Raw genomic sequence first — 69,560 nt, forward strand, 5'->3', positions numbered from 1 at the left:
ATCTGATACTGTCACCAAGTACCCAGTTGATATACAGGTACTAAATAGTAACTACCACACAAGTCTTAAATCGCGTTTCAAATTCTCTTGTATGAAGTAGAAGCAGATGATTCACCATTCAAGTTTTTTCTCCTTGGTGACAGCCCTTCAAGGACATGGTAGAAGGAATGAGGCTAGACTTGAGAAAATCAAGATACCAGAACTTTGATGAGCTTTACCTCTACTGCTACTATGTTGCTGGAACTGTTGGACTGATGAGTGTTCCAGTGATGGGAATCGCCCCTGAATCAAAGGCGTCAACAGAGACTGTTTACAACGCTGCATTGGCTCTTGGAATTGCTAATCAGCTCACGAACATACTTCGAGATGTTGGAGAAGAGTAAGCTTTGTCTTATATCACAAGAATACTTTTGAGCATTCCATGAACTTTTCCGTGCATTAAACTTGATGTTTAATAGCTTCTGCAGCATAATGCTTTATGCCTCATCATACTGCAACATGTTTTATGTCGTATGTCGTGGTGCGAGCTTGTCAATCTGAAGCACTCATAAGATTGAATTTTGTTGATTCATAGTTGTTCAGATGAACAATTTCGCATCATAACATGTCAGAGAATATACCCCTACAAAATTGTCTGATAAATGATCTCTTAATTCATTATTAACTACATTCTCTGTAAAATCTTACCCTTTTGAATTCTGATCATTTCAGTGCTAGGAGAGGAAGAGTCTACCTCCCACAAGATGAACTTGCTCAGGCTGGACTATCAGACGACGATATCTTTCGGGGGAAAGTGACAGACAAGTGGCAGAGTTTCATGAAGGGCCAAATAAAGCGAGCTAGGATGTTCTTTGATGAGGCTGAAAAAGGGGTTGCTGAGCTCAACGCAGCAAGTAGGTGGCCAGTATGGGCTTCTTTGTTGCTATATAGGCAGATTCTGGATGCCATTGAAGCAAACGGTTATGATAATTTCACAAAGAGGGCTTATGTCGGAAAAGCAAAGAAGTTAGTATCATTGCCGATCGCTTATGGCAGAGCAATTATAGGCCCCTCAAAATTAACTAAGCAGTTGGTGGCGAGATAAACTTAGATTTTACTGATGCCTCAGTTTATAGCATATGTATACGATATTAGAGAAAACTACTATGGAATCTCAAGTTTTATGTGTAAATTTAGATTCATTTGGTCTACACCAAGCATTTCCAGGGCGCTTAACCAACAAACGCCAGAATCCACAGATTGTAAAGCTGTAATTCAATTCTATTCCACAGACTAATGGAAGAAGCTACGGATATATTAAATCCTCAACAAATGTCAATTACTTTGTTCCATGTACAAAATATCGTGGTGGCTACGCCTAACCTTCTTCCCATTCCAGAGAATGTTTCATGTTAAACTTCTCCATTCACAATGTTCACTCAAGATATTATGTTACGTAACAATACCGTATCCAACATCTTCGGCAACCTTAGCCGAGAAATGATTTGTGCCGGGGAAGGAGCTCTCAATACCAAAACTCTAGGTTTCATGTAGCAGGCGACAATGTCCGATTCGATCAGTGCCGGCTAGAAGGTGCCATCCAGCTCAGGTCTTTTGATGGTATGGGTGAGCAGCGGACCGGGCGTGAACAGTGGCGACAGAGGTGCGCAGCAGATCAAGGCCATTGCTCTAGACAGCTTTGTAAGTAGGAGGCAGGGTTGGTGTCGATCTAGCGTTGGTTGGTTTCTCAGCTCTAGGGTTTTGATCGGAAGTAGAGCTTCGTGCTTGAGTGTGCATCAAGTGCGATCCAACAAAGCGGTGACCACCGTTGTGATGGTGCAGTCTTGACCAGACGACGATCGATATGATCTAATGGGAGAGGGGTGGAAGTGATTCTAGCCGTCGAGCCCCATTTCTGATTTAATGCAGTTGTTGCTCGGTGACCTGGGCCTTGGGTTTTTTTTTGTCGTCCTTTTTCTCTCACAGCTAATGCGTTTGTGAAAGAACTCCTGGTGTATCTAGGAAAAATCACTACCAAACCCTAAATTGGTCTCAATTCCAACTGATGAAAGGTACACCAATGGGTCCGCCGAGGTCTCTAGTCGATTTGAGTGTTTTGATTTTGATTGAAGTGGTTCTTTCCTTCCAGTTGAGTAGTGCCCGCTCTTTTGGACTTCTTGAGTTTAATTTTTAGCAATTTTTTCCCTCATTCTTATTTTGTTTAGTTTTTAGGCTTGCATTTGTGTTGGCTTGTTCGACGTTTGACCTTTGTAATTGTATGATTTCTATCGATAGACCTGTCTCATTTCCCTTCGAAAAGAAAAACAAAACAGAATTACCTTAGCTTTCTAAATTTAGGCTTAACTTGCCATTTGCTGCTTTTGTCTTCCTCTAGAGAACTACTTCCGTTACTAGCCAATAAGCGAGGGTAACTTGTAATATTTTTCTTAGTGATATGAGACATAATATCAGGGTTGGCCCTAACATTTCGAGTGCTATAGGTGACACAGAATTTAGGGCCCCTTAAACTTAAAAAAATCTTCTTCAAAAACAGCATATGATAAAGAAAACGTGGAAAACAAGAACAATTATATAGCAATCTGATTCAAATATGCAATAAGATTATAACTCAATAAGACTACTCAATATATATGACAATTATGCAAACTAACTAATCTAACATAGATAACTTCGAAATGTACAGATGAAGCGCTCTAGCAGAGCCCTGCTAGTGTTAGGGGTGGCGGCCACTATTAGCTCAACCACTCTGGCAGCCTCCCTTCCTTACGGTGGGGAACTCCATGGATGTCACTCTTCGGAATGAGACCAGTAGGTGGCGACGACATCAGATCAGGGAGATTCTCCCTCGATTAATGGCGTAGTTCTAGCCTCGTGCTAGATCAACAGAGGAGTAGGATGGTGCGTCGGTGCCGATTTGGGTGGAGACGTCGAGGGCTGGGACCACTATTACTAGCCTGGGGGTCCTGGGTTCGGATCTGGGATCCAGGTCATCACCAGTTGCAGGTTGTAGGTGTTGGTTGGTGGCAAGGTTGGCCTCATGTTGAGTATCGACATCGAGCTCTCCTTTCATCGGGGTTGGTACTCCGAGGCCGACGACAGTAGGGTACATCACAGGCTGTGATGGCTCTGGGTGTTAGGCGGTGGCCGGTGGAGAGCTCTCTTGTTTCATCGGAAGATCATCGTGCGGCTCCGGTTGGAAGTGCTTGTGTGAGTACTAGGCCTGGTTGGGTCTTTTGGGCCTGTTTGGTGCCTGGGCTCTGAGACCTAGTCACTGTTGGGTTAGGATCAGGGATCTTGGAGGACGGCCTTTGCATATTGGTTCTTCGCTTCATAGAGGTTTCTCTTGTGGGTGGCTCTTATAAGATGCTTCGAAAGCGCTCTCGACATAGTCGAAATAAGTGAGTCTCGTCTCTTAGTTCTCTGGTTCTTTATTGGATTCCAAGTTTAGAGTTTATGACATTGAGATTACTAGACTTTGTTTTGGTTTATTTCACATGATTCCATTAATTTGACGAAATCCTAATATGGGTGGATCATGTTTATGTTGTACTCCTATATTTCTTATCAATGACAAATTGTCGCTCATTTAAAAAAAACTAACTTTCCAACGGATTACATATTACTCATCCAATTATAACTCATGATCAATAGTCAATAAGATGATATTCATCATTGTTGGACAAAAAACAGCAAATCAATTGCAGATCATTAGAGAGAAGAGACAATTAATAATTATGCAAAATTACAAACCATAGTAACCATTCAGTCCATTCTTCCCTTCCGAAACTTTCAGAAAACACAATACTATGTTAGGGTTTACTTTATTCACAATTTCAATTAAAGCAATGTCTAACCTTATGAAATTAAAGTATTAAAAGGAAGAAATAATGGAGAAATTATTAACACAATACTATGTAAGACAAAAATATTCTGAAAATTGAATTGAATGAAGGAGAAATCAGAGGTGGGTGTGTGAATTGCAATGATGATATGCAAGAGAAAATGTAAAGAAAAAACGCAAAAGGCAAAATACAAACTGATTCTTTTTTATTTTGTTTCGTCATATATATATATACTGGGCCCTTAAAAATTTGGGGCTCTACCCCACAACCGGCCCTACATAGTATGAGTCATGCTTATATAAAACTCTTAGTCTCAGTTCTCCTAATACGTAGTGGCGTACGTATTAAGAGAACTGAGACTGAGACCGCTGGTGTTAATGGTCTAAGTCTTCAAGCTGCAAGTCCTGCTCAAAGCCCTAATGTGAAGGGCAATGATAAGATTTAAATGTTTTTCTAGCATATTGCTATGTTTTTATAAATTGTAGAATAGACTTATTTTTATTATAATTTTGTTCAATTCGGAGATAGTTCTTAAAGAATAGACATATATTATGTACTAAGTTTGAGTTTCAGCTCAAAACCTCTTATCTGCTACACAATAACAGCCAAGGAATATGTAATAACTATTCAAGTCTTCGTTTATATATAAAATGCAGTGGATTCCATAAAACAAAATTCCCTAAATAAGTCATTGAACAAGAAAAAGGAGGGCAGGGAAAGCGGTATTACCTTGTCAAGCAATCCAAATTCTGTGTCACTGCACATTATAAAACGTTAGACACAGTTTCTTTTCCGGAGTAATTTTGTAGTTGAAGATCAAGTCTCAGCTAATTGAGATTTTTCCGTCTGGACCTGGATGATCTTTGCGTTAGTGCGATTTTTTACCCTTCGATATGTATCTGGAGTATATAAGCAGTGAGAGTTTTGTAAATTTTAAATCTGAACTGTATGGGATTATGATTTAAGTCATTTGTTTTTCAAAGTAGCGATCGCAGCACTAGAACAAAAACAAAGCAAACACAGAGTAAGAAAGGACTGGCTTCATTCTATAGAGGCTTCAACCATCTGAAAGAACACTCATAATTAAGCCCTGCGCCCACTTGACTGATTTTGTGTAGTATAATTCCGTGCAGTACAGTTCAAAGGGCATTATTAATTCTCAAATTAGCAGTATCATCCATCAAAGCCTTTCTTTTTTCCTCAAATAACTCAATATTGAATCCCTCCTCATCATCCTAATTCAAAGCATGTATACCATTCCAGTCCTCCATCTGATGGTTAATGTATCTCAAGGTTTTGTTCTACTTGCAGCTTCTCCTTGAATTCTTGTATCTTATCCTGGGAAATGCAAGCAACCGAAATAATAATGATATTTGGTTTTGATGTGTTGCTGGAGTAAAGGCTTTCTCCACATAATGCAGCAACAGTTGTGTCCTTAATATTGAAACGAAAATATTAAGCGTAGAGATGACCAACATTCTCTTACGAAAATTTATTGAAACGAAAAAAATATACAAACAGGAATAAAAAATACCAAACACAATTATCCCTCAACCAACTAAGAAACAGCTAAGGAAAACAAAAATTAGAAAATCATAATCGATCTCTATTGCAATGACTCACCAGAAAATTTGGAACTGAATCTCACCATGTAAAACTATCTGAAGAAACACCGAAATTAGCAAGAGCATCAGCAGCTTGATTGCCTTCACAAAAAATATGGCTCGATTTAAAATGCATTTGGGAGATTCGATGCAAGCAATTAGACTACTCTACACGAAGACTCCAAGGAACTAGATTAGGAAACTGTAGATAAAGAATAATAAGAGAAGAGTCCACCTCTACCATATAAACTTTCAGTCTCTAACCCAAGCTAATTCAATAGCCTTAATGACCGTCATGACTTCTGCAACAACTGAGCTATGGATATCAAAAGTAGAAGAGAAAACACCTAAAACCGTACCTCTGTAGTCTCTATAAACACCACCATAGCTTGCCTTATTAGAACTAATTTTTCATGCTCCATCAATATTAACTTTGATCAAACCAAAAGGAGGGATTAACCAGTTCACCTCAATCACTTGAGGTGCCCGGCGAGGTTTGCAACTAGGACTCATACTTTTAATTACACAAAGCTCTTCAACATTATTAAACATGGAACCAGAATACAACTTACTAGAGGCCGCAACATTACCCGTAACTAAACGACAAGCTTGAGAAACAGTAACTTCAATACCATCATACTGGGCTCGATTTCTACAATATCAAATGAACCAAAGAGCTGAGGCAAAACATGCAACCCAAAGATCATGTAATTGAGCACTCTGACCAACTGACAACCACATATTCAAAAGATCAACAATAGAGCTCGAGACACCATGAAGCTCAAACTTACTTAGCATAATGGACCAAATAGATGATGAGAAAAAACAACGAAGAAAAATATGATCTAATGATTCTCCATGGCAGCGATAAAGCACACACATTGAAGATAGAGATATGTCTCTTCTTTGTAACAATTTTCTGATAGAACCCGCCCCCGTAGAACTTTTCAAACCAATAGAGAAATGTGAGGAGGAATATATTTTACCCAAATTAACTTATCCCATATCAATGGAGGAGTTGTAGATTTTAAAAAACTATAAGCTTCTTTAGCAGTGAGCTCCCTTGCTGAAGAAGGAGACCAAATAAGCTTGTCTTCAGCGGGAGTAATGATAGAGATTAAAACTTTGTTCACAAGAGCCCATAACGCTGGAAAGTAAAAGTGCAAAAAGAAGGGAAAATTCCAACTTCCTTAATACTAACATTTGAACTCACCATTATTCCAAATGTGTAATCAGTAACTAGATTCCCAGCATCACCAGCGTACCTGGAAGGCTTCGATCATCACCTTCCTTCCTGCTCACTATCTTTCCCAGCCAAAAGAACACCGTCGCAGCCCTCGGGCGCACTGAGATCCTTGTAGTCCATCTCTGCCTCCTCAGAGAGCAAGAAATGACCAACCATTGCATTCTCCATAGAGAAAACGATTCAGAAATCCTTGATTGAACTAGGCTTCCCCCACGCTAGCATATGTGGATGAATTCTCAACTCAGGGAGAAGAAGAAAAAATATGAAAAATGTGAAAGGTATCGCCAAAAAAGAGGGGCATTACGAGACACATCCAATATTTGATTCTTAGACGTCCACTAAAACTATAGATCTGCATTAAATAAGATATGATGTTGCTCATATATATACACCGAGAACTTTCTATACCATTTACATATGTCATGGGGACAATCAGGGTCCGCAAGGGGATTTATAGATATATAGAGATTGTATGCATCTGGATATACCATTAAATATATCTGTTGTAATCCTACTTGAATGGATATCACTGGCCCCCATCAAAATTTAGCTCACTGCCTCTTTGCTAATGTCTTCTTCAACCCCCTTAAAATCTTCCAAAACCACATCAAATTCATCACAGCTAGCATCGGTGGCACCCCGAAAGCTAAAAATTGTCCGACGGCATGCATTTGCTTTACCTGTAGCACAAGAGCATGTAAAATGGTAACATTTCTTGATATAACAGGCTTACAGAATAATCGTAATTGCAAACTGAACTAATACGTGACAGACCAGCTCTGTAACTACTCTAGAGCTTATCAAGTGAAATAATTGTAGCGTAGAAATCACCTGTTCATAATGCAGGTAGATATGGTAGAACAGAAACATGAACAGGAGGATTCTGGCAACCTGCACATAAATGATAAAGCACGTCTAAGATCAAAGACAGGATGCAAGAGGTCGGAAAAGATTTATGAAAAGACCCTTCCTTCGGTGAATTTGATGCCGAAAAATGATTAAAGAACAGGGAAAAAGGGAAGTTCCACGAATCTTATGAATAGATTTGACTCACCAGCCAAGCAATGAATATTACAACGCCATTTATCATATAAGTTTTAGTCCTCTTCATTCCAGCAGTGTCAAGATACCTTCAAAAGCCCACAACTGGTAAGCACCAACTATGGAAACAAAATCATATCTTGTAGGAAACACATTTTATATGAAATCCATACCATCTCAAATTGATACCAGGGGTGGTTGTCTCAGAGATAAGAACCATGTAGGTATACAATTGTCCTTCCCCGGTCAACATTGCATATGCTACGGATGTTATAGAAAGAAGATGATGAATAACCTACAAGATCAACATTATGACTGTACATCAATATCAAGGTGAACTTATTTCATAAACTACAAGCTTCACCGAGTTTGTGACTGTGCAGCAGAGATATAGTTTCAGCCCAACTACAAACAATTCAAAACGAATGCACTTACATATTCCAATCCTCCTAGAGCAGGGTAAAACCAAATGATCATCCCGAGGTCCGATAGGAAGTACCCAACTGAAACCTGCCAAAGAATACACACAACTTAAGTTAACACAGAAGGTCGCCAATTATCGTTTAAAAACATACAAGCTTATCAATATGACTCCACTATGAGACAAAAATTTCTGCAAAGACTTTAAACCTGCATTAACACTCCCTCTTTTGAAAGCAACTATGACCTTGTGGTCTCAAACATGCATTCAGAAACCCCTATTGAAAGTACAAGCCTACGACTTTCTGGGGGTCCTACATCATGGCAATCTTCTCAAACCAATCCAATCACACCAGCTAATTAGAGCAGATACAAGCATTTCAAACAGTCCTGAGCATCATAAAGATCAAGCATCATTACCCCCAATACAAATGTAGACAACAGAGAACTCTGGAAAGTAACAATAGGCTTGTGTTGGTTGTCAGCATAATCAGAATAGAGATTCGACCAAAACACCAAGTACAATGACATAGCCGTGATAAAAATGGCATGAAGTGTTGATATAGCCCTGCACAAACAGTTCAACAAATTTACAAAATAAACATGAGCCAGAAATCACAGTTGCGAAAAAGGGAACAAACAAAGTACCTATCTCGAGGTCAACAAGCTCACCTATTGTTCCACTCAATACGTTTCATTCTCGAAAGGCCAGAATAGCCCTTGAAGTAAGCAGCACTGAACAAATGGTTAACATGATAAACCTGACCAAAAATCGAAACAAAACAAAAAAGGGTATTACAAATTCATGATCATTATGAGCCTTCCATTGAAATAGAGTAGCAATGTGTTAAGAGACAATACCAATTTGCAAGCCAGAATCCCAAAAAGCATAGACGTATAAGGAACAATAGGGTCAGAGAGGAGGTATTGCTCAGCCAACCCCTCATAGGATTTGATTGCCATTGAAACACCAATATCAGAGCATACCCTTTTCCTCAAATAGCTCAAATTTTATGACACGGGGGAGAAAACTCAAGAGGCAGCAGCCAAAGAATCGAGCTTTAATTTGGGTTATGAAAAGGTGACGAAAAATTAGAGATTTAGGGACGAAATAATTGTAAAAGGTTTGAGAGAGAGGAAAAGCGGGTAGCCTGAAAGTGAGAAAAGTAAAGAGAGGAAGGTTTGGGATAGGAGAGATTTAGGCTTGGGGCGGAAGGCAACTAGCCAACCAGAGAGAAACAGATCATCTTTGCGCAAGCAACCTAACTTGTGAAACTTTCAGAAACCATAGGAGACTCCAATACATATTCCCACTCTTCTTTTCTTTTTCCATTCATTTTTTTCTTTTGAGATATATATAATATTGATCCTCTTATATTATCGAAATAATGTAAGAAAGTCATTCTCATAAAATTCTCGAAATTTGAATGTAGTTATCGATTATTATATTAATAGAGAAACCTGAAATAGGAAATGTAGTGACATTTCCATGTCTATGGACAATATGGTAGAGAAACCTGACCCGAAACCTTTGTCCTCGAATGTAAACTCAAATGACGTGACGCAAAAGTTTTCATATGAGCAGTAGATCGACATCAAAAGAGAGTGACAGTCCTGTCCTTTTACTAAAAAATACTAGATTTACATGGATGGATATAGAAATCGATTCAACTAGCTAGGAGGGACTTGTCACGGTAAGTGATAACCTATTGGAACAAGGAATGCAATGTTGGTTCGTCAAGGATTATATCTATCCATTATTGTTTCAATAAGATGAACTCTTAGATTTTGCAATTCCAATTTTTTAAGCTAAAGAACAAGAAGTTCGGTTAAGGATTATGTCTATCTATCGTCATGGCTAGGCAAAAGACATAGCCTCCAAGATAAGGTTGTGTACTAAAACAAAACTGTGATGCTACTTCTGTAATGACTGATGGTACTTCTATAATGTTCCTGCTCTGAAAACCATACAATGAATGATGAAGTAATAATGCTTCTGCTGTTTCTGTACTCTCCTGGCTACTAGGAAGGTAAATACAGTTTAAACACCTATGATAGTCCATTCTGAAAGTAGAACAGCATTCTGCGCTAGTGTGATGATAACTTTCCAATTTCTTAGCGAAATCAAGGATGTGATGAGGGAAATTAAAACGGAATTTACCAATTTGCATTTATTTATTTATTATTCAGGGGACACTTGTGGGAGAATATTAAGCTGACAACCTCACAAGAAGGAATACAAAGAACATACATTTGGTTTAATTTTCTCTAAAACTGGTAACTCTGGGAAAACTTTACAAGCCAAATACTACTCTTTACAGTCTCAAATCTATGATACAGAAAGCCAAAAAATATAGGCTCCTAAAGATATACGAATGCTAATGTCACAGCTTCCTACAAAAAGTAATTGACTTCAACCGTTCCTAACCTTGTTCTGATTTACCCCCTCCTTCAAGTTAGATGAGGATGATCATGTAGATGTCAAAACAGACTGGTCATTTTCAGCCTTTTCAGCCATGTCCTTGCTAAAAGCCTTTCGTACATCGGCCTTGAGTTCCAAGAAACGCCTCTTCTTGTTTTTCTGCTCTTCAGGAGTACCTTTCTCGAGAAAGTAATCACCCATACCGAGATCATCCAAGAACTTATCAAGCACTGCTGAGCAATGGGGGAAGAAGCGCCGACCCTTTTCGACTGCCATCAACAAAAAATTACCAACAGCTTAAAGAATCATCAGGATACAAAATATGCTTTTTTCTAACCTAGTTGCAGTTGCATTATTGCGTACAAGCTGTTTCCCTTTCGACCTAAATTGAAAGGGTTATCAAAAACCGGCCTGGGTACTAACTTCAAGCTGTTCTATAGAAATTGGATCCTATGTAGTATGTACAGTTGATGGAAAAAGATACTTCAATTTTTCCTTTCTCTCACTGCTAACAAATAACAGATAAATAAAATCTAAGCATTAAATCCTAGACCCAAATTTGTCTTATTTTATTCTTGACGTTTCTGCCTGAAATCTTATAAGAATGTTCAATCAGGGTACATTAGGCCATTAAGACATGAATTGTATAGTAAAACAAAAGTGGAAGTTAGACATCAATCGTATAGTCCCAACAAAACTGACCAGAATTAGAGGTAACAAAGATAGACACCATCTTTAATCAGGAAAAATAAAAATAAATAAGAAAATGCAGGTTGTAGCTGATTCAAGACTAAAGTGCGTTACTAGCAAGTAACAACCTTCAAGTATTTCTTTTATACTAGCAGGTAAACAATGCTAATATGTTGTGAGTTAGTCGCTATATCAATTTTTTCTTTTCCAGATTGTCTAAACCTGTAGTACAAAACTACAAACTGTCAAATATTTAGATAGCAAATGCCTTTACATTCACAAGAGATGCATTCTAGATATTATTAGATCATCATAAAAATGATTGGAAGTTGATGGAGATGTTAACACATGTCAAGGACAAGAAGACATGCAAATCACACAGGATTTATAGTAGGGTTTTGCGTACATGTCAGTTGTCACAAGTAAAATAAGCATACCTGTTTTAATAAGGGTTTGCATTTTCTCTTGGAGTCTTTTGGCCCTTCCAGAAGGTGTTTCATTCAGATCGACCTCGCGTAAGTGTCCATTTGAACTTTTTGATCTTGAAAGGCCAGGGTACTCCGATGTTAAATCAGCATCAGCCATTTCCATAGCAAGCTTGGCTTCGGCAGGAAACAACAAATGTGCAAACGCAACTGCAAAACAAAAACCATTTAACATTCCATTCGAGAATCTGAACACAAAGCAAATATTACATAAGATTGAGAATGTGGTAGCTAGTGTCGGACTTTTTGCGCTTACAAAGTGGAATTTCTACAAGTGGGAGTGCAAAAATTTCAAGATCATACAAGCAAATCTAGGCAGTGCTCATGGTTGTTATCTCTCTGCATATATTATTGGGCTTTACCAATCAGCAACAATGGAAACAAGACAAGGACTGAACCCTTTGGTATCGAGGGAAACAACTTACCTGCAGTATCCAGAATTCAAGCCTTTACAAATAAATTAACTTTATGACCACAAAGAAATATTACCTCTATTTTCTAGATAACTCAGGCTCACGTGAAAATTGTCAGCTGCCATCTCTGATGTGTTTGACAAATTCCCACATGTTGAGCTTCTTCGCATTTCTCTCTCTAGAAGATCTATACACATTCGGTCTTTATTAGATTCCTCTCCCTGCTTTGTGTTCTCATTATAATCCTTTGGTCTAGTCAACCTGCGGCAAATTGCAACAGCAGTTTGACCATCTGATGTAGTTTCTAAGGCAGAGGCTCCCTTGTTCAGAAGATGAACTATAACTGATGGCTCTTTACGCCTTGCTGCCACATGAAGCACAGTATGATCTCGTTCATTCCGAAGATTGACATCTGCTAACCCTAGAGCAAGAACCTCCTTAACAATCTTAGAATCACAGTACGCAGCAGCATAGTGAAGAGCGTGAGCATCATCTAACGTAATACAATCAGACTCATTCAGAAGAAGGGTAACAAGTTCAACATCATCAGAGTCTAAAGCCCTGTGGATTCTCCTGATACTTTTTAACCCCTTATCCTCCATTGGATCCTTCTCGAGCATAATTGATTCATCCTTTTCTTGAGATTTGAGACGGATTGATTTTATATCATCGAAAACTTCATGAGGAAGCTCTTTCTCGAGAGCCACATTGTCAAGATCTGATCTTGAGACCCTTTGAACACAGTGTGAGAGCAGCTGAGTCAGTTGACAGTGGAAAGCCGCTACAAGAATTGGGATCACATCTTCAACGAGAGCTTTATCAACAAAATTCCAAAGACGCCGCTGCATGAATTTGTGGAAACTGTCAGCATACAAATATGGTCTTACAGCTGAAATCAAGACTATACTTGCATAAAATATATGTGTGTGTATGTGTGGGCGCTCAGTTAACAGGTAATAAGATCAGAAAAACAGTTGAATCCCCAGAGAAAAAGAGGGTGAAAAGATCTACAAGATGTGTGCATATATTATTTTATACCATTTAGTACAATTTTAATACTCAGATTGCGATTAAATCTAACAGTTAAAAATCAAATCAGAAAAAATAACCCAAGAAAGAAACTGTATTGATCCTGTTCAAAAGTTGAAAGAAAAAGCAAACATGAATGGTAGTACCAAAACTATCACATCAAAACTGGAGTATTTGACCTTTTGCCACACAAGACAAAAAATCACCATATCCCAATAAAATATGAAGCCACATGCTTTAGAACATCTGCAAACAACAACAATTGTGCACTAAAAGAGAAGAGCAAGATAACATTTACTGCACCCAAGTAGTACTCGTTATGCTTTAGAGTTCTGCAAACCAAAAAAGGTTGTGATTTAGAAACTATAAGGCTCAGTGTAGAAACGAAAACAGCCTGATACCTGCTTAAGTCAGAGCACAAAATTGGACACATCAAAAATAAAGTTTCTTCAAATATTTAAGGGGAAAGATATATATCAGAAATGAACTCGCCATGCTAATTTATGGAAAAACATAATTTTCTAACACCGAGAGAGAGAGAGAGGGCAATCTCAAAACATTGATGTAAGTATCTCATCAGAATTTCATCAAATCTAAGGAACAATAGATGAATTTAACCCCCTAATAGTTTAGCTGCATAGACTCTAGTTCTAGCTGCTCTTATAAGCTTTCAAAAGCGGAATGCTTGTACACTCCCTTGTATTTTGCTATCTTTTTATTTGTTCAAAAACAAAGCTGATTTTTTTAAGGTAAATTTAAGAGAATGATGTAAAGGTGATTGTAAGTATCAAAACTGTGCAACTAATTGCAAATGTGCTAGATAGAGATAGAATATAGTAACAACAAATTGCATGCATTCTGGAGTTCCAGAGATGAAACCAATGTCATTGCTTCACTCATTTTGGTCAAACCACAGCTGCATGTCAAACTTCATTTTCAGATGCTATGAACTGTCAAATTAAAGCATGCTAAGGTAGTACCATCAGGAACATATTGTAGTGTGTATCATGTAATATTACTTCATTCATTATATTTTTCAATTTTTTGACAACCAAGTTAACATGTGATATGTATATATAAGAAACATATCTAATGAGTGGTGTCAATTGCACGAGCAAACAATTTTGCAACAGAGGAAAGTAGAACAACCTGAACAACTTGAACAAGCTCCTTCATTTGAAAAGTGGAAGAAGCATACATCAATTCCACAGCATAGTTAATAGCAGGGCCACATGCATCATGGGCACAAACATCCTCAACACATGTCGACACTTCTGGAGGCGATGGCTTAAGCTTCCCGGTGTACAGATAGTTCAAGAAAACCTTGAAGGCCTCATAGCCAACCTGACCGTGAGGAACCATTTCAGACATCACATACTGCAGTTTACCATCCTTCGTCTTATTATCATTTCCCTTCTGAAAAAGCTCATGAAAAAACTGACTACGGGCAGCCAATATACAACGATTGACACTGACCGGAACACCCTCAACAACAATCTCTGCATCACAATAATCATACTGAGGATCAACTAACAACTTCTCAAGACTGTCACTCAATTTGCTTAGACTCAAATGCTCAGTATTTAACCCAGGTTGACCATTAGCCGAAGAAAATCCATTGCTTCCATTAGACCCATTTGACAGATATGATGATGTAAAGCTCAAAGAACCCGACAGATCATTCACAGTCTCCATTTCTCAAAATCTATACAGTTCTATTCCAACTCGGCAACACTATAATATTGATCTAGAAGCAGAAACCATCCTATTAACAACATCATTTCTCAACTCTCAACACATAAAGCATACTAATACAACCCAATTTCTCCAGACTGAAGAACCAGACCACAATACTAAGTTCTAAGCATAAACCAATAGTTGAAACATTGAGCAGAATCCCAAGAACCAAAGAAACAATAGTAAAACATATGCAGCTGCATAAAAATGGGATCTTTATAAGTGATCAATCAAATCTGAAGCTTGTGGGTATTTAATAGAGAGAAAAGGATGAAGCTTTGAAGCATAGAAAGAGACCATTTGACTTTTGCTGGGAAGTGAAGCAAGATGAATAGAGAGCCAATGAAATACCTTAAATCTTGATTGCCGACAAGAAAAAAGGGAATCAGTTTGAGTCAGTGAAATTGGAGTTGAAGCAAAAAAGCCGCAATCTCAAAAGCGGTGGGGGCTTTAAAATAGAGGAACACTGCGAGGTTTGGGAAGTCTGGGAGGGACTAATAGATTACGTGATCAGTGGTTCGTTTTTCATTGACAAAAATAGGAAAATTAAAACACTAACCACAAGAGACAAAGTAACTGCTCCTCATTTTATATCTCAACTTTCTTAGATACTTGCATTTCTGTATTCGGCATGCGCGGGCGTTTTATCACTCCTCTCGTGTTAGGTTTTAAAATAGACAATAGTGTGAAACCTAAATCTTAGAGAACCATACACCCAACAACAATAATAACCAAAGAGAGCTGAAATTTACACTCTAATTTTTAGAAACTACACTCCAAAACTATTGAAATTCTTAGTTTACCCTCCATCTACAAAATGACTGAAGTAGGAAGGTGATAGATAAGTGGAGGACAAACTGAAAAATTCATTCATTTTGGAGTGTGGTTTGTAAAAATTAGAGAGTAAATTTCAGCACCCTAAACAAATTGAAACCCTAATTCAAGATGAAATTGAAATCAAGAAATTTGAAAGAGGTCAGCAGCATACCTTGTAGATTCCAACCCAAAAATTGCAACTTGAAAGTTTGAACATGATAGAATCAGGTGCTCAAACATTATGATAAAAAAAATCTCTATGCTATGCTATCTTATATCAGCAAAACACAAACAAAAGACATTCATCTTTCTCATACTATTAGCCACTAGCTTCTTGGCGAGCACTATGTGCTTGCTAATTTAACTTATTTTATAGTTTCATATGTAACAGTTTTTTCTAGTCTCTAAAATAAATCAAATTGATGGCATATGTTCTTTTTAATGGTGGCCGGGTAGCTATCTCTCCAAGGTAATGATATATGTTTTTTTTTTGTTACAAAAAATGGTGGACGGGTGGGTCAACCACTTCAAACCCGAGAGCAAATACGGTACGGGCCCTCCCCATAGAGTGTTTTTTCACATACGGATGATCGAATTAGCGACCTCATATTACCAAGAGTATCGCACCAGGGTAATGATATATGTTTTTGTTTTTTGAAAAATCAATTATTTCTTATTTTATTTTATTAAAATTCAGAAGAAAAAAAAGGATGCAAACTGTTAGAGAAAATTTCTCCCCATGTATAGCTCACATGTTCTATCACAATTTAATGAATTACAATTTTAATTTTTATATATGTGAAATTAATTATAGATGAAGACATAAAATCTTGATAAAAGAAGGGCAAATGACGGAATTATGAAAAACGGTTACATAAAGTCCATTTGCTTAATTAATACCAGCAGCTAACACACTCTACGTGTGCAAATAACAAATTGGGTAGTTTAAACACAGAGAAAAGTCAGAAAACTGTTTTCAGTGAGAAGTATGAAAACGATTTTTACTTTTTTTTTTCTATCTTTTGTAATTTACATTTATATCCTTTTGAAATAATTCAATTATAAATATATTAACCTTCATGCACGCGCGCTAATGGGATTTTTCTTGCCCATAAAAAAATGAATATATAAATTACATCAGGAAAATTCGCTTCATCCGGTAATGGAAATATAAAACTTTGAGGGTGATACTCAAGATGAAGGTGAACTTTACGTTAAGATGAATTTAAGCCTTAGTTCAGTTGAGATCGGACTTGTGATCTTGATATTTGTCCTTTCGGGACCTTGACGTAATAAAATCGAACTACATAAAAGATGTTAACATCAATTCAATATAAACATATTGTTGGGATTACTACTCAAGTCTTTGAACGTTCGTGCGGAACGGCCGCGTTCACCGTGCTTTTAGTTATGTTCGTGTTATTGATTGGTCCATACTCACGCTTTACTGAAGTAGAGAGGGAGAGGACAACACATCCATGCAGACACTCCACAACAATCGGAAAGCCTTCTTCTTCTTCTTCTTTTTTTCCTTTTCTTTTTATCATCAATATTGAATAAAATACAATGAAAGAGAGTAAGAGACCTCAATTTTGCCTCTTTAAGTACGAAAAATTACATTGAACATCGAATATATAACAGTAGAACTGAAAGAGCACAAAACAAAGTGCATATACAACATATTGAGAAAAATGCTCTAGAAAGTAGATACCCCAAGTAAAGATCCAAACGGAAAAGAAGCATATGATCAAATATGAGAAATGTGATAAGCAACCATAATCAATACCATAAATAACAATACCAGAACATGGCCCAAGGCAAAAACATACACTCATTTTAACTTATAGGCACCATCACATAACCTAATATTTCCTAACCATGTTAATCAATAATTCATTATATTTTACTCATAAGGGTCGTTACCATGACATTATTGTTTACATAGTACGGCTGGCGTCCCCAAGATTCATCTCACAAAGCAGGCCGGTTCACTTTTGGGCTTCAGAACCAAAGACCGTGTGGCGTGCACCAGCTCCTCCCTCTCCCATTTCTCGAATAAACTACATGCCAAGCACAGAAGCACTACGACATTAGTCTTTGTTTCTAAGCATGAGGAGTTAACAGTGGACCAACATGGAAGAAACTGAATGTTTCCATGAAACAGTTGCCCTTATGAGTCTAATACTCTACAAATCAATATGCAGTGGTAGTCAGTCTCAATTGTTCATATCTTAGAAGCTTTTTCAAAACTCATCAGAAGAACACAGCATGTAAAAGTAGTTACCAGAACTTCTAAATCTCCTTTAAATCATATGCAGTTCCTGTAGCATAGTCATTCCTGCATAGTAAAAGAAAATCAATTACACCATCAGACTTAAGGAGAAGCAATAAAAGAGTATTATTGAAGATTGTTCAACTCGATATTCTAATACTCTAGACAATGCCCAATTGAAGTAAACTGACCTTTATGATTCTTCTTCTCAATTCTCTACTCTCCTGGATGCTGAGGATAAAACTTCACCAATTTAGCAGGAATTCCTTGAGATGCTATGCACCATAAAGAAGAGAGGATCAAATTGGTTAAATCAAGTCTACCCAAATCTTAGAAACGAGCAACTATGAAAAAGAATCGAAACGGAAGAATCCGCAGTCACCAACCTTTGAGCTCTCCCTCTGGGTTTTTAGTTAGCTATTATCCTTCTGTTGGAAGGAGGAACGATGGCAATCCGCAGTCTAACCTGATCATCTCAGACGTCGCCTTCAGTCGTGCACTGACGGTTCTCGATCAGTATCAAATATCAATGCGAAATTAAGAGAGGGGTAAATATTGGATTTTTGAAAGGCAGTTCCATGAGGTCTATTTCTTTAATTAATACCGATGGTTCTTTCTAAATGCAAGTTATATGAAAAAAGATAATGAATGTGTTACTTACAAAAATTCATACGGTAACTCCCATCACCAATATTGTTTGGGCATAGTTATATCAAAGTGGTAAATTCAGATAATGGATGACAAAATAGTAACGCAATATGTTGTTGAAAAGTTCTTACGTAAACTGATGAAATTTTGCTGATATATAAATGTATTATTGGCAGCAAAAAAGTGTATTGGAGGTCCAAAATTATTGTTTGGGCATCAGAAGAAGTTGGGTAGAAATGTCAACAATGTTGTAGATGGTACTTTGAGACGACTCCAATATGCTAACAGAGAAGTTCGGCCAGTGGTGTAAAATCCTTTTAGTTTGTTTGACTATATGACTGGAAGTTGGAGTTGGAGAAATAAGCAAATCTTGATCAATCATTTCGCTTTCCTTCATCAAACCCCATATCCACAATCACTTCTGCTGCTTTAGAATGGCACCCTGCTAATTGGGTGCAGGATACAATTGAGAATCAGGTTGTGCAATTAACTTTAACTTTACATCTTGGCGTGCTAGAGGATTGGATCATAGTTTTGTTGGAAATCTGGATAATAGTCGAGTACAGTCTCGAGGCTATGAGGATGGTATCAAATGGAACTGGAGAATCAGACTAAGCTTTTTAGTAAATGTGAAGCTGAATATGAGATGAACAGATGATCTTCATTCCATGGATGAAATGGTAAAAAGCTGCAGGCATTGCATGACCCTCATTGATAAGTTTGAACTGCATCTCATGTACCATTCCTAGAAGTGAAGAGCAGACATTTGGTTTTTCTCACTGTTAACAATTTGCAAGCCAAACAATTCAGAAGTGATATACACAGTATTACATCTTCACTCAAATAGCTGATTCTATGGCACAGAAAGCCACCAGGCAGGCTATCTAAGAATATATATCAAAGCAAAATACAGCTACAATATATATCAAAAATAATATGGCGTCCTACAATATTATTAACTTCACCTTTTCCTAACCTTACGATTAACTTGACCTTTTCCCTCCTTCGGAGACGATGAGGATGATGATGAGGCTGTCAAAACTGAACCCTGCTTTTCAGCCACATCCCTGCTGAATGCCTTTTGCACATCATCTTTAAGTTCCAAGAAGCGCATCTTCTTGTTTTGCTGCTCTTCAGGAGTGCCTTTCTCAAGGATGTAATCAGCCATATCCATCTCATCTTCCAAAAACTTATCGAGCACTTCTGAGCAATGGGGGAAGAAGCGCCGTCCCATTTCCACTGTCACCATACAACACTACTTAGAAATGTTCTCAATGAATAATAAATGTAAAGCACTGTTTCCTTAGTTCTAGCCGCATAAAATGGCAAGCTTTAAAGCTAGCTAAATTAAATGGTTTCTCAAGAACCCTTGATCTGTACCAACTTCACCATGTCATCAACATCGTACTAAAACATACGCCCCATATCACTTGAATTGCAAGCTGTTACAATTGCACTAAGGTACAGCTGTTGAGAAAACAAAGGCATCTACAACAAAATAATCCCATACTAGATGGTATTGGAAGTAATGGGGACAGTACCAAATGCAGTAGCGAAGGATCAGAGGGACAGAGAGTCCTATGGTCAAAGAGGCCGGGCATTACTTAAAAGACAGTAATAACATATGTCAACGAGGCACACGCATCAAACAAAATTTTAATGTTTTTTTTTTTGAGATACATGTGAGTGGTAAAATGACCATACCTGTTTTAATAAGGGCTTGCAATTTTTCTTTGAGTCTTTTGGATCTTACAGAAGGTGTTTCATTCAAATCAACCTCTCGCAAGTTCCCACTAGAGCCTTTTGATGCTAGGCCACTGTACCCTGATTTTGGATGATCTGCCATTTCCATAGCAAGCTTGGCTTCAGCAGGAAACAACAACCGTGCAAATGCCACTGCAAAATAAATAAAATCTATTTGTTGACACTCATTGCGATAATGGAATACAAAACTCAAAGTAAATATCTCAATAGAATGACACACTTTCTGCATCCGAACTTTGATTTCTAAAAGCCAAACACTAAGAACATAACAGAAAGACAAAAGCAATATCATGAACTTTACTTCAAAGGAATTGCTCCATTAACCAGCACTACGTAGAACTCCATCAAGGGTTTAATAAGTGATGAATTTTAGTGTAATAGATAGGATGTATCACCTCTATTTTCAAAATAATCCAGCTTCGCATTTAAATCATCATTGATCACCTGTGATGTGTTTGACATGTTCACAGCCTTCGAATTTCTTTTCATTTCTCTCTCAAGAAGATCTATACATATTCTGTCCTTGTTAGACACCTGTCCCGTCATTGTGTTCTCATGATAATCCTTTGGTCTAGTCAACCTCCGGCAAATTGCAACAGCAGTTTGACCATCTAATGTTCTTTCTAAGGCAGAGGCTCCGCTGTTCAGAAGAGGAACTAGGACTGCTGGTTCCTTGCGCCTTGCAGCCACATGAAGTACAGTATGTCCTCGAGCATTTCTAAGGTTGGTATTGCCCAGTTGTAGACCAAGAACCTCTTTAACTATCTTCGGATCACAGTATGCAACAGCATAGTGGAGAGCATAAGCATCATCTAATGTTACAGAACCAGGCTCATCTAGAAGAAGCTTAAGCAGTTCAACATCATCAGAGTCTAATGCCATGTGGAGGTTTCTGATGCCTTTAAGCCTCTTATCCTCCAGCGGCTCCATTTCCACCAAAATTGCATCATCCAGTTGCTGAGATTCGAGACGGAGTGATTTAATACTATAAAAAATTTCATGAGGAAGCTCTTTCTCTAGAATCACATTGTCAAGATCAGACCGTGCTACTCTCTCGATGCAGTGTGAAAACAGCTGTTTCTGATCACAGTAGAAAGAGGCTACAAGAATTGGGATCACGTCTTCAACAAGAGCTTTCTCGACAAAGTTGGTAAGTCGGCGCTGCATGAATTTGTAGAAAAAATAAGTATTTAACTTTTCAAACTCCTTGAAGTTAGCAAGCATACATATAAGAAAAATAATAATATCTACAGGATAACTAAAGGAACATGCAACAATCTGGAAACTAGCTCAAACAGATAGTTTATGCTTGAGAGCTACTCTCTTGACTCTTGTTACAGTTGTGATATGAATTATAGCTTGAAGGCTTTAGTTACCCTTCATGTCAATCTTTTTTTAATTACCCTTCATGACTTCCTTTATGAACTCAAGATTACAAGTAATGAACTAGCACAATTTGTATCAAGTATTAAAAGAGAATGTTTTAAGTAAGAATGGAAATATCAGATACCTGCACGACTTGAACGATCTCCTTCATCTGGAAAGTGGCAGCAGCATACATCAACTCCACAGCGTAATTAATAGCAGGTCCGCATGAATCATGGGGACAACCATCATCAACGCATGTTGATACTGTTGATACTTCTGGAGGCGGCGGCTTAAGTTTTCCAGTATACAAATAGTTCAAGACTACCTTGAATGCTTCACAGCCAACTCCACCATGAGGAACCAATTCAGACATCATATACTGCGGTTTGCCTTCCTTCTTCGAATCATCATTCCCCTTCTTAAAAAGCTCATGAAAATATTGACTACGCGCAGCCAATATACACCGATTGACACCAACCTTAACACCCTCAACAACAATGTCCGCATCACTATAATCATATTCAGAATCAAGCAACAACCTTTCAAGGTTATCACTGAGTCTGCTTAGACTCAAATGCTCTGTACTTTGAGAAATGGCTGAGGCAGACACATGGTTACCACTTGATCCATTTGACAGATAAGAAGAGGCAAAGCTCAAAGATGACGAAAGGTCATTCAATTGATCCATGGTTCGAAAGGTATGCGTTCTATGACTTCTATCTGAGGTTAACACAACTACAAACACATCTGCACGCACCACCCTAATTAGAAGACCATATCATTTCTGAAGCAAAGCCTACAACGGTAACAGATAAAAGCATAACCCAGTGTAAGAATTTATCCTAAAGCTGCAACACCCTAATTAGAAGACCATATCATTTCTGAAGCAAAGCCTACAACGGTAACAGATAAAAGCATAACCCAGTGTAAGAATTTATCCTAAAGCTGCAACTCTACAATTCACAAATTACTTGTTCAGATTCCATGGACAGTTAAAGATGATCAATTTGTGAGGAGAGCTTGCTAGGTACACAATTGGAGGTAGTAAATCCTCAGCTTCCAAACACGCATATGACTTGGATCTTCATAAGCCATGATCTCCACAAAGACCAAAAATTGCACTACTCTCAAACTCGGAAACCACAAAACCACCCTCTAAAACCTCAAACGACTGACAAAAAGTTCAAAGGGAGAAAAGGGTTCAGATTGCATACAAAGACACCCTAGTGAACAGAAACACGGCTTGAGATGAACAAGATGAGGAGCACAAGAGCTAAGCTCTCTGAACCAACCGACGACTTTACAGGAGACTAGACTTGAAGAGGCTATGAAAGACTGAAACTCAACAAGGACTTGAACAAGTTGAAGAAGCAGCTTCCAAGAAGATCAACGGTCTAAAAGCCGCACTTCTCTAAGATGGAACTGGTTCTCATTCTTTCCGTCGTTGACCAACTCACTCCAAAAACGAGACAAAAAGTAAATGCCAACTGCAATTCTCAACTAATTAATAACCAAAAATAACAAAGACTATGGCTGTGTTTGGTAGAGCTTATTGGCTCAGGTGATTATAAGTTAAGTCCATCAAAGTGTTTGGTAAGTTAGCTTCTTCCTTCCGGCTTTTAAAAGCCTTGGTTTTTTTCCTTGGCTTTTAGAAGTTGGTTCCCCCCCAGCTTTTAGAAGCAGAAGCCTGAAAAACACGGAAAAGAACTGTAGCGCAATTAAATGAAGTTTTCAAAATACCTTTGGGTACCCCTCGTCTATTTCATTAATTACATTATCCAAATTCTTATTCGTCTATTCGACCTCCACTCAACATGTTCTTCTCGTGGATTTCCAACTGAGCCTATCAATTTTCTCTAGCGGTGCTCCTCTTACAGCGTGTTCCCTCCGGTCGTTCAACGCCTCCATGACTAACTTTTGATAATTGGTTATGATGTTGATTCTCTTGGTGAGCTCTACATGTCCATATTATTGGTTTCCATTTTAATTAAGGTTTGATGGATTTGGTATTTTGGGATTTCTATGTTTACTGTACGTGGAGTTATGCATGTATTCCTTGATTGGGTTCTACTTCGATTTTTACCTGGGGAAAACATATTGGTTTATGTATATAATTGGGTTTATGTTCGGTTGAGAATTGAAGATGTTAAGGATTTGGGTTTTGGGTAGTGGTGTAGGACAGTGGCGGCTGCAGTGGTGTCTTGAATGTCAGTTAGTTAACTCAAGTCATTGAGAATTGCAGAAAATGAGTTTAATGGTTATGATACTAGACTTGGAGAGTAGTTAGGTTTCTGTGATTTTGGTATTCATACCTGTAGTTGGTGTAAAATATACTATGGAGCCTTGAATCCAAATTTGCAAATCCTCTCTCGGTATAGACTATCACTGTATATGCAAGTCTTTTCAAGCACAAATATTAACTAGAAAAAGCTATGATTTGCCATACTGATGCTTGTGTTTTTCATTTGTTCGTTTAATCTAGGGTAAATGATTATTTCAATGGAAAGATTTGGATCGCACAAGATATAGGGATCAAGGAAAGGACTTGTACTGGGATGCAAAATGGTTTCATGAGTGTGAATGTATTCTTGCAAGCTGGAAGAATCTTCTTAGCAGACCTCTATCAACTGTATACCAGTTGGGATGTTGATTTTGGTAAGTGGACTCAACGATACATGCTTTAGTAAATGACAGAACTTAGTCTGTTTTTAAAGTTGTTTAATATACTTTTATGATCAGTGAAAAAGGACTGCGTGTTCGGTAATGACTTAAATATGAATGAAATATTTTAGGCCTCATCGGTACGCTAATAGATGTATGAGTTCTGCATTGGTTTTGAGAAACAGTATTTCTAAAGGCCATAACACACCTTAAAACGGAGAAAAATCAACTTAGATGCAAAAAAATAAAGTTTACTGGGGGTAGTAAAAATTTACCAAAGTTTACTAGAGGTAGTAAACTTATACTGGGGGTATTAAACTTGAAAAACAGTATTTCTAAAGGCCATAACACACCTTAAAACGGAGAAAAATCGACTTAGATGCAAAAAAATAAAATTTACTGGGGGTAGTAAAAATTTACCAAAGTTTACTAGAGGTAGTAAACTTCTACTGGGGGTATTAAACTTGAAAAACAGTATTTCTAAAGGCCATAAAACACCTTAAAACGGAGAAAAATCAACTTAAATGCAAAAAAAATAAAGTTTATTGGGGGTAGTAAAAATTTACCAAAGTTTACTAGAGGTAGTAAACTTTTACTGGGGGTATTATTAAACTTGAAAAAAAGTATTTCTAAAGGCCATAACACACCTTAAAACGGAGAAAAATCAATTTAGATGCAAAAAAAATAAAGTTTACTGGGGGTAGTAAAAATTTACTAAAATTTACTAGAGGTAGTAAACTTCTACTGGGGGTATTAAACTTGAAAAACAGTATTTCTAAAGGCCATAACACACCTTAAAACGGAGAAAAATCAACTTAGATGTAAAAAAATAAAGTTTACTGGGGGTAGTAAAAATTTACTAAAGTTTACTAGAGGTAGTAAACTTCTACTGGGGTATTAAACTTGAAAAACAGTATTTCTAAAGGCCATAACACACCTTAAAACGGAGAAAAATCAACTTAGATGCAAAAAAATAAAGTTTACTGGGGGTAGTAAAAATTTACTAAAGTTTACTAGAGGTAGTAAAAATTTACTAAAGTTTACTAGAGGTAGTAAACTTCTACTGGGGGTATTAAACTTGAAAAACAGTATTTCTAAAGGCCATAACACACATTAAAACGGAGAAAAATCAACTTAGATGCAAAAAAATAAAGTTTACTGGGGGTAGTAAAAATTTACTAAAGTTTACTAGAGGTAGTAAACTTCTACTGTGGGTATTAAACTTGAAAAACAGTATTTCTAAAGGCCATAACACACATTAAAACGGAGAAAAATCAACTTAGATGCAAAAAAATAAAGTTTATTAGGGGTAGTAAAAATTTACTAAAGTTTACTATCTCTAGTAAACTTCTACTGGGGGTATTAAACTTGAAAAACAGTATTTCTAAAGGCCATAACACACCTTAAAACGGAGAAAAATCAACTTAGATGCAAAAAATAAAGTTTACTAGGGGTAGTAAAAATTTACTAAAGTTTACTAGAGGTAGTAAACTTTTACTAGGGGTATTAAACTTGAAAAACATTATTTCTACATAATAAAAGGTATGAAACTACTTGATGAAGGCTTCCATGAAAGGGAAGGTGGTGGAGATGAGGAAGATGATGATGATGATGATGAACAAAATCATCATGGCGCACAAGAAATTGATATATTATGAGACAAGATTGCTCAAACTTTGATGAATGCACGTGATTGAGTATTTATGTATTGACATGATCCTAATCAGAACCAAATTATCAATATCAGAGTATATTAGTTTAAGATAATTTTAAAATTATCCAATATTAATATGCCATATATTTTCAGGCATTGTTTTAAACTAAAATTAACTAAAAATTATCTTACATGTCTAAATTGGTCATTTGACAAATTAAAAGCATAAGTTAGTTTGAGTTTACCAAACGCTTTGTCATTACTTCTGTCACTTATATAAGCCAGTTTACCAAACAGTCTACAATTTTATTTATCAGCCACTTATTTTCAGAAATCAGCATAAGCCGACTTTTTTTATAAGCCCAGCTGTACCAAACACACCCTATGTCACCCCATAAGTCATAAGTTTTAAGAAAAAATTTGAGTACAAACTAGTACGTACGTGTGCATCCGAACTATCTTTTATTTTTCTATTTTTTATAATATAAATAAAAAAATTTAACCGTTTAAAGGTAAATTAAATTAATATAGATCATGTTTACAAAAAATTGATGTAAACAAAAATCGTCTTCATAGTCGATTGCATTAAACAAATTGACAGTTGATCATGATACTACTAACTTTCACCATAACCGTTCATTTGTTTGATGCAATTGATAAAACAAACGATTTTTGTTTATGTTGATCTTTTACGGATATGCTCTTTAGTAATAAACTAAATTTTTGAACGGTTAAAATTATGTATCTATATTTCTAAAGTGTGTAAATAAATAAGAGTTTAGACGCACGCATACATACTAATTTGTACGCACATTTTTTCATAAATTTTATCAGAATGAGATATTAAACACTATAGTTGCCACTTACCACAACATGTTACTCACACGACAACTCGAACGTATTTGGATGTGATTCGAATCTAAATTTACCAATTATTAAGTGATGGAATGTAAAGAATACAGAATATAAATGATTGATATATAACGTTGTTATATTGTTATTAATATGAATTTAGAGGATAATCTATTTTAATTCTAATTTATTATTTAGAGGTGTTCCCCTCCCATTGGGTGAAACTTGGAGTTGACAAAAGACTTCGGACTTCGTTACTTGAAATCCGCTTCCGGCGGCTACTATTGTACCAATCCCTGACAGCATTTAAACTTACGTCAGACAAATTATTTTTTACAACTAGTATTTATACCCTACGTGTCGCTCTATAAATGGATATCAGTGCGAGTTCTGATGAACTCGACCACAGATAATAAAAGCTCCTCAACCGTGGTATCCACCACCAGCTTCGGCACGTCCCCGGCGTCGTAATCCGTGCAACCGCCGTAGCTTTCCAACAGCCTCTCCATCTCCCGCCACGTGGACGGCTCGTGCCAGGTGGCTTCCTCGCGCCACTCCTCCTCGTCCGCCGGCCTGCACTCCACCACCACCACCCGGCCTCCGCCGGGAGAGAGGCGAGCCCACGACGACGCTGAGCCCGAGGCAGAGCTGGGTGGAAGTTAGCCGCCAGATGGCGCCGTACGACATGTCGTTTAGCAGGGAAGAGGAAACCCCTGCTTCTTCCTGGAGTGTCAGCGTGGAGTCACGCACGTCGTCTTTGTCAATGAGAGGGATTTTGAGAGTTGAAGCTAGGGAACGAGCCACCGGTTCCGGGATGGCATTTCATGGCGATTATCACCGGCACCGGTACGGCTTTTCCTCCTTCCTTGGCCATTTCAGTAGATCTCTGTGACAAGTTTTGGATTCGTGTCTCGGGTTTTATCTTTGCGGAGATAGGGCAAAGCTGAGTCATGTGGTTCATCTTCTAGGAAGCTTTGTGATCACGTAAACAAAAAAACAAAGAGAAATATTCTTGATCATTATTATCTGACACTACCACAAGTTTTGACTATAATTTGCGTAACGAATTCCTGGGGGCCTTCAAGCCCTACAAGTCTACAACATACAGTTTGAGCTTCGAACTCAATATCAATCTTTCTTCAACCAGCTTGATTCCGGTGCTTCTTCCGCTTCTTTCCTTCGACCAGACCTGCTGGGGCTGGAACTTGCGACGGGGGCAGCGGTGTTGTGTCTGCAAGTGCTGATGGGGGAGTGATGTGAATTGATGATGAGTCACAGCTCAACTTAGCAGCTCCATTTGAGGCAGGCAAATCAGTAGCTATCTCTACCACATCCCCGGGAACACTCTGACCTGATGGCTGCTTTGATTTTTTTGCTTTATTTTTTTTCACTTTTACCTTTTCGACCGGAGCTGGAACTTGCGACAGGGATGATGGGATTGTGTCTGTGGAAGCTGATCCCGGCAGTGGGGCAACACCGATAATTGATGGGTTGTCGCTCAATTTTGCAGCTCCATTTGAGGCAGGCAAGTCAGTGGCTTGTGATAGAGGCTTCTGGCAAACACTCTGACCTAATAGCTGCTTCGATTCTGATGCTTTCTTCTTTTTCACTTTGAGTTTTACCTTTCCCACCGGAACATGAACATGCGAGGGGGACGGCGGAGTTGTGTTTGCAGGAGCTGAACCCAGTGGTGGGGGAGCACTATGAATTGATTGGTCGGCACTTGGCAGAGCACTATGAATTGATTGGTCAGCACTCAACTTTGCAGCTCCATTTGAGGCAGGCAAATCAGTAGCTTGTGGTAGAAACTTCTGGCAAACACTACGGCCTAATGACTGCTTCAATTCTGCTGATTCATCTTCGTTGTCTCTAAGAACTACCTTTCCAGATTTACCAATCATAATCTCCCTATAACTTGTCGGTAAATCCGTAGACTTTTGCAATGGAATCCCAGATAGACTATCATAAGATAAAACACATGCTATAGCATAAATAGATTCCCCAAGATCTGGAGGCAAAACTTCCTTTGGATGAGTCACCTACAGCCAGATATACGGAATTAGACAGAGGTAACTAGGTGGGTTTTAGGATGTAAATGCATTATAGTGCAATACTTGAAATGCAAAATCCTAGCTACCAAAGTAAGGATAAAGGAGTACCTTGAATAGTATTGCTGTCGAAAGGCGTTCCCTCAAGCAATAGATCTGTGCAATGTCAAGAGCTTTCGACTGAAAATAAAGCCACCCATCCACTATAACCATGACGGATTTATCAGGTGATGACATAATCTTCTCTTCCCGCTGTCCACCCGACTGACAATCTATCTCCATCGCATCTTCATCACTTCCATAATCATTATCATCGACATCACTTTCCTCATCATCATTGGCTGGCGCAACAGCTATTTCTGATGACAGCAATAATAATGGAAGTGGCCCAACCAGACTACAGTTTCGTATGCTCGAACCCCCATCCCCACGGGTTATCTCATCAAATACAACCAATGGGGAACCACCACATGTCCTGAACTCTGATTTACTAATAATAGAACGAGTGTGCAAACGAACTTTACTACCATTAGGAATCTCTATAAAGGATCCCTTTATTTTTCCTCCCTTAGCAGAAATAAGCATTTTTCCCAACATGGGATACAAACCGGCCACCAGAACTGCATTGATGATACCTGGGTTCTGTGCATTTAAACTACATCTTGACACATCCTCGGGAATAAACCCCAGCCGAATTAGCTCTGTTTGGAGTAGATTTCGCATACCAGCAAGCATGTACATGGTACTTCCAGAGACAAAGTATTTAGCACAAAACCGATTCTCCTTACCCTGCTGTTTTGCAAGCTTCCAGCAGTTGAATGCTGCTATGACTGCTAGCTGATCACTATGCCCACCGTACAATGAACATAGTTCAGCCTTAGCATCAAGAGCTTTCTGCCTTTCCTCAGGCATCATAGGAAGCAAGAATGGATCCTTGTAGTCAGCAGCACAGGCCAGAGTTAAAGCTGGGTCGAGACAGTTCATCAGTATAGCAAAGAATAGCATTTTGCTCGTCAATGGATGAACAGGTAAAGAACCTAGCTTTTCCCCAAGTTCTGTAAGTTTTTCATCCACCGATAAAGCCCCGATATCTTGAAGAACAGAAATCGCATTGCGTATTGTCTCCGATTGAGGAGGATCCAGTGTCTTGTTTAGGAACTCGTCTATCTTGCAATCTGGATCAAGTAACTTCACCTGAAACATAAACATGAAAAATGTAACACATCACTTTATCATACTCGATCTACATCAACAGCATATTACTGTCAAGTCAAATCTTAATATCCACTATGAGGAAAAAACATCACTTCTTTATTAGTTACCGATTGATAATTCTTTCACTGGCTCAGAACAGTAGATATAGATCCAGTGCAACACCCATTCGAATACTAATTCAAAACTATATCTCTCTATGTTAAATATACCCAGTCCTGTCAAACACGCATATGTTCTCTGTTATCACTTATCACTTATCAGTTATATTTGTTAGTACGGAGCATACAACTCATCATTTCAATAATATCTTTAGTAACCAAGATAGTGTACAACTAAAAAAAGCATTTGAACGATACTTGCCCTGTCCTAAAGTTTTATTCTCTGTAGTACAATAACTATCAACTATCCAGTAGAAGATTGTGCAACCAGAAAATGGGAGTCCAGACAGAAATTGCAGTAAAAAGACGATACACAATTTATTTTTTATGATTCAAAGGGGTTAATAAATTTAAAACGGCATATACCTGAAGGCAAAGCTCCTCGATTGGCATTCTCCTAATCTCAGGCACCTGATAATCTGACAATGAAGCAGCTCGAAGTCTAGGGTAAAGATGATAACAAATTCCAGGTTGACAACGGCCTGCACGCCCCTGTCGCTGCTTGGCACTCGCTTTCGATACCCAGGAAGAGTGTAGAGTTGAAACGTTACTAAAAGGATCATAATCTTTTTCTTTCATCCGACCAGTGTTTACAACATAAACGACATCATCAATGGTGACTGCAGTTTCAGCAATATTGGTCGAAAGAACAATTTTTCGGCAACCACCACGTGGACGACTGAAGACCTTCCTTTGTTCAGCAGCTGGAACACTTGAATGTAGAGGTATAATCACACACTTCGAAGGATCTCTGAAATATGGATTCATGAGTAATCTGTCCTCAGTTTTTCTTATATCATCCCACCCAGGAAGAAAAACAAGAATTGCTCCATCTTTCGAATCACTACAAATTTTCCTTAACAATTGCTCAATAAGAATGACATCAATATTCTCAGGATTAAAATATTGGAGATACTTATCGAGCAAATTTTGCTGTTTGATGGAGTTAGAAAGAGCACTTTCCATATGATCTTTCAGCACTTGAGCAGACTCTAATTGGTCTAAGCGCTCAGCCAACTCCAATGCAGTGGTTCCATCGCCAGCCCGCAATTGGCAGTCTGCCCCAAATGATAGCAGCATGCAAACATAATCTACTCTACCCTTTCCAGCAAACACCATTAATGGTGTAAGTCCAGTAACAGAATGCTGGTAATCATAACTTCGACAGGTTCCTTGAGTTGAAATCAATTCAAGAAGTGGATCAAAATCATCATCTGACCAAGCCATACTAATCGCTTCATCTAAAGCGAGCTTATCTTCCTCTAATAAGTCATAGTCTGAGGTTGAGCCACCTAATGCAGGCTTATCTAAGTGATTATGTTCTATAGATCTCAAGATAGACAACACATCCTCCAAATAGAAAGTTTTAACCTGATTAAAAAAAGGTACAACATTAACAAGTGAAATTAAACAAAGCGACCATCAACAACCTGAAAAAGAGTTCTTACAGGATAAGTGAACCCTGGGACACGGATAACCGGGCAGCCACCAAAATACTGTGAGAAGCGTTCCGCATCAACAGTCGCACTCATCAAAATCTATCATAAGCAGGTATCATATGAAATAGACCATAAGTTAGCAATTAAACAAGCTTTCAAATTTGGTGAATAAGTGTTAAACTTGTAAAAAAGATTAAAAAATAAATAAAGTTATATGCATGAACTAACCAGACGCAGATGAGGATATGAGGGAAGCAGGTCTCTGCACATAGGTCAGCAAAAAAGGATGAGTAACTGATAGTCAGACTAAAATGTTCCCAAATTAATAGTTCATTTAATAAGCTGATAAAATTAATTACCTAGTAATATTTTCCAATTTCATTATTATTTAGTTCTTTATCAACATTTAGTTAATCATCATATTCAACCGTCCCCAATCCGTTAAACTCGAATTCGAAGATCCAAATCGGACCAGGAGGAAAGACACATCCATGACCATTATATGTTAGCACAGGCAAATGATAATCAGTCATATGATATATCAGCAAGTAATTGTGTACCTGAGAATAGCCAGCATAAAATCAGCGTAGCGATCCCTTTCATGAATTTCGTCCTACAGATAACCACTGATAATCGTCATTGCAATCCACAAATGATAAAAAGGACAGAAAAAAGAAAATGAGGCCATTTGTTTAAACTTGTATCAAGAAAATAAATTCTTCTATACCATGACCTTTGATGACAAAACACATATCTGATAGATAAATCAATAACCGATGTATATTCCTATTACTTGTTTCTGAAAAAACTTTATAGAGACTCAAAATGAAAAAAAAAAGAGTTCAAACCAACACAGAAAAACAAAAGAAAGAACAAGTACCACAATAATGTGAGTTATGTCAGACAGATCTTGTTGTTTGGTTTCTTCATTCGATGCATCTCCTATTGACATACCAACACCTCTGGATATTAGAATCCTCAACAGAATCCCATTTGTGCAGAACACAACGGATGACTGCCTTCCACCTTTGCTTTCCAGCCGTATCTAGCATTCCAAAAAGAAAAAATTAGTGGAGCCCAATTCTGAAGTTGTCAAAAATACTATGAAGAGATGCATATGGCATGGAATCCCATAGACCTTACATGACTATATAATATATATCTCTATACGGCCTAAGTTCTATAGATTAACCTAAGAATTTTGCATGCTTGCATTGTGCACTTGGATGTTAATATTGAGCAATTTCTTTTCCTCTTTATCAATGACAAATCATTTTTTTTCAACATTCACACTACTAAATATGGACATGCCCAATTAATTTCTTGCCTCTTGACAGTCATTGTCTAGTGACCCAAACAAAAATCAATACTAAGATGGAAGCAGTTCATTATATTTTTTAACAGAATTGTATGGCAGAATAGTTGTTTCTGGGATGAAAAGACATTCAGTACAAGAAAACTCAAGTGTACAATTACCTTGTACCCAACATCCCTGCCAACTTCCTGACCTCTTTCATAAGAGATTCTCTCAGCAACTGAACAATAGAAAAAAAATCTGAGAACTTAGTCTGATCTATCAGAGAAGAAAAATGAACAATATTTAATGTATGCACAAACGATAAGTAAACCTGATATGGCTGAGATACGCCTGGGTTGAGTGCACACTATTTTACATGTCTCACCCTTACCCCACATATGGTCCAAGAGATATTGTGGGACCTGAATCATATTTAGTGACGAAAAAAATATAAGATAAATGGTCTAGTTACTTTATTTAGTAGAACAGCTAGTTTTTAGCTTACAGGCAATATCAAGAAAATTCAAAAGGATCTCATGTACGTCTTCAACAGTGATTATAACAAACCGCTAAATGTTTAGGTAAGGGATTAGTAACCTGTGTGGTCTTTCCGCACCCAGTCTCACCAAATATAAGAATAACCTGGTTTCAAACATGGAACAGTTTACAAGTTTAATAAGTTAGGCTGAAAATCCATTCAAAACAAACCACAATTTAATGAAGTTGGCGACATACAATTTCTCATTAGGCAATGAAAAAGGGGCCATGCTGAGATATAAAAAAACAGATCACATATAAAATATACACAGAGGAATTTAAACACTTCTTATCATTCATGATGTGATTTATCCCATGAGACACTGCTAAAATAGAATTTCAAGTACACATGGTGTCAAAGTTTAAAATTAACCTGATTAGATTCAACTGCTGACGTTACTGCATCCCTGTAGGACGCCATTGGTAGCTTAGACCTGTCTTCCATAATCTGCATATACAAACTCTCACAGCTCAGAATACTACATCTAAAATCCACAAGAACATAATCAATCAGTACAACATAGTTCTAACTCATAACAACCTTGGAGTTCTTCATTTTCGAAGCAAGTCTTTGCACTCTCTCGGCGATATCTTCCTGGCTCATTGAAGGTTTGCAGAACATGGGGTCTTTCATCCGCAGGGCTTTCTGAAACTTCTGACTACCCTCACAAATCCTTTCTTTGTCCTCCCCTCCATCTCCAGGCGGGTAGCGCACAAACAAATCCCCCAAAACTTCTGCTGAGCCTTCTGAAAACATCACACTAGGGATTATGTCATTAGCATTGCAGCCATTGCTCTTTGCCTCCCTCCTAAACAGCCTGTAAACCCGAACCCTCCTGTTTTTACCAGACCTACACAAAATTCACGCAGCATATCAGTTAAAAATCTAATCTTTATAAATAAAGGAACAATCTTTATCAATAAAAAAACAATCTTTGCCAAACACAAACACAACTCCCCTAGTGATGAATCTAAGTAAATACACATTGGGGAGTATTACTCACCCGCTGCTCTTGGATTTCATATCCATTTTCCCGCAATATTTGTGCACGTAGGCCCGTTCATTAGCCGTGAGCTCCGGCCCGAATGTGTAATCTGGGGCAGCCACATACATTCAGTTTCTAATTGCAAGTCGAAATCGTGAACAAAACAAAAGCAGGAGGATTGAAATGGGCATAAAGTGTGTACCTTGTGCATTGGAATCGAAGAACACCTGGAGCAAGTTGTCTAATCGGGTCCTGGCTTCTTCTGATACCACAGGGGGATGGAATCCTTTGTTCTTCTTCCGTCCCCTCAACATTTTTTCGGGGTGGTGGGCTTGTTGATATCTGCTGAGTCGGCGCTAAGGGGCTTAAAGGAGGAGGTGGAGGAAGAAGAAGAAGGTTAGAGTCTAATAGCTGGGTTCAGTGGGGAGGCTTTCGGCGCCTTAACCTTTCCTTCCTCTCTTCCCTTTTTACTACTAAACCAGGTATTTCCAACACATTCCTCTCTTTTTTTCTTTTTCTTTTTTCATATATGAAAGAATTTAATTATGGCTTAAACGTGATATTGGTTTTGGGTTCGTCGTTGGCGAAGACATTACACGCCTTTTTATTTCTAACTGGGTCACAATATGTGTCTGAGTTGAGGCACGGAGGACATTATTATAGCCAGGACACTCGGTGAAATTTCGGGTTTGAACCATTTCACATTGGCTCCGTCTGGGATTAGTCTCACGCCGGAGGTATTACCTTCGGCCATAGAGATATCATGATACCCGGTTTCTAGACTGACCCATCCGTTTTAGTACCACCGTAGAGCATTGGGGGTTGTCCTAAATTTGTCTTCGGGCCCACATAAGAAATGTCCGGAACTGAAAAAAAAAACTTATAAGAGAAGTTGAAAAGCACAACTAGTTAGTTGAACTTATTGGAGAAGGTTTAGTGTGTTTTTTCCCCACATAATCTTCCAAGAGAAGGCTTTGCTCTAGCTTTCCTTCATTTTTCTTTCGTTCTCGTCCTGCTGTTTCGCAATGTTGGTGGCGGTCTCTGAAAGCGTTGATGTAGGTTGGATGTAACCGGCCGAGAATGCTTGTTTCATTAGCATATCTATTGCTCTGAGCATTAGAGCCTGGGGCCGATGGAGGCAAGTTGTTATGCTTAATGCAACCTCTTCATAGTGCGTGCGACGCATTTTGAGATGAATTTTTTCTCATAACATAAAAGAAACAATATCTTAGCTGGAGATTGGGGTGTTACATGTAGTAGCATATCATTTCACTTTCCAAAATTGTAACAAGGACATCGGGCTCTTTAGAAAGGTGGATTGTCGTAAATAACTGCACTTGTGGGAATCGTGCTTATATGTGCATAGTCACATTTATAATGGAATATATGAGATTTGTGATCACATATCGTAACAACTATAAATGACATGAAAAATTAGATATAACAGTTTCCATCCAACTATATTTGCCATGAACTAAAGCATAAGATGCAATCTTCAAAGCATGAATTTTTTATGAGAACGGTGTCAAAGTTTTATTTAAAAGAAGGGAGCTTATATAATCTACTTTTGTTAGATGTAATTTCTACCTTCCACCATGATACTAGTAAATGCACCTTCATCAGCAATTATAACAGTAACGATTTACTCTTAGAGGGGTTGAAATTTCCTATCTACCTACTCATTTCAAACTTCAGTTTGTTCTCAATCCATACTCTTAAAAGGGCTAAAACTTCTTATCTACAAAGTACAAACTCATTTCAAACTTCGACTCGTTCTCAATCCCTTCTTGACATTCGATTAATTCTCATTCAAGTTTAGTACACATCCGCTTCAAGGAAAGTAAAAGGCTGCCTCCAACAAGAGCAATGCAAAATGGACCAAAACATAAATACAACCTATGCCATAGCCCAAAACTCACAGCAACTTCCCCTAACCTTTGGCCCAACTCTGCACTGTGTAAATCTTTAGGCTTTCCCATGTGAAGGTTGTGAAGGTTATGCAAGTTGAACTCTCAAGACTCATCTCTCTTTCTCCTCTATATAACCTCATCGAGTTGGTTTCCTCCACGCAAAAGAGAAACTGTGTTATACGACAAGGGTGCCAGGTACTTTATTCACATCCCACCTTACAGAAGAAAAAATAATACCATTACCCCTTTCCCCTCAAATCCACAACTCATTTTGGGGCATTCATTGTAAATTTGCAATCTGCTATCTCATTTTATTTTTCTCTCTAAATTTTGCCATTTCTTTTTAATATTATCACCACCTCAATCCGGTGCTTTACTTATAAATTTTAATGTGCCGACAGAGGTGAAAAAAGCTAGTTCATGTTTCAGATGCTTCGGTCTCCATTTGTTGTCAATACCCATTATTGATTCTTGGAAGATTCTCGACCTGTTGCTGTGCTGGGTTTGTTGATCGGATTCAGTTTCCAAACTGAAATCGCTTTCTGGGTATTTAAAAGATTTATGCTTTTTAGTTTATTAATCTCTGGATTTGGGTTAATCTGATTATGTGTTGTTTGTTGAGGTGTCATTTGTATATGAATGTTCTTGTTCTGGGGTTTTGGTTTGGCGTTGATTGTGAATCTGTTGTGTGTTGATGTCTGTTCTTATGTTCTGCTGTTTTTGGGTTTGGATATCATGTTTTGATTTGTTTTCTAGTGCTTGATATTGACCTATTGTTGGATTGCTGAGTATTGATTGTCTCTGATTCGGATTGATCGCCAACGATTTGTTTGTAGTGTCAAAAGTCATGTTTTTATGGTCTGATGATGTTTCCTCAGTGGTCAGATCACAAGTTAATGTGTTCATATGAATGTGGATCGTTTCGTTAGTGGTACATTTGATCTATTGTTCGACAATTTCAAGTCATCGAATGACTAGTTGCAATCATAGTTTTCTCGCCTTTTGTGGTGAAAAGTGAAGAGAAGTTATACTGGTTCTCAACTTCATCAGCTGATGACTGATGTGCTGTGATAGTTTCAGTGGAAGCCTATTCCCGGACATGGTCACTTAGAAAAATTGGTGTACTTGTGTGACTTTATTTTGGATCATCATCATGTAGAACTGAAATGTTTCCTTTGCCAGTCTATGATAAAACTAGTGCCCTTTCGTTAAACCTGAATATTTGAAAGTTTGCCATGAACTTTTATAACTCAATTGGTGATACTAATTATGGATTCTATCCTTTGGTCCCGACTATGTAAAGACTAATGCAAACTAGTCTTGATGTATGTCTAGATATGATAGACTATCTTTGAATATTGAATATGTGTGTTTTTAGGTTACAGCTTTAGAGAGCATGTTTTTTAGTAGCTGAGTTTCTGTTTTGTTGTGTTGTTGTGATTAAATGTATCAAAGAGTTGTATTTCATAGATTGAACTCTCAGATACTCTTTTCCTACCATATTGTTCAGGTATTTTTCCTGTGACTGACTGGAGGCCCTCAGGAAAATCTGCCTTGTTTTCTTTCATTGTAAGAATATATGGGCTGAGGTACACATTTCATGGGAGGTGTGGGTGATGAAGAACCAGCCTCAAAACGCATGAAAATATCCACTGGAGACTTGAGAGGCCTTTCCAACGGTTCATCTTGTGCAGAGCCTGTAGCTGGCTCTTCAAGAGACTTGATGGCCCGGCCCCTAACATCCCCAGGGGACGAAGAGGTTGTTGGTTCAAAAGGTGTTATTAAGAGAGTTGAGTTTGTCCGTCTAATAGCAAAGGCCCTATATTCTCTTGGCTATAACAAAAGTGGTGCTCGTCTCGAGGAAGAGTCTGGAATACCTTTGCACTCTCCTGTGGTAAATCGATTCATGGAGCAAATTCTGAGTGGTAATTGGGATGAAAGTGTCGTCATGTTGCAGAAAATTGGTCTCTCAGATGAAAATGTTGCTAAATCCGCTTCCTTTCTGATATTGGAGCAGAAGTTTTTTGAACTTCTAGATGAGAAGAAGGACATGGATGCATTAAAGACATTGCGGACGGAGATTGCACCTCTTTGCATAAATGCTAGCAGAGTTCGTGAGCTTTCATCGTGCATAGTTTCTCCTTCATTTGTTCGGTCCCCCGCTCAAAGCAGTGTGAGGGCCAAGTCTCGGCCAAAGTTATTGGAGGAACTGCAAAAGCTACTTCCGCCAACTGTTATGATACTTGAAAGAAGGTTGGAACATTTAGTTGAACAAGCCCTCGTTCTACAGCGTGATACTTGTATCTTTCACAACTCTTTGAATGAGGACCTGTCTCTGTACACCGATCATCAGTGTGGGAGAGATCAGATTCCTTCTCGAACAGTGCAGGTTAGTCTAAGTTTATCTTATTAATGGATATGAATAGATAGAGGTTTCATACTGATTGGGTTTCTTAATTTGGGGGAATAAGTGTTAGAGACAAGGATATTGCACGATCTACTGTGTGCTTTGGGGATGTTTTGGGTCATCACTGTTACATAGTGGAATGATTGAAAATGTGGAGTATATAGGATCAATAATTATAGAAGTATCTGAATGGAAATGTACTTAGTTTGTCAGTAAAACTCCCTTGAAACTTTGACTTACGGAACGTCAGCTCAGAGAGTTGTACAGGTTTAGGGGCCAAATTGGACATGTGGAACTTGATAGATTCTCTATGAAAACTTGATTTCATGAGCTCTTAGGTGCAGTTGCACAGACTATCCAAGTTGATTATCTCCATTTTGTGGAAAAACTGTGTTGTGAATTTTCATTGACTCACTGAACTTGTACTTTCAAGTAATGATTCCTTAGAAGATTTTATGCAATGAAATGTGGCATATAGTTAGGTAGCTTGGACAGCCCATTAGCTGGTGTTACCATGATGCTGTAAATGCTCTTTTCTCCCCTTCCTCTGGTTTTGGGGGTTAGAAACTTAGAATGTAGATGATCTTAACTTGAACAAGTCAAACTACAATGTGACTTATTTACAGCTGCAAAGTGTCCAATATTATCCTTTGGGAATCTGAAACACTCATTTTATCGGGGTTCTTAGTTCTACTCTTGTGAATACGCTATATTAGTCGTTCTTCTTAGTAGTACCAATCAGACATTTGTGCTATGTGCCTTGAGAATAGCAAGATGTTTCCAGGCATCCTTGTTTAGTACATCTCCCATCTCAGTCAATTTCTGCCCAAGGTAATATCATCTAAATTGTCTCAACCCGTTGCATCCGTCTACATTCTTTCCAGCTTATGTAATTTTAATCCATCACATCGCTTCCTGTCCATGTTTTGTCTGTATTATATCTTGTCAACAAAAATTGCTGACTCTCTCCCTCTCTCACACACATAATGTACCATACCTGGGGTGCTTTACTCTTTATTATGCTTGTTGTTGTAGCTAGGTGTTTACGCTGGTTTGGACTACCCACTCTTGGTTCTTAGCTTTTTTTTTAATTCTAAACGGGTCTCATTTTTATTTTGCAGGTATTACAGGACCACAGTGATGAAGTCTGGTTTGTTCAATTTTCACACAATGGGAAGTTCTTGGCCTCATCGTCAAGTGATAAATCAGCTATTATATGGGAGGTAACACTAATACATTGTGGAACTATCTTTTGTCTTCTGCCTTCTTCTTATTATACATTTGTTACTTAGTGTCTTCAGTTTGATTCACATTCCTTCCCAAAAATAACAGATTTCTGTCATTGTATAGATGACTGCATCTATTTTGTGTGTAGATGATCTCTATGATCAATTTATTTTATTTCTTCAATTATTTTTTCTCGTCTACTGTCTGCACTCCAATTCTATGTTGGTATTCCATTTCTGTTTGCACAACTGTTGCTATTCTCCTTTCGTATTTCCTGATCAGCTAGCATAGTTTTCTTATAATAATTGTCTGCAAGTGATAGTATAACCTATTGTCATCTCTTTTATGTACATGGAAGTTGTCTATAACTCTTCTATTCTATTGTTTGCCTAGACCAGTGTTCTTATGACCCACATAGCCCCAATTGGATGGGAGAATGAGGTTTGAAACATTTGAAAAATAATACATGATCAAACTGAAAAATAAATAAATAAATAAATAAATAAATAAATAAACGCCATGCATCCAGATATAACTCATGTAAGATAATTACAAGTATTTCAGACTTTTTGTGTTACTTTTGATTGCGCTGAGCTTCGATGCCCAATTTTTGTGAGAACTCAAATCCTGGCTCAAAGACATTTTTGAGCAGTTTGGGGTTGAGGATTCCCTGGCATCAAATAAGAATTATACTCTGACTGTTCATGTATTGTTGTTTTCTATTTTTATCCTATTGTGTAAAGAAGTTTGTATCCTTCATTTTCATGTTTGTAGGTTGATGTGAATGGCTGGATTTCATTAAAGCATAGGCTAGTTGGTCACCAAAAGCCGGTTTGCTCTGTATCATGGAGTCCTGATGACTGTCAGCTCCTCACCTGTGGAGTGGAGGAGGTTGTCAGGCGTTGGAATGTCTCTACTGGTGAATGCCTCCATGTTTATGAGAAACCTGGCCATGGTCTATTGTCGTGTGGATGGTTTCCAGATGGAAAATGGATATTCTCTGGTGTCACCGACAAGAGTATCAGCACATGGGAGTTAGAAGGGAAGGAGCTGGAGTGCTGGAAAGGGCAGCGAACTTCAAAAATCTCTGATTTGGAAGTAACTAGTGATGGAAAGAAAATATTAAGTACTTGTAGAGATAATGCTATATTGCTACTTGACAGGGAAGCTAAAGTTGACATACTACTTGAAGAGGATAAACCTATAACCTCTTTTTCTTTATCAAGTGATGATAAGTTGTTGTTGGTTAATCTTTTGAACCAAGAAATTCATCTCTGGAGCATAGAAGGTGAAGTCAAGCTTGTTGGCAAGTACCAAGGTCACAAACGCGCCAGATTTGTCATCAGGTCTTGTTTTGGCGGACTTGAAGAAGCTTTCATTGCTAGTGGTAGTGAGGATTCACAGGTAAAGAGAGTTCTTTTGATTGTGTACAAAAAAAAGTAGTAAAGTTAAAGCATTAAATGGGGGTTTATACACATTGCTAGTGGTAGTGAGGATTCATAGGTAAAGAGTTTAGTTGCATCGTATTAAGTTCTTTTGCTTGTGTACAAAAAAGTAGTAAAGTGGGGGGAAGGGGGGGGGGGGGTTATACACATTCTTTTGCCTCTGTTACTGTTCATGTATATACAGGCGGGATCAAGTGCGGACGTCGCTGCTTCCGGCCACCGGCGATGCGCAACGACGGCACGAAAGGTGCCGGCCGTGCTCCCCCCTCTCGGCGTCTGTGCCGGTTGGAGCTCCATCGCCGGCCTACGGTGGCCGAAATCTGTAAATTTCCAGAAAATTCAAGTTTATGAGAAATTTGCAGAATCCGGCCGATTCCGGAATATATATCACGTTTGTTGCTCAGAATATTTCCCCATATGTTGCTGGGGTCATTAAATTTGGATTCATCATTGGAGAAATGAAATGATGAGGAATTCAATATTTGTTAATTGTGAATTTGCGGGGTAGGAAGATGGGTTAGTTTATTCCGACCTTTTGTGTGATCTGTTTCTGAGGATTTGTTCTTAAAACTCTCTTGATGGAAGGGCCTCCAGGAGTAGCTTTAAGCGCTTAGGTGCATGGTCCCAAGTATAGAGATTAACCTAAAAGAAAGACATTATTTATTATTATTTTTATTTAATTTTATACAAATGAATCTTATATTTTGTTTTGACACATTTTTGATACACACATACATGGGGTTTGCTGGATAATATGATATTACAGAGTTGTTTAGATCAACTTTGCTGTTACATCGAAAATAATAATAATATGTGACCATTGAGTTGCTCTTTTCCTTGTGTGCTAACAAACAAGTTTCACCTTGCAGGTTTATGTATGGCACAGATGCTCAGGGGAGCTTATAGAGGCATTGCCAGGACATTCTGGAGCTGTTAATTGTGTTAGCTGGAATCCCAAAAACCCACATATGTTAGCCTCAGCTAGTGATGACCGTACAATTCGAATATGGGGACTAAATGAGCTAAAAGTGAAACACAAGGAAGCACACAGCAATGGCATCCATTGTTGCAATGGGGGAAGTTGAAAAAGACTTGGAAAGCGAACCGCTGGTTATAATTTCTTTCTCTGACCATTGCATATATGTAAATACTTTATCATTGTCAAAATCAGACATTCATGTCAAACAACTGAAACAAGCATGTGGATTGTGCAGCAAGTAACATACTATATAATAAATCTACTATTTCAATTTCAGTTCATATTTCTTTTCTTCAAGTGCTACAGTGCTACTTTTGATTATTTGTGCATGACTGCATGAGAAAGGCAGCTTGGCCTATTTGGCTATTTGCTGCGGGTGCCCAGTTAGCATGCTATCTTAAGAGGCTACCTGAATCGAACAGTTAGATGATCTCTTAGCGCCACCCCACCCCCCACCCCCCTCCTTTCCAACCCCCACCCCCAAAAAAAAAAACAGAGGTTTAGATAATCTGGTCTGGTGACTAAGTTTCCTCTTTATGCTATAATGAGCTATGAATTTTTTTACTCATTTCTACTTTTTCATGTTCAATTAAGTTTACATGATGGATTGATCATTTGGATCACTCTATAAGTGGATTCTCATAAGCAAATGTGCAGCTTTTTCCAGATGGTATTGGTGTTCATATCAAATGTATGTTGACTGGTAAAGGTTTGGCACATAGATTGTGTACCTTTGCAGCTATCCCTAATTTTTAATCAGCTTCCCAATTTTGATCCTTTATCAACTGCCCAACTTCTCTGCCGCAAGTTGTAGAAAACGTACCAATTTGAGTGAACCCTTGGTCAGATTGTTAGTTCCACATTGATTAGTCTGAACAGAACCATTATTCTTCTTCACTTCTCAGTTTTTTTTTTCAAGGGTTTATACTACAATTTGAGGAATCTTGATGACTAGATTGTGCCTTAAGAGATGTTATGTGAAAATTAAAGTATAAACTAATTAAGAAACTGTGGAGATTTTTCCTTTTTGAATCAGAGAGGTCAAGGAATCATTGGCTTGGAATTGGTAACAGTACAGAACAATTAGAACCCCTCTACTTCAGAAAGTACTAGACTGAGATAACTGAGATGGAAAAATTCTTTCCAAAAGGGTTCCTCATATGTTCATTCCATAAAATTTATCAATTTGCTCAAAGGCTACTCCAACCAGTTCCCTCAATTATAACCAACTCTGAAACATTTGGGAGGAAAAAGTAGGAAAAAAAATAGAGAGCTCGACACAAGTCTTCATCAGTCTTAAGGTGATTAACATATACAAACCCTCTTTACATTCTTATTTAGGCAACACTGAAAGAGGATACACTGTTCTCCACGAACTTCTTTGCTCCCTTGAACCACCTCTTGTCTCCAGCTTGGGCTTTGCAGATGTAAAGCTTGCCGTCCTTCACGGTGGCGGTGATCAATTGGTGCTTACCACCTTCATCTCCATCAGCTGTCCTTGTCAACACAGAGATGAAGTAGTATGGTTTGCCACCAACTGTTTGGGTTGAAGATTCTAATACGTTGGCTGTGGCCACGGCACCTGAGTCGAAACCTCCCTACACGATTAAAGTCAAATTCCATGAGAACTCTGAGTTTGATGAGGGATTTTCATCTATAAATTTGGTGACCCTGACTAGGATTAGAGAAGAAAGTGCATTACCTCAGAATCAGTCTTCCCAAAGTAAGCTTGTTTGCCTAGCAAATAGTCCACCTAGAAGGAAATAGCAAACATAAGATGCTCAGAACCAAATTGGTAATCGCTGTACTTAAAGTGATGAATCTGGAATAATATGCATACATTGTCATAGTGAGGAACAAGGAGAAGCTAGCTAACATATATATATATATATATATATACACACACACACACATATATATATATATATATATATATATATATATTACCTGGGTGAGGAAATCTTCAGGGCTACCAAAGTCAGTGATAGACTTCTTGTCAGTTGGGTTGATTGTTACAGTCAAGTTGCTGGTAACATCAAAGTTGTCCTCGTATCTCAGAACTTGACCAGGGAACTCCACCTCTTTGCTGGGGTTCCATTTTGCAGGGACCGACAGCTTGAACCCTTCTCCAGCATATGGCATGAAGTCTGTGTTTGTCTTCGGCTTTCCGAAAACATTGGCTGCACGCATTTATTCACCCCTTATTAGTCAAGTCCATTCCTTTCAAGTGTATAACATGACATATGATTTCAAAATGAAGACGTGCTTTCAGATAATCATAATAGTCTTTGCTAATGTTTAGCAAGAATAGCTAGGTCATAGAAGCATTTTTCATTACGTTGTATATCAAGTTATCAACAAACTGATAGTGGCTTCCAAGAAGACAAGAAGTTCACATTATAACACTATGGATGATCAAGCATGCCAAACTTCTTTGAAGCACAGAGTACTTAAGAAAGTAATTAGGGTAAGCATGTAGTGTACCAGATTCTCCATAAGCAGCATCAGCAGGTGCAACCTTGGTGCTAAGGGCAGCGCCACCGATGAGGAGGGTAAGAGCCAAACGGCGAGAGACAGCGCCGCCGTCTTCCTCCTGGGGAGACTGCTTCTGAGCCCTGCAGATCACGACCTGGTTAGGCTTGATGCTCACCACCTGGCGCAGGGACGAGGAAGACCTAGCGGCAGTGGAAGTAGTGAGTGCATGGTGGTGCAAAAAGCATGCAGTTGAGGCCATTAGGAGAACACTCCCTAACTAGATACTGAAGCTCACTTTGAGATGGCTGTGGCGTGTGGTGCACAATGTGATGTGAGCTAAGGAAAATGGGGTTTTGGGTCTGTGTGATATGTGAAGGGAAATGGTTGGTTTAATATTTTTGGATATTGGATCAGGGGAGTGGATGATTTGGAGGATTGGATTTTGATGTGGGATAAGGTTGTAGGTGGTTTCATTGGTTCATTAGTGCCACGTGGCGACATTTCAGAGTCACTGAGTTTGCGGGACTCGGGCATTTGTTAATGTAGCTTTTCTTCTCATTTCATTTCAGTGTGTCATTGCTTAATTTGTTTGGTGTGTCTTTGTTTTGATCATGTTGAAACATGAAGCTGGGAAGGGTATGATTAGAGGCCCATTAGGTGGGTGTGATTGGTTTCTTCATTGAAGATAATGTGGACTTCTGATTATAGCGGGCTCCTTGAAAAAGTATGGATGAAAAAGGTTTGTATGAGACTGAAGAATATGAGCCATATGAAGTCAAATGATAACATATATGAACATGTGTCAGTGAGCCATCACCTAATTGGTTAAATGGTTTAATCGACTTCGTTGAGGTTTCGATTTCATGAGTTATTTAATTATTTTTTTCCTATATATTATAGATGATACGTGAGAAACAAAATAATTTGTCTAATTATAATTTTTGACAAAAGAAACTACTAATTAAGACTCGCCGATGGCAAATTCTATTTGCATCTTCAAATTTGTTATTTAGACCTCTCATAATTTGTTCTTGTTGTTCTAAAAAAAAAACCAAAATTACTCTCTCTTAAAAATAAAATAACTAAAATTAATCAGAGTAACTTGGATTCAAAATTACTTGGAAATTGCTTTTGGAAGAACATCTTTTACATATCGTCTTCTCCACTAATAATATAAGTTATTCTAGTATTGTCGTTGTTATTGCCTCATATTGTTCTTCCCAAGTCTCATCAACCAATTATCACTAACATCAGACAAGGCAATGGAGTTGCTCACTCTCTAACTAAAGCATCTCTTCTTTGCTCTTCTCCCTTACTTTGTGTACATGAAGCTCCCTCATGGCTACTTCACTATCTTAGTTTAGATTTTCAGTCCGAAATATAGTCTAATATCTTCCTCATTTTCACTCTTTTCGAACAATCTCCAAAAAGAGAGGTATGATAACTTCATTATCGGCCATAAAACACATACATCATGAGAGGTCTCATACCAAGATAAGTTATGACACAAGCGCTAAACCAATGACAGGCACCTTCATTATAGAATAAGTGCAAAAACCTAAGGCTACCAACCACAAACCGAGCATTCCATTAACTCCTATAAAAGATACTACAATCGCTTAAGGACCGCAATTGGTGTGCAACAAAGAATATCCATAATAGAACAAAAGGATCTATACCCAATAGTTTTAGGTAAACGGCGAACTCTGCATATCTACGTCATACCCAATTTCAAGCTCAAGACCTCACCCATGCCACTGATGCCCAACACCACACCCAACCAGCTTCACCAACGCCACCTCTGACAAAGTTACAAGAAGCCATACCCGATCCAATTCCAACCAGATCTGTCAACACCACCAACCACTCGACTGACACCGATTAAGCCACCATCAACCAGCAAATCAACCCGCCTAAGCCAAAAGGCCTCCGACAAGAGGTCTTTGAACCCAGCCAAATCCATCGTTGCAACAGCACCACCAACAACCTCCCCTACAATCAGCCTTGAGGCCACACCAGCGTTGTGAACAACACCAGCCGCCCCAACACTGTCGACTAGATCGCAACAACCTGTCACAACCCAGCCCTTAACACCCAATGTGAGGAAAACCACAAGCACAAACAAGGATAGGGACATCAACCACAGTGAGCCGTTGTCAAGCCTCCAACCTGCCGCTAAAGCACGATCAACACCATACCAACGCAATTGCCAAGATCGCCCCAAAAAAATGGAGTCCTCCCCATCGTATCCAAGTGTCTTTTCCTTATTTTCCCTCTTAGTTTGGAGGTCTTTGTGGCTGAGATTACACTATCTGTAACTCTTCATTCCTTGAAGGCAAAATTGCCAAAATACACCCCAAATTTGGCTAAAATTGTCAATTTGCACACCAAACTTGTATTTGAGTCAATTTACCTCCTAAACTTGGTAAAAATTGCCGATTTGCACCCAATCCATTAAATTTAACTGTTTTCATCCAATTTTGCGTCAAATGTCATGCACATGAGGGGTAATGTTGTCATTTTCTATTTATATTTTTCTTAAAAACAATTACAAATATTCTTTAAAAGGAGGATTATTTTTTAATCAAATTATTTATTTACATCTTTTTTCTACATACTTAACCCTACTTCAAATTATATATTCAACATACCACTCATTCAAATATAGTGTGTTGTATATATATATATATATATATATATATATATATATATATGTACACATTGTTGGAGGATGAACGAAACGAGAATAATAACGACGTAATGGAACAAAACGTAACCATTTAATTATTGATAATGGGGCCTATATATAGGCATTACATAACTACAATCCCGTAGGATTCAGAGTCCTAATCTATTACAGAGATGCGAATCTATCACTAATAGGAAACTTAATAAGGCTAAGACACACACAATGGTAAAATAGTAATTTTCCCAGAACACACATTTATTTTTAATTTTCAATGTATTTATTTATATTTTTCTAATATCTTTTAACATATTATATCACGTAAAATAATAAATATATAAATCAATAACATGTTTCGAAAAAATAAATTGTAACAAGTGTTCATCTTAAGTAATTTTATTAATTTATTTCATTATTAAATATGAATAAATATATAATGACAATATTGCCCCTCAAATGCATGACATGTGACTTAAAATTGGATGGAAAACATTAAATTTAACGGATATGGTGCAAATCGGCAATTTTTATCAAGTTTAGGAGGTAAATTGACTCAAATGCAAGTTAAGGGTGTAAATTGACAATTATGACCAAGTTTGGGGTGCAAATCGGCATTTCTTGAATTGAAGTTTATATTTGATAAAAAAATATACATATATATATATATATATATATATATCAGACAAGGCAACTGAAAAACACTATACAAATGTCGAGCGACTTTATGGAGATCAATGTAAGATTGTAAGTTAAATTGCTATAATATTAATGATAACAAATGAGAATTGTCCATTTGTTTCTAGCTCTGCTCTATGAGTGATTCCTTCAAGCAAGAACTTTCTCTATAGGGGTAACAGCAAAGATTGATGCATAGATTGGAGGCGTAACTGCAAAAGATTGAGGCAAAAATCGATAATTTGATGTTATAAAAAAAATAATTTTAGATGTGTAAATAGAACCTACCATTAAGGGAAAAGAAAGCAGCGGAAAAATGTACACATGATGATGATGATATACGTCTTTTTCAGAGGTCAGCTGGGGTCTAACACCTTTCCGAAACAAGATAACGCCGGCAGCGGCGGCTCTTTTATCGCCGAGGTAATATGAAAAACAAAACTTACCGTCCCTCCGGTGCAAATATAAATAATGAAATTCGATAACCAATCAAATGTTTAGAATAATAACCGTCTAGTTAAAGTTCACTGTTGATTGGTCAGCAAAAATTACCAACTACTTGATTGGTCCCCGAAACTTACCAACTACAGTTGTCGTACTAAGATGTTGATTCCAAAATGGAGGCGTTTGACTGCGCGTGTTGTAATTAAAAAGAAGAAACTATTCTTCATAGAAAAACAAAACCAGGGTCATTTAAATTCAGTTTCTTCACGCTATTTGAACTCTAGTTGGAGTTCTTTACTTGCACAACAGCACAACTGCACAAGTCATAATCTCCAAACCAAAGCCATCACCATCTGCTCCTTTGTTTTGCTCTGATCTTATCGACTCGGTAAACCCACTTTCCATTTTGACTCTGGTCTGTGTTCTTTGCATCTTATAACTGTTTTCTTATGGGTTCAGATTGTGTAGTTTTTTGTAGTTCTGTTGTGGATTTTGTCAGTTTTCGTGTTTTGAAGTGCCTGTATAGACTACAGAGTGATTACATATGGTCTTTGTTTTGCTTTTAGTTGATTTTGGTTTGCTACTGAAATTGATCTTTTGGGTTATTGGAACTGGGAAGTGTTTTGGATGATATGAATCAGAACATTTGTACGTAGTTTGTTTGTTTTAGTTTTCAATATCATGTCTTTATGAGTTTTGGGGATGCAAGATCATATCTTTGTAGGTTTGTGATCTTTGTGTTTTATAGTGGCCTTGTTAGAGCAGCAGTTGATTAAGTTGAATGAAATTTCTGGGTCAATAAAACTGGTAAAAGTCTAGGGATTGGAACTTTTTAATATAGTTCCTTTGATCTCTAGTTTTCAAAATCGTTTCTTTATAGTATGTGAATGTGGAGAACGGCTTTAATCTTTATATTGGACTTTGAGGAAATGTACTATCCAGTTTTGCAGTCTGAGAAGTGTCTTGGGGCATATACTGGATAGTATATCCGTCTTCTGCATATATACTTAGTCTGTACTGCTTAGCCCTTTGGTGGATCTCAGGTCAATGAGGTTTTGGTTTCTTTAACTTAGCAATTAGCAATCTGATGTCCTCATACTACGGAGCTTTGTGCCTGATGAATCCAATAGGACAGATGCCCAATGCACAGAACTTTGTGTCCGTCATGTTAAATTAGTTTCCATATGCCTAATCAAAATTGCTCTTCTGCTGAGGCAGCATTTCTTTGGTCAATGTGATTGCCAAGACCATGTCCTATATTACAGTGGTTATTTTTTTTCGACTGTTTCTGAAATCATTTAAAGATTCTTCTAAAGATACTTTCTAAGCGGTCTTCATTTCATGATTGACAGTTTTTTGTAATAGTCTAGATGGCTGAGACTATCAAGGGAGCTTCAATTATTCTTTTTGTGCCTTTTGTTTTAATATCTCTTGAAGGTGGAGGAATGAACGTCCTCAATAGTCAATCATTGTTGGTCCTAATCACTATTTCTAGTGGAATAATTATTTTGATTTTGTCTATTATTTATGTAAGTGTACATAGTTCTGTGATAAGTGGCTTTGCTTACCTTTTCTTCTGTGCTGTCATTATGAATTATATTACTTTTTTGTCTTTCAATACATCAGTTACTGGTAATGTGAGCTTAAGTGAGGAGCACCCTGTAACATAGGAAAAAAGTTTCTATGACAGTTCTCTAAATTCAGAAACTTTGAAATAAACGCAGATGTAGTGTTATGTCTTGACAGGCATTCCTTCTTTTTTGAAGTATAGGAACAATGCCTGAGAAAATAACTGCTGAGGATCTTATGAACAACATTGCGGGCTCACTAGCTGAAATTGGTTCAAAACAGAAATCTGTGTCCTTCTTTGGCGACGATAGATCTGATTCTGTTGGTTCTCAGTTGAATCGGCTCTTTGGACGCCAAAAGCCTGTTCACCACCTCTTGGGAGGAGGAAAATGTAGGGTCATCATGTTCTTTACAGATCCTTTCTTGTCATGGTTGTAAAACAAACATTGAAGTATATATTATTGTAAATATTGAGAAAAAAAACACATTATTTATATGCAATTAAAAGTTGTTACTTGTACTAAACTAAGCTATTGTTTTTAATGTCTGAATTATCTAGCTGCTGACGTGTTGTTATGGAGGAACAAAAAGATATCAGCCAGTGTTTTAACTGGTGCAACTTTTGTCTGGGTGCTCTTTGAATGGCTCAATTATCATTTCTTGACTCTTGTGGGTTTTGCTTTGGTTCTTGGTATGCTTGCTCAATTTCTCTGGTCAAATTTTTCGGGATTTGTTAACAGGTGATTCCAAATGTTCAGTTTGAGCTTTTCCTACTTTCCTTTTGATCCCTATTTTCTGCTTTGTTCGTGATCTTGTTTCATATGGAGCTGAATTGTATGATCTTGGTCTTGTCTTCATCTTGGGTAGGTCCTCATCTAATGTACCCCGCCTTGTTCTGCCGGAGGACTTATTCATCAACATTGCCATATCAACTGGTGCTGAAATTAATCGAGGGCTGAGTTTTATTCAGGATGTTGCTTGTGGAGGAAATATAAAGCAATTTCTTGTGGTACGTCGAACTATTTTTCTTCTTGTTATAAGTTGAAGAAGTTTTCTGGGGATGTCAATGATTTAGAGTTTTGTAAACGGGCGAATCCTCTATAGTCTAAACTTTCACTCTTAGCTTCCTAGTTTCAGTTTGTAATGCATATCAATCATCTACAATTCAAGTTCTCAGTACAATGTCACAATTTTTTGGTTTATGCATGTTGTAATAGTTTGATGACATTAGCTGTACTGCATTTTGAACAACCTCATTCTGTTATTCAATTTCTTAATGTCATCGTGATGAACTATGGGGACATCTTCGCAGGTTGTAGCAAGCTTGTGGGCTGCTTCAGTGATCGGAAGCTGGTGCAACTTTCTGACTGTTTTGTACCTTGGTGAGTATCCATTTACCCCTTTAAGAAGAAAGCAAATTGCATAAGCTTTGAAGTGATTTAGGAATCTTTGATTCTATGTGTGGATACTTGTGTCTCCTTGTTTAGGCCACAACTGTAAAGTTCTCTTACTTTTCGTGTTATTTTCTCTGTTTGAGCTAGGCATATATGTGGCAGTTATCTAGAGCCTTTTGTGTTTTTTTTTTCAAGTCATATGGTTTAGTTATTTTTGTTGCACTACTGTTCTGTGAAGCAAGAGACTGATAGTTTTGGTCATTTGTCAATTAGGCTTCATTGCTGCTCATACATTGCCAGTTTTGTATGAGAGATATGATGATCAGATCGACAGCTTTGTGTACTCAGTCTTTGGACAGCTTCAAAATCATTATCGCAAGCTGGATAGTAGTGTCCTCAGCAGGATCCCTAAAGGAAATTTGAAGGGAAAAAAACATGATTAAATTCATGTCTTGCGCAGATATACTCTTTTGTTTGAGATTTATTATGTAAAGGAGTGAAAGATTAGATATTCTTGTTCATGTTACAAAATCACTCTTTAAACTCATGTAATTAAATCTCCGCTTGAACTTGTTACCGTGTACGTTGAATCTTAGTTTCAGTTCAGGGATTTCGTTCACCAAACAAAACATTGGTTATCTCACCAATTTCATTTCATAGCTAGAAAACTTGAAATAATGAAGGCATTGGATTATGTTTGTTTAGATGGGCCATAATACTCTTGACCATTTTGTGGCACGTCAAGTTTGGAGTCAAAATTCATGTTGTATGCTTCGGATTGATTGAATCTGGAATTTTCTTAGGTACACACCAGTATATGGTACTCACATTTACAAATATGACTATAAATTTGTCGTCATTATGGTAAAATAAATAATTATTTAAGTAATTATAGTTATATTATAGGTAATTACTTCACTTACAACATTTTACAAGTTTTTAAACAAATTGTTCTAATGATGGTAATTTTGTTCAATTATATGTAAATGTGTAAAATAAATGTGATAATTTTGTTGTCAATGTTGTAATTTTGTTCAATCAGTTGTAAATGTTTGTAGAATGATCCCGATTGAAGCTTACGGCTGTATCTGAGGGAACTCAGGGAAGCTAAATGATCCATTTGCCTTGAGCTCATACGGACACAAGTTTAGGGTTACATTTTTACGGGCAGCTCTGAAATCGCAAACATCTCCTAATTTTGTAGGGGTTCACAAACTAGTAAATGGTACATTCTTTAAAGATTTTTGGATGAGTTCCGGATTGATCTCAAACACCTGATAATTTTGTTGAGGTTTACAAACTAGCAAGTAGTTATTACTGTTTAAAAGTTTTTGGATGAGTTCAGCTGGATAGATCTCAAACATACGTATCCTAATTCTGTTGATCGAGGTTTACAAATTAGCAAATAGAACATTCTTTAATGGCTCTTGGATGAGTTTTAGATAAATGATACACCTGCACCTGATATAATTCAAGATATCTTCTCGAGAGTCCGTACGTTGTATGAAATTCTGAGGTGTAGGAACCATGTCCCCCAGGTATTAGTGTATTACTGTCCAAATATCATGAATACTGCAATAGGAGGCCTAACGGTATTACTCGCCCGTTCTCAAACAACAAAAGAAAAACGTACTTGCTACTACTTCATTTGCCATTCGCCGTATCCCAATTTGCAGTCCAATGGATTGATTGCATGGCTCTCAATGAAAGAATGAATAGTATCTGAGCATGAGAACAAAGCTCGAGAGAGTTTGCATGGACTAGGGTTTCCATGTGTTGATCGTGCAATGCCGCAACCTTGCATGAGTTCCGCTCACTTCTGGGCCCTCATTTCCATCGGGAGAAATATGTGGAGCTTGATTTATAATCTCCCTTTCTTTCATTTTCACCCAACAACACCATGCAGATTGTCTGCCATCTGAGGCCTATTGAAAAGCTAACATTAATCGTCTTCCTCTAAGCTCTCTTAATATGATTAAGCTTTACCTAAATATGTATATATAGATTAGAAATATTAAGAATTAGTTTAGTAATAAGTTTAATTAGTAGTTGTCTTGCTGATCTTTTTTTCTTTTTCTTTTTTAATTTTCGACGAATACATTGATTTTATCGTGTAGTTAACATAATCCTCAATGGCTACAAAATCCTCTCGACATTAATGATCGACGTGTATAACCTAAGTACCATGTTTTTCGATAGAGAATTTTTGTTCTTTGGGTGTTATTATTTGTTTTCTTATGCATTTACTTGTCTATAAAGTATAAATAAGGGAAGGACATGAGTTTTATGAATCACAACCATTTTGATTAAATCTCAAACATATACCTTCGTTCCTGGTCTATCTTGTGTTTATCCATTCCTTAATGGCGATACTTTGTGTCATGAGACCTCGTTTTTTCAAGTTGGTCATGAAGGAAGACCAAGTTCCAGCTCTCCTATTTCGTTATACAAATAATGATGGAGATGACGACAACGATGTAGCACCAGCAGCATAGATTCCTCCGATCATATGTACGTGTTTGAAACTTCATCAACATGCATGAGCTCACGAAGAGAACATTTTACAAAAGTAGTAAGAATCATCGATAATCGATCAGCATATATATGTATGAATCCCAACTTAGTGAAACTATTGCATGCATATGGTAAATCCCAATTAAGTACAACTATATATTGCATGTAAACAGTGGCGGATCTAGGAATTCAAAGCCGTCTAGGCTAATTTATATGAGGACACTAAATTTTTTTTGAGGTTTGGAACCCAATGGGAGGCTCATCCTCACGCCTTTATTACTTTCAATCAAATCATAGACAGAGAGAGACATATAAGTGATATAACCAAACCTCGTGAATTGAAAATTACAAGCATCAAAGCGTTATACGCAACAATAAGCTACCTAAAAACGTACCCTACGAGACCCGCTCAATTCAAACTCTGCAATCATAGAACCATTATCAATGGTATTGGCAAGTTCTTTTTCAATGTAGAGAACCATTAAATCATCAAGAAATTAATCTTCCATTCCATTTCGAACTTTATTTTTTATGATGTTCATAGATGAAAATATTATCTCTGTTGTTGCTGTAGAAACTGGCAGAGTCAAAACAAGACAAATCAATCTATAAATCATAGGAAAGAATGCTGATTTTCTTGACTCAACTAACCGCCGACACAAATCAGATACAGATGTTGTGTTGACAAATCTTGGATCTATCTAAATATCTACTAGAAAATACCCGCACTCCATATCTAAAGCAAGCAACTCATATGAAGTAAAATCAACATGATAGAATCTCATATGTGGGAATATATATATATATATATACAGTCTATCTAGAGTGAAGCTTCGCTCTGAAATTACAGAGTGAAGCTTCGCTCTGAAATTACAGAGTGCAGAGTGAAGTTCCAATTTTAGCACACTTTTCGGTCACATTTTTTCACCATAAGCGATTCAATATTTAGATATGTTATTCAAGATCACCTCTACAAAGTTTCATCCAATTTGACAATGGTTTAAGCTTTTAAAATTGAGATTTACACGAACGGTTCACGTTGAACAGTTTTAATTCATTCATTGATTTTTTCTAATTTTAATACTTTAACGATGTCTGAATTAGATGAAATTTTGTATAGATGATTTTGAATAACATATTTAAATATTGAATCGCTTATGGTGAAAAATTTGACCGAAAAATATGCCAAAATTGAAACTTCACTCTGTAATTCCAGAGTGAAATTTCACTTTGTAATTCCAGAGGTTTTGGTCTGTCTCTGTTCTTTTATATATACACTGAACTCTATCTAGCTTTACAGTAAATATGCGTAAAGGTTTCACAAGATATAGGCATGTACTAGTGCGTTAATCTTCCTAATTTCGAATTAGATGGATGGGTACTTTTATGAGTTTTATCTTTTGGCCAAATGAAGTCCATCTAGTCCTACCTCCAGCGTGTCAGCTGACACTGGAGATTGGGAGCGTGCATGGACTGTTGAATGACTTGTATCCACAAATGGATTGTGCAGCGCAGCAACTAGCCATGAGCTTTGCTCATGTGTACTGAGTACTGACCTTCATGCCTTTCGAAAATCTTATGGTGAATCTGATCCCTATGCATCCCTTTCGTGCTCTCGTTTTCGAAACACAGTAAATATCTGCATATATATTCCCGAGCTCCGGCCTTTCCTTATAAATGAAAGGTACGGATCCAGCTCCTAGCAGGTAGCCAGCTTCATAGATTCAGAGCGCTGAATATGGTGAGTTGTTCTGTCATGAGTCATGGCAGGATGGTTGATGGCAGGGTTCGAGATCCGTATTACTTTACCGGAATCACCATCACTCTTCTCCGGCATGTTCATGAAGAAAATGATGATGACGACAGCGACGATGATGCAGACATTGTAGCGCCAGCCGCATAGCTATTGGTCGTCAGCTCTCCGATTGGCAACAATTTACACGCTCCAGATCAGATTTCCAATTGATATATGTATTTGTAGAAGGTGATGAAAGGTTTCAACTGGCGACATGTAACGATGGCGCGCATTCGCCCGTTTCGGCAACTGGCGACGTGCAACGACGGCGCGGATGATGCCGGTCATGCTCCCCCTTCCGGTGCTCTTGGTTGTGCCAGCCGAAGCTCCATCGCCGGTCCACGGTGGCCGGTCTGCAAATTTCCAAAAATTTCAAGTTAGTGGGAAAATTACAGATTTCGGTCGGTAATAAAGCTCATGCCGGCTCAGAAAGGAGTGCTGGAAGAGTGGAGTATGACCGGCACCATCTGCGCCTTCGTTCACGTTGCTGGTCGCCAGAATCACCGACGTTCGCACTGTTAGTGTAATGCGGACGTCCGCTCTCGATCGTCTATATAAATATATCCAGGTTATCAACTCTCTTTTAAGATTTATAACGTACTGGTTAACTAGTGTATGAAGAGCAAGGCATGTTTTGACCAAAAGAAAAATGGTCGTGTAGAGAGCTGGGTTATTGAAAGATATATCATCTATGATCTATCTTAAAGTCGAGTGTTCGAAATCCTCATCAGAATTTGGAATTGTTCAATTACTCTTTAGTCTAAAACTTCATAATGAAATCGTCTAAAAGAAAGTGGGTACGTAACAATTGATTGAATTGAATGATGTTCACCAATGACCCTAATTAACAAACAACCTATACTTAGCTAAATGAATGCACCGCTTCAGTAACGACCAAATTAATTCTATGTTATAGTGAAACTGAGACTATATTGTTTGCTCTTCTCACACAAAAAAAAAAGGAGTATATTGTTTGCAGATTCTGAATTTATAAAATTCTCATCATAATGTATAAGTTTTATTTGCATGCGTGCTATTCTATCTATAGTTCTGTGTTGAGTAACGATAATATTTCACATTTCACGTCCGTATAATTAAACATCAAAATTAGAGATTTTGTTTTGAAAAACTCTAGATGCGAGCACAATCTTGTTGTACTTGAAAATATATTCCACCGAATAACGACAAAATTGTACATTATAATTATCTCCTTATAATATTTTGTTCGGGGCATTTTTACATTTACCTATATATTATGCGCGCTGTAGGTTTGGAACAGTACCGCAACAGTACATGGCTACAATGCGCAACAGTGATGGGCTTAGATCCGGGCCGGGTTGTGTTGTAGCCCAAAACCATTCTGGGTTGTCAACTGGTGCTTTCTTCTTCCTCCACGTTTAGATTTAGGCGCCACGCGTTGAGTCTTTTTTGTCTGTTTCTCTCTATTTCAGAGAGGGATATCAGTTTGTTTCTTAGGGGTCTGACGATTCGACATTTGATGTGAAGAGATTTTTGCTTTCTCTATTTCTTTCTATTACTCTCTACATTCAAGGTTTGTTAAACGACTTCTCTCTTTCTCAATAGAAGCGATAGAAGAAGCGATCTTTGTCCGGGTATGTTCACTTTTAATTTGATTCTAGGTGGTGTTGGTTGGATCATTTGGATCATTTGGTAAGAAGAGTGTGGCAGTGAGTTTCGTATGACCATAATATATTACATTATTGTTCTGTTTTGTTGTTGAACTCACAAGCTAACCACTGTGGTTCAATCTATTATAGAATTTATCTAAACATATTTCACGAGTAATTGTTGGATGAAACTCATTATATGGTTAACCATTTTGTTAAATAGGGATCACTTGATTTACAAGTTTCAGGTAAGCTTTCGATTTGGTTGATCAGTTTTGAAGTTTAGTGTCTACTGAAGGTTCAGGATATGGTGGGAGAATCAAGTAACAATGAACAAATATCAATTAAAAGTACATAACTACATATAGATTAGAGCTGGGAGCAGCTTGGTAATCATAGGTGTTCAAGAGAATCATTTGGTTTTGTTTTTGAGGTTGGTTTATAACAATTGGTGGACTTGGTGCCGAAGTTCAAGCTTATGTTTCCTTTGAGTAGTGAATGTGATAATTTTCTTTAATTTATTGCTTTTCTTATGGTGAATTTAAATTTATATTTTGGGCTTTCTTTTGGTGACTGATAGAGCCTTATTTAAAACGTTTATAATAAACCAAATAAAACATCACCGTTATTATAGAATAAGCAGGGATCGTTCAGTCCGAGAAATTGAAAAGAACTCTAAACTTTTAGTGTTAACAAATAATGGGGGGTTTGAGATTTAATATTAACTACTAAAATAAATCCTAAATTACTATTTACATGATTGATTTCTCTTTAACAAACTTAAACCAAATTTATCATTACACCACATAATTACAAGTTCGAACCTATCATGCATTCTATTTCGACCAATTACATATTTTTTAGTCACCAATACAATTAGAGCCTTAGGAGATCATCTAATCATGCAAGATTTCATTTAACATTTAGATTGACTTAGGGCCTAATCTAAATTTGCATGCAATCGAATTCAATAACACTTAGATTAGAAATCAAATAAGATTATATTTAAGCACCAAATCTTTGTTGGAAACATGTTTCATGTGTGGCGTCACCCACCATGGTTTCACATGCAAATTTACAGAAATTTTACCACTTTTAATCAACACAAACCGAACCTATTTAGGGCATGATTCGATTTGTGTCAATATGGTTAATGAATCTAGCACTCCACCACAATCTTAGGGACTGCATCCAAGCACTAAATTCATATGCACATATCTGAAAAATTATCTAAAAGTATGAGAAAGATGATTAGAACACAACAATAAAAATACAAACTTCAATAATTATGTAATGACCCGATTTTTCGGAATCAAATTATTGAATTCTTAGACTTTAATAAAGTGTGTAAATTTATTAAATTGCATTTGTTTCACTTCGTGACGTCGTAAAATTGAAAACAAAATCGTTTTCGAAAATCTAAATCAGAAAAACGTTACGTTTCCGTGACGCGGGAGTCGCCTTTTACTCCGTCGCTCGTAATATACTATTTTCATGAAGGATGTACTTCAACAGTTCAACTTTATTGATGATTATGGTTACGGCAATACTAATCAACTTAATGATCTAATTGTAACTGCAAACATATTTTTTATTGTTAATGTCCTAGACATCCATTAATCAGATTAACTCATATAATTGAGTTTTCTATGTAATATCAGCTCCAAATACATGACATAATTTTCGATTGGTTCTATATATATGTTTGTGTATGCTCATCATTTTTATTGGTAAAATTGCCAAAATATACCATGAATTTGGCTCAAATTGTCAATTTACACCCCGAATTTGTAAATACTAAAATTTGACTCCTCATGTAATAACCCGATTTTTCGGAACTACTTTTGATTCGATTTAATTTTTACAAAGTCATGGAACTCATTTTAAACGAAATTTGGTTGTTTGTGACATTACGAAACAAGAACGGAAACGTTCTCGAAACGTTTATTAGAAAAACGTTACGTTTCCGCAACGTATTTATCGACTTTTATTCCGTCGCTCAGTTGCGAAAACTTTCTTCACGAAAGTCGTAGAGCTCGTCGATACGAGTTCGTGAGTATGTGACGCGTTCGAATCGGACATCGGACGTGAAAGTTATTAACGTCGGAAGTTCGTTTCCGATTTTGGTAACAGGTATAAATAGACAATTAAAGGAGCTAGGGTTTCCATTTGAGGAAACCCACCCCGCGCCTCCTTTCTCTCCCTCTCCCCTTCGTGTTTCTCTCCCCGAGTCCCTCCCTCACTCTCGAAAAACCAGGCCGGCGATCTCAGCCTCTAGGCCGCCGTGCCTCTCACCGCCGACCCCCAGAGCGCCGCAGGGACCTCCGCAGTCGACCCCGAGGTCGACGCATCTTCTCGCGACGCCATGAGCCTCCGCACTTCAACCCGAGACCGCGAGCTTCGTCGCCACCATCAGCATCACCTCCGGCGACGCACGAGCAAGGAGGAGGGCATCTCGACGCCGATCCTCGCCTTGGTGCCCTCTGCCTTCAACTTGGAGGCCAAACCCCATCAATCCGAGTTCGTCCCGAGGAATTGAAACCCCACCGGCGATCCGAGCCTTCCGATGCTAAATCGACGGTTTTAACTTCGATCAAGGTATGAATGGATGTGATTATTGGTTGTGTGTGTTTGTTGTTGAATTTTGGATGGTTTGGAATGATTTTGGAGTAAGATCGGAGGAGGGGGAAAATTGATGAACACCGCCGCCTTAGGCGCGTGTGGGAGCATGGAGCGGTCTATGGGTGGTCTGAGACCATAGGAAGGTGGTGGAGGAGGAGAGGATGGTTTTTGGGGCGGAGGTGACGTGATACGCTCCGGTGTCGGAGTAGGCGCGTGGGCCCCACGCGCGATCGCCGGCGAGTAAATGTAAATGTAAATTTTATTTACGTACGGTAAATGTAAATTTTATTTACGAACGGTAATTGTAAATTTAATTACTCTTACTAAAGGTAAAAAGTAATTTTGAAAAGGTAATTCGGTAATTTTTATTTACTGAAAAAAGTACGTTCATTTAAATAGTATTTATACGTACAGAAATACGTATTATTTGTGTATTTGTACATTAATACATGAACAGTTACCGTGAATAGTATTCGTGAACAGTAACTTCGTAAAAACAAAAAATTGCTGAACAGTAACAGTTTATTACTGTTTAAGCATTTAAAGGTTTACGAAATGTTTCTAAATTCTTTTCTTATCTTTTCAAGGTGATCGATAAATCAAGGAAAGGAATTATCTTCGGAAATTGTGGAATTACACTCGAGTCGATAAGGTGAGTAAAATCTCACATATTTACGAATCCACCCTTGCGGTGATTCCAAGTAAAATCTCACATATTTATCTTCGGACGTGTTTATAAATGATGACATGTATATGATATAGTGGATTATATATATACATTGTATAAATGGTAAATAAATACATATATATATATATATAGTTTGCTATATAATATACTGTTATGATTTTATTGTGATAACGTTATTTTGATGACAAGATATATCGAGCATGTGATTTTGATATGTACAATATGATGTGAGATTATTGTACGTGATTTTAACATTGAGATTGTTAAAATGTGATTTGTCTTCGGACCTGATGTTTGGTACAATATGATGTGAGATTATTGTACGTGTTTGGCAAGTCGAAACCTAGCCTTTGGCCGGGCGAAAGTTACGATACAGTTTGAGCTCTAGTCTGTCTGCCTTAGTACTGCATGTGAGGTAACGGGTGGTTATCTGCTCATGGGTACTCAGATTGTTTTGGATGTTGGGTAGCGGGTGGCTATCCAATATCGGTGGTGTATTACGAGAGGGGTAACAGATGTTTACCAGCGTTCTTGGTACCCGTAATATAAATGCATTTGGATAACCAGAAGTGTTACTTAATTTCTCATGAACGTTTTATTTCATATTTCTTTGGGACGACCAGATGGGCCGTCCATTGACTCATGAGTGCATTTATATTTGTTGATTTCTGGATTTTTGTATATATTGATATGCGAATTATATTTTTATTTTACTCATACGAGCTGTAAAGCTTACCGGGTTTGTGTTTACAATCCCGGTGCACCAATTCGATGGTGTAGTGGATAACTCCGCAAGTGTGGATTAGCGGGAATTGACGGACCGCTCAGAGGACTTGAAGTTATTTACCTCCAGCTTGTGTGGGGATTTTGTGTGACTATCTTGTGAGGTTATTGTGAGGATTATTCATTTCCATTTATTATAATGATGAATTATAATTTGGTTTGTAATAATCGATTTGACTAAGTTGTATTTTGAACTCAGAGATGATCCGCGTGGCATTTAAATGATTTCGATTTCATTGAAATTGTTTAGTGTTTAACGACTTTGAAATTTTGAGTTTTTAAGCTCGAAATTTTAGGGTCGTTACAGTTGGTATCAGAGCCTAAGTGCGTATTTGGCGATTATCAATATCATCCGGGAGCGATGATCCGACTGCAGGCGGGCACCCATCACATGCTCCTCGGTATTGATATGTTGTCGGGTACGCGAGAGTGTTTTAGGAGCCATACCTTATGGTTTGGTCCTCTAGGGAGTATCGTGATGATACTTCGATGATTCACCTTCTTCTGGAGTTTCGTGTTGGATCTATTTGTTCAGATTTAAGACTTCACCTGTATTGATTAGGTGTTTCGAGGTGATGAAATTAGAAAATGGTCGTGGACGGACGAGAGGTCGCAGCCGAGGTATAGTTGCAGGCCGAGTCCGCAATGTGGAGAACCTTTACGAGGAGGCTTCTTTCCGGACAGAACAGGTTGACCCTGCTGCTGTCATTAGAGACGATAGTCATGTGTTAAGTTGATCAAGGACTTTAATGGTCAGTCAGCGCCGTTATTTCGTGGAGGCTTTGATCATATGGTAGCGGACCACTGGATCGAGAACATTGGAATCTACTTTGAGATGATTGAGTACCCTGAGGAAGAGAAGAAGATGATATCGACACTTATTAGTGATAGTTCGGTAGAGGAGATGGTAGGATTGACTCCTACATCTATTAGAAACTCTTTATGTGTCACTTCGCATTTGGAGTGTTCCTCGAATTGGAGACAATGAAAGGCTTGTCGTATTGTGATTGGAAGTGGAGAGTTCTCTGCTTATTTGATCGTGATTCCGAATCATATCTATGATGTTATCATAGGAATTGATTGGTTGAGTACGCAGTACACGGTGATTGATTGTTTTGACATGGTGGGTTCATTCATAGACCCAGGAAATCAGAGTTTCGTACCTGTGCCTCGAGTCGGATAATGCCATGATAGCTAGAGTCTTGGCAAATGTGGAGTCTGTGGATCTGGAAGTAGCTATCACAGACATTGTTTTACTATTCGAGTATAGTGAGGTGTTTCAGGAGATACTGAGTTTACCTTCTTCGAGAGTTGTTGATTTCTTTATTGATGATGTGCCTGGTATAGCATCTGTATCAAAAGCGCCTTATGAGATTGGGAAAGAACGAGTTTAAAGAATTGAAAGAGCAGATAGATGACATATTAGACCTAGGGTTCATCAAACCTAGTGTCTCACCTCGAGTTGTGCTGGTGTTATTCGTGAATAAGAAAGAAGTCTCATGCGATTGAGTGTGAATTATAGGGGAATGATTAGGGTGACCATCAAGACTATGTATCATGTACCTAGGATTGATGATGTGTGTGATACGTCCTTAAGGTGGTGATACAATTATTAAACTGAGATTCACATTACGTCGTTGTTGCGTTCCAACTCGTTTTGTTTCGGACATTGACAATTAAAGTTACACATTGTTCTTGGCTGAGCAAGAAATCTAATGTGTAAGAGAAATTTCATTCGACGTCACGAATTAATTATTTTGCTAGATGAGCATTTAATTGAGAACGCTGATCTTTCAGGATTTAATCATTTTGGTGTTGGGGATTGGAATTTCACAATACACAGGTCCAAATGAGACGTTATGGCGGCGAAGTAACTTTATGGAAGGTAAGGAACGAGATGACCTTAGCTTAGTAGTGTTTTAACGAATTTTTCGTGACAATCACCTTCCAACTGGTAAAGAAATGGTTGAGGACCAAAATTTGCTTTTCAAGAGCTAGTGGTGTTAGTGTTGGTGACTTGGAGGCTCTTTTCCCTCTATGCATTAGATTGAATATTGTTGGATAAAGTGGTGTTGACTGAAGTGTTCAACAAGGGATAAATTTTACGATAAAAGGGTAATCAAGTATATTACTGCTTGCAGAGAAGTTATTTTGGCCGAATGCGTTGGCCATGAGGGTTCTTAATGAAAGTAAAGAAACAACTATTTAGAGTGGTGGTATAGCGATCATTTTGGGTTAGTTTTGAGGAGATGGTGGACCTAATATCGGGTTCTGTTGAAGTAATTACTAAACTTATTAGTACTACAACGGTGGGAGGAACCAATATCTTAGATGATGCACTGGGGCATTTGTGTGGGACCGTATGTCATGCATTTGAGGCATGTATGAACCAGGGGGTAAAGTATATCTCAATTGGGGTCGTGTTGGATTTTGCGCTGTAAAGTTCACCTAATTTCTTCATGTTCCACCGTTGGGAGATAAATACCTTCTTTGTTTGAACCCCAAATTGTGGCACACCACTCATGGAAGCAAGAAGCTGAAATTTATTTTCGACGGTAAGTTTTGATGAGGGGGGTAGGATGCATGATGCATCACTCTTGGAGTGGCGGTAGAGGTTCTCTACTGCCTTGTGGGTATGTTAATCTATACTCTGGTGTACTGATCGAAAGTAATTCTTAGTCCAAGGTGGTGTTCTGTGGTGGTCGTGGACTTGATGAGTTAATATTTCATTATCGTGATGCCGGTACAAATATGATACCTGGTGGGTGGGTATCATGGACGAAAATTTTTATGGTTTGTATTATGATGACCATGAGAAGAGATTGTTTTATTGGTTTGGAAGGAATGACAGATTCATGGTTCTAGTGAGGTATTGAGTTGACGTCATGAAGGATATGTTGAGAGTTTATATGCTGGATTTTAAAGGTAGTTGGGAAGATCATTTGAAGATTGATTGTAGTCTACAACCACGGGTACCATTCTAGCATCGGCATGGCATCTCATGAGGCTCTTTATGGTAGACCTTATCAATCCCCTATCTGTTGGGCTGAAGTAGGTGATGAAGCACTGATGGGTCCAGAGGTGGTTCAGGAAACCACAGAGAAGACCTCGATCATTCGAGATAAAATCCGGACCGCACAGAGTAGAAAGAAGAACTATGCAGACTTCAGAGGAGACATGTGGAATTGAGATCGGTGATCATGTGTCTTAAAAGTTTCACCTATGAGGGGTGTAGTGAGATTTGGAAAGAAATGACAATTAGCTCCGAGGGATGTGGGGCCCTTTGAGATTCTTGGGAATGTGGGAGAACTAGTATATCGACTGGCCTTGCCTACTAGTATGTCAGGCGGTTGCAACGTCTTCCACAGTTCCATGTTGAGGGAAATATGTACCAGATGAGTCACATGTGATCGATCATAGCACCATTGAGGTGAAGGGAAATGCCACTTTTGTTCATGGGCCGGTTTGTACTCTGGATAGATCCACAAAGAAGCTTCGGAGGAAGGAAGTTGAGCTAGTCAAGGTATTGTGGAGTCATCATGATGAGGGTGATGCATCTTGGGAGCTAGAGTCGGACACGATGACAAGATATATACAGTTATTTGTTGAGTGAGATTGAATTTCGGGACGAAATTCCTTTAAGGGGGGTATCATGTAATAACCCGATTTTTCGGAACTACTTTTGATTCGATTTAATTTTTATAAAGTCGTGGAACTCATTTTAAACGAAATTTGGTTGTTTGTGACATTACGAAACAAGAACGGAAACGTTCTCGAAACGTTTATTAGAAAAACGTTACGTTTCCGCAACGTATTTATCGACTTTTATTCCGTCGCTCAGTTGCAAAAACTTTCTTCACGAAAGTCGTAGAGCTCGTCGATACGAGTTCGTGAGTATGTGACGCGTTCGAATCGGACATCGGACGTGAAAGTTATTAACGTCGGAAGTTCGTTTCCGATTTTGGTAACAGGTATAAATAGACAATTAAAGGAGCTAGGGTTTCCATTTGAGGAAACCCACCCCGCGCCTCCTTTCTCTCCCTCTCCCCTTCGTGTTTCTCTCCCCGAGTCCCCCCCTCACTCTCGAAAAACCAGGCCGACGATCTCAGCCTCTAGGCCGCCGTGCCTCTCACCGCCGACCCCCAGAGCGCCGCAGGGACCTCCGCAGTCGACCCCGAGGTCGACGCATCTTCTCGCGACGCCATGAGCCTCCGCACTTCAACCCGAGACCGCGAGCTTCGTCGCCACCATCAGCATCACCTCCGGCGACGCACGAGCAAGGAGGAGGGCATCTCGACGCCGATCCTCGCCTTGGTGCCCTCTGCCTTCAACTTGGAGGCCAAACCCCATCAATCCGAGTTCGTCCCGAGGAATTGAAACCCCACCGGCGATCCGAGCCTTCCGGTGCTAAATCGACGGTTTTAACTTCGATCAAGGTATGAATGGATGTGATTATTGGTTGTGTGTGTTTGTTGTTGAATTTTGGATGGTTTGGAATGATTTTGGAGTAAGATCGGAGGAGGGGGGAAAATTGATGAACACCGCCGCCTTAGGCGGTGCGTGTGGGAGCATGGAGCGGTCTATGGGTGGTCTGAGACCATAGGAAGGTGGTGGAGGAGGAGAGGATGGTTTTTGGGGCGGAGGTGACGTGATACGCTCCGGTGTCGGAGTAGGCGCGTGGGACCCACGCGCGATCGCCGGCGAGTGGCGCGTGTACCCCACGCGCCGCCACGTGCGGCGGCATGAACAGTGATTCCGAAAAGGGTAATTTTGTAATTTATTTTTACGTACGGTAAATGTAAATGTAAATTTTATTTACGTACGGTAAATGTAAATTTTATTTACGAACGGTAATTGTAAATTTAATTACTCTTACTAAAGGTAAAAAGTAATTTTGAAAATGTAATTCGGTAATTTTTATTTATTAAAAAAGTACGTATATTTAAATAGTATTTATACGTACAAAAATACGCAAACAGTATGTATACGTACAGAAATACGTATTATTTGTGTATTTGTACAGTAATACATGAACAATAACTTCGTAAAAAACAAAAATTGCTGAACAGTAACAGTTTATTACTGTTTCGGCATTTAAAGGTTTACGAAATGTTTCTAAATTCTTTTCTTATCTTTTCAAGGTGATCGATAAATCAAGGAAATGAATTATCTTCGGAAATTGTGGAATTACGCTCGAGTCGATAAGGTGAGTAAAATCTCACATATTTACGAATCCACCCTTGCGGTGATTCCAAGATTTTTGCAAGAGTTTTAAATATCGAAATACGACATGTATACAATATAGTGGATTATATATATATATTGTATAAATGGTAATAAGTACATATATATATAGTTTGCTATAATATATACTGTTATGAATGCATTTGAAATAGGTCATTTCGATGACGAGCATGTGATTTTAATATGGGATTTGTTAAATGGTTTGTCTTCGGACGTGTTTATAAATTATGACATGTATATGATATAGTGGATTATATATATACATTGTATAAATGGTAAATAAATACATATATATATATAGTTTGCTATATAATATACTGTTATGATTTTATTGTGATAACGTTATTTTGATGACAAGATATATCGAGCATGTGATTTTGATATGTACAATATGATGTGAGATTATTGTACGTGATTTTAACATTGAGATTTTTAAAATGTGATTTGTCTTCGGACCTGATGTTTGGTACAATATGATGTGAGATTATTGTACGTGTTTGGCAAGTCGAAACCTAGCCTTTGGCCGGGCGAAAGTTACGATACAGTTAGAGCTCTAGTCTGTCTGCCTTAGTACTGCATGTGAGGTAACGAGTGGTTATCTGCTCATGGGTACTCAGATTGTTTTGGATGTTGGGTAGCGGGTGGCTATCCAATATCGGCGGTGTATTACGAGAGGGGTAACAGATGTTTACCAGCGTTCTTGGTACCCGTAATATAAATACATTTGGGTAACCAGAAGTGTTACTTAATTTCTCATGAGCGTTTTATTTCATATTTCTTTGGGACGACCAGATGGGCCGTCCATTGACTCATGAGTGCATTTATATTTGTTGATTTCTGGATTTTCGTATATATTGATATGCGAATTATATTTTCATTTTACTCATACGAGCTCTAAAGCTTACCGGGTTTGTGTTTACAATCCCGGTGCACCAATTCGATGGTGTAGTGGATAACTCCGCAAGTGTGGATTAGCGGGAATTGACGGACCGCTCAGAGAATTTGAAGTTATTTACCTCCAGCTTGTGTGGGGATTTTGTGTGACTATCTTGTGAGGTTATTGTGAGGATTATTCATTTCCATTTATTATAATGATGAATTATAATTTGGTTTGTAATAATCGATTTGACTAAGTTGTATTTTGAACTCAGAGATGATCCACTGTGGCATTTAAATAATTTCGATTTCATTGAAATTGTTTAGTGTTTAACGACTTTGAAATTTTGAGTTTTTAAGCTCGAAATTTTAGGGTCGTTACACCTCAATTTAGCAAAAACTGTCGATTTGCACTCTCACCGTTAAATTTAACATTTTTCATTCGATTTGTAGTCACATTCCATTCACATAATATACATTTTTGTTATTTTATTTTTATTTTATTTTTTAATAATAAAAATGTACAAGGAATTTAAGTTTTTTACAGTTATATTTGTTAACTCATTCACTTTACGATATTTTTTCTTTCTTGATAATTTTTTTTTCCAAAATAACGATACATGACCATAAGTGAAGAACTAAAACTAATTATGTCTATAGTCTCTAGCAATCGTTAAGTCTACTTCCAAGGTTTTTTCATTTCAGAGGTTGAGTTTTATCTTGTGTCCTCACTTAATTAGTTGATGATGAATGTTTAGTGTACTAGTGGGAAAAAATATTAAGAAAGAATGAATATCATGAAGAAAATGAGTGAACAAATACAATTGTACAAATATTAAATTCATTGTGTTTTTTATTATTAAAATGAAATAATATTAAATAACAAAAATACTCATCATGTGTATGATATGTGACCACAAATTGGATGAAAAATGTTAAATTTAACTGTGAGGGTGCAAATCAACAGTTTTTGCGAAGTTGAGGAGACAAATTTTCACATTTACAAATTTAGGGTGTAAATTGATAATTTGAGCCAAATTCAAGTTATATTTTAGTAATTTTGCCTTTTTTATTGAATATGTACGTGTATGCTCCTCATCAATTATCATCTTCTCTATGTACGTTTGTTGACCTTTAAGAACCTAGCTTATTCAAAACCACAGAATCTGTCACATGCAACGTCCAACATCCACCCCTCTACAGGACTACAGCTGAAAATCAGTATCGATCTGTTGATCATGATTGATGAATACCAGAATACGTGTTGGTTATATATGTCCAGAGTTTGTCTCTGAGATTGCTCATGAGCGATGATATTTTACACCATTCGCGCGCCTGATTATTAGTAGTGTTATAGTGTAGTGAGTTTATTACTGCAATTTGTATCAAATCATACATGAACATAACCCAAAAAACTTGTGCTTATCTATATCACTAGCTTACGCATAACGATGTCACTGGTCACTACTAGCGCTAGCTGGAGTACTATCTCTTTAGTTCCACACTTCTACCTTATACCTATGGGGCTGCAATCATACCCTAACTGAGTTCCGAT

The 69,560-nt window shown here is 37.9% G+C and overlaps 8 protein-coding genes across 14 annotated transcripts in view; 3 read left to right on the top strand and 5 right to left on the bottom strand.

Annotated features, from left to right (window-relative positions):
- The window catches only part of LOC126798211 (phytoene synthase 2, chloroplastic-like), a 2,768-nt gene extending 1,497 nt beyond the window's left edge, over nt 1-1,271 (top strand). The window contains exons 3-5 of the mRNA XM_050525103.1: nt 1-37; nt 144-379; nt 712-1,271. The exon at nt 1-37 is cut by the window's left edge and continues 136 nt beyond it. Of these exons, the coding sequence (XP_050381060.1) occupies nt 1-37; nt 144-379; nt 712-1,084 (646 nt within the window). The 3' untranslated portion in view covers nt 1,085-1,271. The remainder of the gene's footprint in view (nt 38-143; nt 380-711) is intronic.
- Nucleotides 1,272-7,026: 5,755 nt separating this feature from the next.
- Nucleotides 7,027-9,456, bottom strand: LOC126799236 (uncharacterized). The gene is made up of 8 exons (XM_050526397.1): nt 9,015-9,456; nt 8,826-8,914; nt 8,574-8,721; nt 8,169-8,243; nt 7,907-8,028; nt 7,747-7,822; nt 7,524-7,583; nt 7,027-7,372 (listed from the first exon to the last, which is right to left on the bottom strand). Exons 1-8 carry the CDS (start codon nt 9,114-9,116, stop codon nt 7,244-7,246), a joined length of 801 nt encoding a protein of 266 aa, XP_050382354.1. The 5' UTR covers nt 9,117-9,456; the 3' UTR covers nt 7,027-7,243.
- An 892-nt stretch (nt 9,457-10,348) lies between these two features.
- Nucleotides 10,349-15,453, bottom strand: LOC126798150 (BTB/POZ domain and ankyrin repeat-containing protein NPR1-like). Its single transcript, XM_050525007.1, has 4 exons — nt 14,342-15,453; nt 12,240-13,005; nt 11,703-11,900; nt 10,349-10,844 (listed from the first exon to the last, which is right to left on the bottom strand). Exons 1-4 carry the CDS (start codon nt 14,885-14,887, stop codon nt 10,624-10,626), a joined length of 1,731 nt encoding a protein of 576 aa, XP_050380964.1. The 5' UTR covers nt 14,888-15,453; the 3' UTR covers nt 10,349-10,623.
- A 4,109-nt stretch (nt 15,454-19,562) lies between these two features.
- LOC126797612 (BTB/POZ domain and ankyrin repeat-containing protein NPR1-like) lies at nt 19,563-23,220 on the bottom strand. 3 transcript variants are annotated; one of them, XM_050524276.1, is made up of 5 exons: nt 22,769-23,220; nt 21,940-22,593; nt 20,825-21,590; nt 20,370-20,561; nt 19,563-19,904 (listed from the first exon to the last, which is right to left on the bottom strand). In XM_050524276.1, the coding sequence occupies exons 2-5, from the start codon at nt 22,483-22,485 to the stop codon at nt 19,627-19,629; spliced, it is 1,782 nt and encodes a 593-aa protein (XP_050380233.1). In that variant the 5' UTR covers nt 22,486-22,593; nt 22,769-23,220; the 3' UTR covers nt 19,563-19,626. The 3 variants fall into 3 exon arrangements, with proteins under 3 accessions (XP_050380233.1, XP_050380232.1, XP_050380231.1); XM_050524275.1 differs by having other exon boundaries at nt 22,691-23,220; XM_050524274.1 differs by having other exon boundaries at nt 21,940-23,220.
- Nucleotides 23,221-27,963: 4,743 nt separating this feature from the next.
- Nucleotides 27,964-35,117, bottom strand: LOC126798267 (DExH-box ATP-dependent RNA helicase DExH6-like). The gene is made up of 14 exons (XM_050525183.1): nt 34,847-35,117; nt 34,663-34,753; nt 34,200-34,509; nt 34,032-34,106; nt 33,719-33,763; nt 33,453-33,543; nt 33,301-33,359; nt 32,705-32,869; nt 32,385-32,437; nt 32,053-32,086; nt 31,834-31,923; nt 30,752-31,756; nt 29,124-30,206; nt 27,964-29,003 (listed from the first exon to the last, which is right to left on the bottom strand). Exons 1-14 carry the CDS (start codon nt 34,956-34,958, stop codon nt 28,104-28,106), a joined length of 4,113 nt encoding a protein of 1,370 aa, XP_050381140.1. The 5' UTR covers nt 34,959-35,117; the 3' UTR covers nt 27,964-28,103.
- A 1,597-nt stretch (nt 35,118-36,714) lies between these two features.
- On the top strand, nt 36,715-42,890 carry LOC126798893 (WD repeat-containing protein 26 homolog). Its single transcript, XM_050525973.1, has 6 exons — nt 36,715-36,749; nt 36,984-37,100; nt 38,065-38,943; nt 40,083-40,184; nt 40,963-41,592; nt 42,503-42,890. The coding sequence occupies exons 3-6, from the start codon at nt 38,155-38,157 to the stop codon at nt 42,716-42,718; spliced, it is 1,737 nt and encodes a 578-aa protein (XP_050381930.1). The 5' UTR covers nt 36,715-36,749; nt 36,984-37,100; nt 38,065-38,154; the 3' UTR covers nt 42,719-42,890.
- An 842-nt stretch (nt 42,891-43,732) lies between these two features.
- Nucleotides 43,733-45,457, bottom strand: LOC126799212 (oxygen-evolving enhancer protein 2, chloroplastic). The gene is made up of 4 exons (XM_050526367.1): nt 45,097-45,457; nt 44,560-44,792; nt 44,315-44,365; nt 43,733-44,210 (listed from the first exon to the last, which is right to left on the bottom strand). The coding sequence occupies exons 1-4, from the start codon at nt 45,344-45,346 to the stop codon at nt 43,950-43,952; spliced, it is 795 nt and encodes a 264-aa protein (XP_050382324.1). The 5' UTR covers nt 45,347-45,457; the 3' UTR covers nt 43,733-43,949.
- A 3,682-nt stretch (nt 45,458-49,139) lies between these two features.
- On the top strand, nt 49,140-52,436 carry LOC126797881 (reticulon-like protein B8). Of its 5 annotated transcripts, none has more exons than XM_050524629.1 (6): nt 49,140-49,280; nt 50,664-50,852; nt 51,021-51,201; nt 51,329-51,470; nt 51,774-51,843; nt 52,129-52,436. In XM_050524629.1, the coding sequence occupies exons 2-6, from the start codon at nt 50,669-50,671 to the stop codon at nt 52,296-52,298; spliced, it is 747 nt and encodes a 248-aa protein (XP_050380586.1). In that variant the 5' UTR covers nt 49,140-49,280; nt 50,664-50,668; the 3' UTR covers nt 52,299-52,436. The 5 variants fall into 5 exon arrangements, with proteins under 5 accessions (XP_050380586.1, XP_050380585.1, XP_050380588.1 ...); XM_050524628.1 differs by having other exon boundaries at nt 49,160-49,280; nt 50,659-50,852; XM_050524631.1 differs by having other exon boundaries at nt 49,208-49,307.
- Nucleotides 52,437-69,560: the final 17,124 nt, after the last annotated feature.

The sequence above is a fragment of the Argentina anserina genome, chromosome 6 (genome assembly GCF_933775445.1).
Source record: "Argentina anserina chromosome 6, drPotAnse1.1, whole genome shotgun sequence".
Taxonomy (NCBI): Eukaryota; Viridiplantae; Streptophyta; class Magnoliopsida; order Rosales; family Rosaceae; genus Argentina; species Argentina anserina.

Excerpts from the sequence above, each read along its gene's own strand:
- LOC126799236 (XM_050526397.1), bottom strand. The coding sequence starts at position 9,116 with ATGGCAATCAAATCCTATGAGGGGTTGGCTGAGCAATACCTCCTCTCT. Across the intron at positions 8,915-9,014 it reads GGATTCTGGCTTGCAAATTG|GTTTATCATGTTAACCATTT; the intron begins GTATTGTCTCTT and ends ATTTTTGGTCAG. Across the intron at positions 8,722-8,825 it reads CGTATTGAGTGGAACAATAG|GGCTATATCAACACTTCATG; the intron begins GTGAGCTTGTTG and ends CTGTTTGTGCAG.
- LOC126798150 (XM_050525007.1), bottom strand. The coding sequence starts at position 14,887 with ATGGAGACTGTGAATGATCTGTCGGGTTCTTTGAGCTTTACATCATCA. Across the intron at positions 13,006-14,341 it reads AGCTTGTTCAAGTTGTTCAG|CGGCGTCTTTGGAATTTTGT; the intron begins GTTGTTCTACTT and ends AAATTCATGCAG. Across the intron at positions 10,845-11,702 it reads GCAAACCCTTATTAAAACAG|TCGAAAAGGGTCGGCGCTTC; the intron begins GTATGCTTATTT and ends TGTTGATGGCAG.
- LOC126797612 (XM_050524276.1), bottom strand. The coding sequence starts at position 22,485 with ATGGATCAATTGAATGACCTTTCGTCATCTTTGAGCTTTGCCTCTTCT. Across the intron at positions 20,562-20,824 it reads GGATTATTTTGAAAATAGAG|TGGCATTTGCACGGTTGTTG; the intron begins GTGATACATCCT and ends TTTATTTTGCAG. Across the intron at positions 19,905-20,369 it reads GCAAGCCCTTATTAAAACAG|TGGAAATGGGACGGCGCTTC; the intron begins GTATGGTCATTT and ends GTATGGTGACAG.
- LOC126798267 (XM_050525183.1), bottom strand. The coding sequence starts at position 34,958 with ATGTTGAGGGGACGGAAGAAGAACAAAGGATTCCATCCCCCTGTGGTA. Across the intron at positions 32,087-32,384 it reads TTTATGCTGGCTATTCTCAG|AGACCTGCTTCCCTCATATC; the intron begins GTACACAATTAC and ends ACCTATGTGCAG. Across the intron at positions 29,004-29,123 it reads CGACAGCAATACTATTCAAG|GTGACTCATCCAAAGGAAGT; the intron begins GTACTCCTTTAT and ends ATCTGGCTGTAG.
- LOC126798893 (XM_050525973.1), top strand. The coding sequence starts at position 38,155 with ATGGGAGGTGTGGGTGATGAAGAACCAGCCTCAAAACGCATGAAAATA. Across the intron at positions 38,944-40,082 it reads TTCCTTCTCGAACAGTGCAG|GTATTACAGGACCACAGTGA; the intron begins GTTAGTCTAAGT and ends TTTATTTTGCAG. Across the intron at positions 41,593-42,502 it reads GTGGTAGTGAGGATTCACAG|GTTTATGTATGGCACAGATG; the intron begins GTAAAGAGAGTT and ends TTCACCTTGCAG.
- LOC126799212 (XM_050526367.1), bottom strand. The coding sequence starts at position 45,346 with ATGGCCTCAACTGCATGCTTTTTGCACCACCATGCACTCACTACTTCC. Across the intron at positions 44,366-44,559 it reads CTGAAGATTTCCTCACCCAG|GTGGACTATTTGCTAGGCAA; the intron begins GTAATATATATA and ends ATTTCCTTCTAG. Across the intron at positions 44,211-44,314 it reads TTGGGAAGACTGATTCTGAG|GGAGGTTTCGACTCAGGTGC; the intron begins GTAATGCACTTT and ends TTAATCGTGTAG.
- LOC126797881 (XM_050524629.1), top strand. The coding sequence starts at position 50,669 with ATGCCTGAGAAAATAACTGCTGAGGATCTTATGAACAACATTGCGGGC. Across the intron at positions 50,853-51,020 it reads CCTCTTGGGAGGAGGAAAAT|CTGCTGACGTGTTGTTATGG; the intron begins GTAGGGTCATCA and ends TGAATTATCTAG. Across the intron at positions 51,202-51,328 it reads TTTTCGGGATTTGTTAACAG|GTCCTCATCTAATGTACCCC; the intron begins GTGATTCCAAAT and ends CATCTTGGGTAG.